This window comes from Labrus mixtus, chromosome 21 (genome assembly GCF_963584025.1).
Source record: "Labrus mixtus chromosome 21, fLabMix1.1, whole genome shotgun sequence".
Taxonomy (NCBI): domain Eukaryota; kingdom Metazoa; phylum Chordata; class Actinopteri; order Labriformes; family Labridae; genus Labrus; species Labrus mixtus.
Window position 1 is genome coordinate 13,612,544 of NC_083632.1, and position 60,948 is coordinate 13,673,491.

At 42.0% G+C, this 60,948-nt stretch overlaps 2 protein-coding genes across 4 annotated transcripts in view; both read left to right on the forward strand.

Moving 5' to 3' along the window:
* Window positions 1–3,611, forward strand: part of llgl2 (LLGL scribble cell polarity complex component 2) — a 30,552-nt gene extending 26,941 nt beyond the window's left edge. For 2 of the 3 annotated variants that reach the window (XM_061029136.1, XM_061029134.1), the window contains 2 exons: window positions 1,455–1,516; window positions 1,963–3,611. In XM_061029136.1, coding sequence (XP_060885119.1) covers window positions 1,455–1,494 — 40 coding nt within the window. In that variant the 3' untranslated portion in view covers window positions 1,495–1,516; window positions 1,963–3,611. Of the gene's footprint in view, window positions 1–1,454; window positions 1,528–1,962 lie in introns of all 3 variants that reach the window. The other variant, XM_061029135.1, reaches the window with a different exon arrangement.
* Window positions 3,612–9,379: 5,768 nt separating this feature from the next.
* Window positions 9,380–60,140, forward strand: myo15b (myosin XVB; the record flags this gene model as incomplete). Its single annotated transcript, XM_061028161.1, is given in 67 exon segments — window positions 9,380–11,299; window positions 13,153–13,329; window positions 15,276–15,340; window positions 15,425–15,488; window positions 17,493–17,602; window positions 17,726–17,800; window positions 18,148–18,241; window positions 18,387–18,490; window positions 18,601–18,664; window positions 19,244–19,357; window positions 19,455–19,616; window positions 19,691–19,804; window positions 19,884–19,942; window positions 20,830–20,953; window positions 21,030–21,125; window positions 21,979–22,110; window positions 23,141–23,266; window positions 23,361–23,438; window positions 25,366–25,514; window positions 26,140–26,185; window positions 26,283–26,407; window positions 27,331–27,445; window positions 27,533–27,708; window positions 28,275–28,368; window positions 33,643–33,705; window positions 33,792–33,849; window positions 33,949–34,073; window positions 35,178–35,273; window positions 35,365–35,600; window positions 36,884–37,053; window positions 37,140–37,212; window positions 37,347–37,529; window positions 37,847–37,956; window positions 40,066–40,133; window positions 40,415–40,496; window positions 40,975–41,007; window positions 41,139–41,204; window positions 42,634–42,737; window positions 42,854–43,133; window positions 44,936–45,004; window positions 45,670–45,798; window positions 45,910–46,072; window positions 47,012–47,102; window positions 47,192–47,453; window positions 47,591–47,694; window positions 48,115–48,174; window positions 48,434–48,509; window positions 49,290–49,408; window positions 50,213–50,328; window positions 51,136–51,277; window positions 51,374–51,485; window positions 52,149–52,286; window positions 52,317–52,485; window positions 52,572–52,635; window positions 54,039–54,111; window positions 54,204–54,280; window positions 54,390–54,466; window positions 55,092–55,222; window positions 55,339–55,433; window positions 55,536–55,613; window positions 55,717–55,813; window positions 55,922–56,070; window positions 56,160–56,290; window positions 57,516–57,649; window positions 57,747–57,880; window positions 58,840–58,980; window positions 59,637–60,140. Coding segments are annotated over 67 exon segments (9,351 nt in total), but the record flags the coding sequence as incomplete, so codon positions are not given.
* Between the last annotated feature and the right edge of the window lie 808 nt (window positions 60,141–60,948).

Genomic DNA, 60,948 nt, shown 5'->3' on the forward strand with positions numbered 1-60,948 from the left:
TGGGCCAAACAAAGAAATGTCTTTATCAGCATGATATCTGATGTGTGTTGATTTGGAAACAGATTTCACTTTACAGAAGAAATTATCTGCATTCACCTGTATCTGTATTTTTGCTTGTTTTAATATATCTTTAAATGCTTTAAATCTCTACAATCTGCAAGGCACAAACAAAAGATTATGCTAGTCAATGAAATATATATATATATATATATATAATAACAGCCAGCGGGACTCAAGCTTCTCACTCATTGTAGACAGTCATGACTCAGAGACACATTTACAGGATAGACTTGATTTATGATATATATATATATGTGTAAAATGTTGCATAATATTTTTATATATTTTCTTTATTAATATAAAATCAAAATCTGCAAAATTCTGTTTTCTTTGATAAATTTTGCCACAAATCACCAAAAATAATTTGATCTAAAACGTGTGAATGCAGGAATATGAACAAAATACATTTGATAATTTAAGTATTTAAAAATCTTGACTTTCTTGTTATTGATATAAAAAAGTAGGTTCCTCATTGGTTTATTTCCTTTTTATGGTCTCATGGTCCCAATGTTGTTTTTTGGCTTTTTTATGCCTTTATTACAGAGATAGGACAGAGTCAGAAATCAGAGAGAGAGAGTGGGGAATGACATGCAGGAAAGGAGCCACAGGTCAGATTCAAACCTGTGCCGCTCGCTTAGAGGACTACAGCCTCTATGTATAGGGCGCACACATCAACCTTTAGGCTACCGAACGCCCTCATGTTTCATATTTCTTAAAGCTGTAAACCTCAATGCTAATTAAGTAATGTAACTTTAACTCTAGCGCTTGTGTTATGTCGTACCGGGATACAAAGCGATGCGGACCAGACTGGCAGCGCCCCATTTTACTTTTTCTCCCTCATGAGGTCATAATCCTACATTTAAAGAAAACAGCTTCATTCTGTTCGGTAAATAAATCTTTTGGAGAGCTGTTTCGATTGAAAAGACTCCTCAATCAAAGACAACAAGTGACCAGAGGAGGTGGTCAAAATGCAGGCAGTGGGTCCAATCTTCACAACTATCAATGTTACCATAGGTTGAGAGCTCAACTAGTGTACCGTTAGCTAGCAGGATTGCAAACCACACATGGATAAAAGAACTACACGGCTGCACATACGCTGCCCGTTGTGAACTTTGCTGAACACAAAACACCAAAAAAAACCAGACATTATTTTATGTACCAGTGCAACTAATACACCAGATTTTATAGAGATGTACAATCCTCCCAGCACCGTCTGCAGCACATGTACTATAGAAGTGCATCACTGGCCAGACATGGCTTTGCAATTAGATTACTATGTTGTAAAGTAAACTAGGATGCATTGAAGTGAACATTCCAGCTGGGTAACATTTGTACTAGTCAGGATGTGTGAGTGTTCATGTTGTTTAAAGCTGTTGTTGTCTGTTTTCTTGCAGGTCGTTCCTGGAGAATAATGTGAAGAATGCTGTAGCTTGAGAGACATCACTGGATACCTGAGGTGAGACGAAGGTAGTTGAACATATTTGGTTGCTGACATTGTGGAGTCCCTGTTAATGGCAGTTTCCACAGGATGTGTGTGTGCGCCACGCTGCGTCTGTGCTCCGCAATCCTGAGCTGATCGTGTCCTCTCTAGTCGATGCTCGTGTTCCTCATACACACTGGTTTTTTTTTTTTTTTTGATGGTGACCGCTGCAAGTATGCGTCAATCTGAACAGAGTTGATCCGAGCAGGAAGTCTGACAAGGGAACACATAAAGCATCCGGTCATATTTACAGACTCCTGACTGTATATTCCATCCCTTTATCAACATTACGTCATAACAAATCAACCTCAGAAGACAAAGCAACATGTTATGTACACGTTGTTCTCTTTATTCCCGTGTGATCTTGTAGTTCTCATGTGTTCTTGTGATGCTCATGGTCTCTCTCTGTTCTCTCTCCTCAGTGTGAACAGTGACGTTGATGTACTCCTGCAGTCCTGTAGCAGCTCTCGCCTCCTGCTACGCTGACACAACCACTACTGACCCCTGACCCCCTCGCCTCAGTGTCTGACCTCCCCTCTCTCTCAGCGGCCCCTCACACAGAGACACCAAAGGGCTCCTGACAGTCCTGCTTTTACGTGCACCCGCTCGGCTCTTCGAATGCCGGGTCGCGGTGCAGACAGAGCGGAGGGAGAGACACCACCTGTGCCTGAAGACCACGCGCTGTACTCCACCACCGCAGCACGGTCACAAACATTTAACCCAAAGCCACATGAAGCACATTCCTGACACGTGACCAACGCCAAACTTCATCTGACCAGCATCCTGAAACTGCCACTTGTTGAAGCTGTGCGACTCTGATAACCTCCACGCCTCCATCCTGAAGCCTTTTTTTTTTTTTTTTTTTTTTTTATCACCACCAGCCTTTGCACGAAGAAACGGTTCGTCCAGTCAACACTCTTCCCCTCTGCTGGCCTTCATCTCCCCACACAGACAAAACAGCTGGAAGGGAACGTGGGGAAAGATTTGAATAATGTTGCTGAAGATATTTTCTCGCTTGAATTTCATGTAATTTGTGCCTCATTTTGTTATTTTTTTTTTAAATTGGAAGAAATCTCAGATTTACACATTGGAAGCTCACCTCTGCCAAGAAAAGAAAAAATATGAGAAATGTGGAGAATAAGAGAAATAAAACGCAAGGTTAAAATACGTTATGCTAGGAAACAGGAAGTCAAAACGAAACATTAGTCATTTTTAATTCATACTTTTTTAAAGCATTTTAAACTAATTCTATTTAATTAATACAACAACCGCTACTTGACAAACTGAAGTTTGAACTCTAGTTTATAATCATTTTTGGCTCAAAATGTTCAAGCTTTGGTCCAAAACGCTTTTTTTCTTCTTGCATCTTTCTGCCTCGGTCTTACTTTTATTTTTTTAATCCCAGCATGCCATGATAATTATTTTACAATTTTTCATTCCTATTTTTCATTTCTTGTTTTACTTCTATTGGAGTGAATGAGCATCAACACTTCTTCAGATGAACTGTTAAGGGAAACTGTCTTGAGAAGAGAAAAAAAAAATGTATGTTGAACCACAATGATGTAAAATTGTTTGTTTTTTAAAATCTGTCAGTCAGCATTGATGAATCAGTGAAAGCATTACAAAGTGTGTTTGTGCTCACACAGCCCTGTCTCCACCCGTCCACTCTGAGACTTTCTCACCCGCCCGTCGGTACTTCTCCACCGTGCTGTCATTTTTTGGGGGAACGGCTTTTTGGTTTTTGGTTTTTAATTATTTTTTATGTAAACCATTTTTTTTTTTTATTCCAACAATGAATAATGTAATTTAGGAATGTAATTGTAAGCTACTTTAGTGAAATCTGTTTAATATATACAGTATGTATGTGACTCAGTCTGTACCTGTGGGCCTGATGTAACGGGGTTGGCTGCTACGTAGATCATATTTTGGTACTGTGTCTCAGAATGCTGGGTATTTTAGCATCAACCTAGAATATATTTTTGTAGTGAACTGATTAAGAACCCTAATTTTTTTATTTGTAACCTCACACTACAGTCTTTTTGTGGATAATTATTACATGTTTTCTGCAGAACTGATGTGTCTGTTTGGATTTATTCTGAAGTCTTTACAGCAAAAATAACTATCCAGTTATAAATCGACTTTAGAGGGAGAATATGTGACTGTTTGATCCAGTAGATGTCGCCTTTGAGCAGCAGCAGGAAAACTAAACAAACTGCTGTTTGTCCACACCTCCTCCATGCTGAAGCCTCCGCTCTCCTCCAGAGACACACCTCCAACCCCTCTCCACTCTCGTTCACTGAAGAAGTTCAGTGCAAGTGGTGGACATAATTGTCCAAGACTCGAAGCTGCAGTTGCTTGTGGCCTGCATTGTTGTCTTAGCATGCTAATGTTAGCGCTCTTTAGTTAGCGCTCTTTAGTTAGCTTGTAGCTTCACATTGCACATAAATTGACACAGAATGATCGTGATCTAAAAACTCTTACTAACATCCAAATAATCAGTGAGTATGTTCTTCTCTCTAGTTCTTGACTAAAACAGCTTTTATACACAAGGGGAGGAGCCGGCCGTCCCGTCCATGTAAACACGGTTCTGACAACAACACAGCCAGTGGGACTCGAGCTTCTCAATCATTGTAGACAGTCATGACTCAGACACATTTACACAGGATAGACTTGATTTATGAAATATATATATGTGTAAAATGTTGCACATTGTTCCTTTAAAAAAAGAAGTAGACATAGCTGACTGTGATGTCACTGAATGGTTTAATGTCTGCCCTTTTAAAGCCTCGAGTTCAGTATTATGACGTTCAGCATCTTCGTTCTTTGGAGACAAAAGTGACCATATTTGGACGATAGGTTCGAAGTTAATAGTAGCAGGCAATTTATCAGTGTGTGGCCAATTCATTAGCAATCAAATTTGGTTATTTACCTGTTAAAAATCAGTCAGAGGGTCTTATCTGATTATCGCTATTTTTAACACAACTACGGTTTATAATTATCACTCATATCATACTTTTCTAGAAAGCTGCGATTTGTGTGATTCTGACCATGTGAATAATTTCAAAAGCCACCACCACAGGCACAATCTGAACATCTGTCTGACCACCACCAACAAACGATTTTTACTGTCTTGTAACTCAACATTTACTGTACTCTCCCGATAATATTCCAACAAAATCGGTCCTGCTGCATCAGAAATCCTGTGAAAAATGTAATCCAAACACATCACATCCTCAAAGATCCACAGATTGCATCAAATTCTCGGTCGCTGTTCCCAATTTCCCACTCCGTTTTCTGTATTAATTAGCTAAAATATATATATTTATAAATAAATAAAAATTATCTCCCCGGGCTGGTGTCATACCTTTCGATTGACACCTCATTTGGCCAATTATGACCTCCCGTTCGCTGATCTCAGCCAATAATATTCAATGAGTTGAAAGGAGGGGCCTGTCCCTGTTGTGATGTATCTACACATCTACACGATAGACAGTAAATATTCAGATCTACACCCGGCCCGTTGCACGACACTATGCTGATGACTGACGTTTCTTGAAAACACAAGGGTCTGCTGCTTCAATTAATGACTCTGCCTTATTTCAACACGCCATTTTAACGATGTATGGAAGAATTTCAACTCAGTCTGAAACTGCAGATAGTTATCTTTGACACAAATACCTTATTTGTGTTTGTAGTTTGAACGGTCCAGGAACAACATTGATTTTCCTCTGGGGATACCTGGATAGGCATTTTAGGCTAATTAGATTCTATTGTGGTGGATTCTTCTCACTCAGACTTAAAAAAAAGAAAAGAAGGTAAAATGAGCTCGTGGGATTTGGCAAACTTACCTGGGGGATGAACGAAACAAAGAGGCTTCTTCAAGTCTTTAACAATCTTGACTCCTATGGAAGTGACAACACAAAGAAATGAACAGAAGAGAAACACTGATCAAGATAACAAGTCAGGACACAGATACCTGCTAATAATTGTATTTACTGTAAAGCTCAATCTTTGGGTAAAAGCAAATGCAAAGCATAAGACTGATTATTTGGTTAATATCAGAACTTCCATTTGGTGTCGGAAAGGGTGTCCTGTTCTATAGTGGATCCCAATGTAATCATGTAGTCAAATCTAATTATATTTGACTAATATTTGACAAGACTTCATGTAAACGACAATCTGTGATTGACAATAAAAATATTTCCTTATATTTTGTGAGAAGCTTGAAGAATATGATGTGAAAAGTGATTTGAGATTCCCTCCATAGTTTTTTCAGCCCCTACCTCTTCAGGGCTTCCCTTTCTGTCTGAAGGGCCACTACCAAGCTAATGGCACTCCTGAACTAGTCGTAGAGAGACTTTAATTTGTCCTGTGATTTTGAATTAACTCAGGTAGCAGCACCAACCAACAATAAAAGGAGCCAAACCCCAACTAATGATAAAACAATTGTACAATGAGCTGTAAAAAAAAAGTACCAGGCTGCAAAAGTTTAATCAGTTCTCTGTTTTAGAATTTTTAACACGGGCTTCTATGGGATTAACTCATGTTTGGAGTGAACCCAGGGTGCAGAGTGGTGCAGGGGTGAGCCTGGTGTCCTCAGAGCGAGGCTTCCTGGTTCAAATCCCCGTCTGACAGGAGCCTCTCTGTGTGGAGTCTTCATGTTCTCCGCCTGCATGTGTGGGTTCTCTCCAGGTACTCCGGCTTCCTCCCACAGTCCAAAGACGTGCTCGTTAGGTTAACTGGTGACTCTAAATTGTCCGTAGGTGTGAATGTGTAGGTGTGACATGCAGTGTAAAAGCACTTTGAGTAGTCGGAAGACTAAAAAAGTGCTATATAAGCTCAAGTCCATTTACCATTTGCCCAATGGCAGCACCCTGCGACCCTGAACAGGAAAAAGCAGTATAGATTTTGGATGGATGGAGTGAGACTCCAGTGGCTTTTTGAGGAACTGCAGTTTGTTGGCACGTGTGACAGCTTTGCTTTTCAGCCCCTGGAGGTTTTCAGCTTGATTTTCCACATAATACATATTTTATGTTTTATGTTTAACCAAAACCCTAAAAAAGACCAAACACATAAACTTCTAACCCATCATTTTGGCCAATCTGAGAAAACAAGTTTAGACATATAATCAGTGTCTGTATTCTTCCAGTAGCCCAGCTATAATCTTTGTCTTTAGGAGTCGTCTCTGGCGAAGTGGATAAAAGAGGGATCAGTTGTCATACAAGCACAGCCAAGAGTTTTGATCATCTATAATAGAATGAGGCGCTTTGTCCACTAATTGCCTTGAGCTACGGAGGCTTTTCTGCAACCTGAGCTCTCTGAGGACCTACAGGCTGAGACCAGGCCAGCTCACAGCAGCGGCGCTGTTAGAGGATGACCCTGCAAGATGAGTCCGTCATTTGCAACCTGATGGCGTTTAATGGGCTAGAAAATTGTACCTGGACACCTGGAGCTTTTGTAGAGCGGTTACAACTCAAGTCTGAAAAGTCCTTTTTTGCTTAATGACAAAAACAGCCCGAACATTCAGGCAGCAACACAGGTATGCATTCGATGTGGTTTGAGTTTATTAGAGGATTACTGAGCGATAGTAAGACATAGTGGGCGGCTGTGGGTCAGTTGGTAGAGTCGTCGCCCGGAAGGTCGAGGGTTTGATCCCCAGCTCCTGCAGCAACATGTCCGATGTGTCCTTGGGCAAGACACTAAACCCAGAATTGCTCCTGCTGCTTTGTCGGCGGCATATGAATGTGTATGAATGTGTATGAATGGGATTAGTTACTTCTGAGGGTCTCACTACACAGCAGCCTCTACCATCAGTGTGTGAATGTGTAGGTGTGACCTGCTGTGTGAAAGCGCTTTGAGTAGTCAGAAGACTGGAAAAGAAATATACAAGCTCAAGGCCATTTATCATTTCAGTCCATGTCACCCCCCCCCCCCCCCCCCCCCTCCCCTAATCCCAACTCTCATATTCACTGTCCTGTCAAAATAAAGTCCCAAAAATAAATCTTTGAGGTAAAAAAAGAAATGTAGTTAATTTTATTCCAGATGATCCCGTTTCCCATAAAGATTATTCAGTGTTGATTTTAGTCTTTGCCATAACAAGCTAAAAATTCTCAAAGGAGCTTGAAATAAATTATTAATGACAAATTTCTTTGACTTTTTTTCTAAATCTTTAACATGGGAGGAAACTATTTAGATCAGACTTTAAAATATCAGGGTTTCTAAAGAAGAAACAATGTGTGGATGTCTGAGTACAGCTGGTCTGCTCTGACAGATTGACGGTTAAAAATGTGACGGCTTCAAAATTCCAGCACACACTGACGGATTCTTTCTCTCAAGTTATGAACTCCCTTTCTCTCTCCTCACCTCTCCTCTCTCTTTCTCGCCCTCTCTCCTCCATCAGCACCTATTGTTGATCGTTCCCAGCAGCACCTCTCACCTTTCGTCCCGACCATTCACCAGCTGGCCACATTAACGGCAGCAGATCTGCATGACCTGCCAGGCAGAGCTGTATTATTCAGAAGGCACTTTGTGTTTGTGTGTGTGCACGGGTCGGTGCACGCCAGCTCACCTTTGTGGACGGGGACGGGGGGGGGGGCATTGTGTGTATAAGCATGTAGCACACATGTGGCCGTATGCCATATAATGTTAGTGGGTGGGATATTGGTTTGACTCCTCCTGAACATGGGTGAATGTTTGTATTTGTGACATCAGCTCTTGAGGACAAGCTGGAGCACTTTGCAGCCCCCCAGCCATGCCTGGGTTTCACCTGAGAAGCCTGGTAAGCTATATTTCATTGAAAGAGCTCTGACTGCTCTACCCCCGGGGTGTGCAGGCTATACAACGACATTTAGGCGGATCTAAAGATAGCCTTTCACTGCAGGTTAGATCTGACCTGCAGATACGAGCTGCTGTTTGCTTCTCAGAAAGGAAAAAGGAGAGTCATTTCATCCTGCATGGAAAAGATTCTTTGCCACTTTGCAATTAGTTTTCCTCTGTTTGTGATTGCTTTCTTTCACTACATTGATTTTTGTGAAGTTGATAGAAGCTCAAAGTTAGCCTAGCAGTCAGAAAGAAAAAAAAGGTCAGTTGAGTATAAACTAGGTCTGACCTGGGTGTGTTTAGCCGCAGTACAAGGATCGGGGACTTAGTGTGAAACCTGGTCTAAATGCTGATGGATCGACCCGAGGAGCTGGTTTCAATGACTGTGACTGACGTGTCACTCAGCTTACAGTCCTAAATTCTATTTAAAATGCTAATCTCGTTGGTTTGTTCATTATTGGTTTAAATCTTTAACCCTCTACTTCTAAATCTGCACGTCAATACCATCTTGTAATAAAGAAGTTTTTTTTTATGTATTTCACATTTTCTAGGTAATTTATCAGTGAAGAATTGACTGCCATGTCACCGGTCAAGTCCCAAGGTAGAACAAATGCCACAAAGAGGAAGGCAGAGGAAGCAAAAAAAGGAAGTCAACAGAAAAATGATGGACAAAAGGGGTCCAAAGTTTCGGAGCCTTCCTCTAAAGTTCCTAATGGAAAAAGAAAAAGTGGAGGGGATGCACCGACCGTGGAGGAGGAAAACGGGGCAAATGAAGTGAAGAGTAGAAGAAGTAATAAAGCTGATAAAACTAAAAGGAAAGAGACACAACAGAATTGTTTGCAGAAAGCAAATGGGGGCACAATAGGAAACAGAACACCTGCTAATGGTAGATCATCCAAACAAGAAAAAGATGGTCATTTCACAAGAGGCATAAACAAGACTAACAAGCCCAAACCTCAACCAAAAGCATCACAAACAACACAAGGGAAGAGAAACAACAACAAGCAGGACATAAAGAAAAGTGACAAAGTGACAGACAGTGAGGAGGAGGAGGAGGAGAAGGAGGAGAGTGATGCAGGAAGCTCAGAGGAGGTGACGGAAGACGACACTTGTAACGATGAGAAGGAGGATGAGCCGGGTGGTAACAAAGAGTCAGCAGAGACGCCGGGGAGTGAGGAGAGCAGTGAGGAAGAAGCCGAGGCGTCAGATACCCAAAGAGACACAGAGCAGACGGCAAACGAGGAATCCGACAGACAAGAGCTTTCTGAGGACGCCAAATCTGGGAACGAATCAGAGGTTGAATCCGGTGAAGAAGAGGAAGAGGAAAAAAAGAAGAAGGTTAAGGAAACTAAGGCAGTAAGTAGTGATGGGAGTGAAGATGAAGAGATAACCCAGGGGGTAACATCTGGAAGGCGTACCAGCCGGCAAGTTAATCGGACTCAACGTCCCACGAAACCTGTGCAAGAGCCGAAGATGTTCAAAAAAACCAAAGCAGACAAGCAGGCAGAGAAGGCTGAGAAGCAGAGGGCCAAAGCAGAGAAGCAGAGGCTAGAGAAGGAAGCCAAACAGAAAGCCAAGGAAGAAAAAAAGAACAAAAAGAAGCAGAAGAAGGAGGACAAACCCAGTTCTGCCGCAGAGGAAGTTCAACCACAACAAAGGCCTGACACAGCAGAGGAAGAGACTCTTGCAGAAGCTGATCAAGATGAGGAAGAGGAGACGGCTCAACCAACTCTGACTAAAGCACTCAAAGGCCAAAACAAAATCCTGCTTCTCAAAAACAAAGGGAAGGATCTCAAAGCATTTCTGGAGACGGAGGAGCAGCAGAGCTCTGGTAGCGCCATCAAAGGGCGACCACAGAGCTTGCTGTTGGGGAAGGTAAAGACGATGTCTACCCAAGACAAAGCAAACAAGCTGTCAGGCGAGGAAACATCAGAGAGTGAGGGGATTGAAGGTGAGTCGAGCAAAATCAAGGAACGCTTGATAGCACAAAGAAAAGGCATGAGCAGTCTAAACAGGATGTCTGGTTGGCTTCATAAGAACATGCCGCGGGGGGTAAACTTGAGGAAGAAGCTGTCTGCTTGGACTCGAGCAATCAGCGTATCACGCTGGCTATCACTCCGTCGGATAACACAGAAACAAGTTCCCAGAAAATCAAAGAGCAGCATCCTCAAACACCGCGTGGCGATGAGAGTTGCCAGTAAAACCAACCTTGCCAGCAAGAAAAATAGGGGCAAAGCAGGGGATGGAGGCAAAGAAGCAGACCAAGCTGGGGAGAAGGAGGTAGAGGCCAAATATGCCGTGGTTCTGCCGAGGATGAACAAACTGGGCAAGGCAGACACAGCCGAGGTGTCAGAGACCGCGTCTATACCGTCAACTACTACCGGAGAACATGCTACGTCACAGCCCAAACCCCCGAAACCAGGCGCCAGGCTCGTGCTTCCTGTCAAACCGGATCTCAGCCTTTTGAAGTCCATTAAGAAGCCCTTACCTGGAGGTTTAATCACAGGTGGAGAAGTAGCAGGGAGGAGCCCAGGAACCAGCGCTGCACTGGAAGAATCCTCCAACACTGAGGATAGAAACAGGCAGTCAGTCCTTGGAAATCAAGATGGAGTCAGTGTTCTACAGGCTGCCAGAATTAAACTAGACCCCTCCCAGATCAACCTGTCCAAGATATCCTTATCAGGAGGAACATTAGGGGGAGAACGGACTCGAGCAAAGAGACAAGAACCAGTGATAGAGGCTGCACCTGGGATACCGAGGTCCACCACTCAGCCCTTTTCAAATGGGGGTGCAGGTTCAGGGGTGGCAGGTGTCCGGTCCTTGTATGAAGAAGAGGCAGACAGGGAAGTTGCCCAGCTCATGGGTGAGGGGGGTACATATGGTATCACCCAACCAGAGGTGCACTGGGCTGGGAACCCACGGATGAGTGGCGACCCTCAGGTTTGTGTGACATTTTCATAGACTTAAAATCATCAAATCAGTTATGAAATGGCATTGTGTCACTTCAACATGTCTGAGAGGAAGGCTAATAGGCTATAGTCACAAAGCGGCCATTTTCCTGTTAAATCACACTCATCTATTACAACCACGTTTCCAAATAAGTTTGGATGCTTCAATAGTTCATTAAACAAGAATGGGACTATTCAACTCTCAAAGTTAGGGAAACTAATCTCCTTGATTTCCAAACAGTTGCTGTCTTGACTTGTGATAGACTTGTGTAAATCAGTATACCTCTAGTGTTGAGAAAACAGAAAATTTAAAGTACTTGGTCTTTTCGATTCTCTTTTTTTTTTTTTAATTTTCGAAACCCCCCCCCCCCCCCCCCCCGAAAAAAAACCCCAGAATTTACCTTTTCTGAAGATTATTCCCTTTTTAATATAGATGGAAATGGAAATAGCAGGCGCAAAATGTACTGTTTCATACTGAAACATTTAGAAGTGACACAAATACAGCAACAGGTGCATAAACTAGAACACTACTGTCATCAAATTCAAATTTGGCATATCATTTTCTGAAAACAATGACATTTCTCAGTTTCCAAATCTGATTTGTTGTCTTGTTAAAATGAACATAAAAAATGGGTTTGAATGTTTTACATTTGACATTTTACAGTTTGAGAAGGCGTCCCAGTGTTTTTTGAAACGTTGTGTACTCACTGCTTCTTCCAGGATGTAAAGCATATAAACGTCTAGAATCTGACAAGTTGTCATAATTTAACTGTTTCTCGATTGATAAGCAACTGACAATGGACACGGAAAATTTTGGGGTGAAGATCAGGCCACATTTTGAGTTAAAAACCATAATTCATAATGAGAACCATCAGAGCAGAGCTAATGTTAGCATTCAACTTCTTCCTAGTTAACTTTTAAATATGAGAATAATGGATCCAATATTTAAAAAGCCCTGAGTGGTCATGCATCCATACAATATATTTTACTCAGTTTTCCTGTGATAGCTAGAAGTTTCAGTTGTTTCCTCAAGATCTCCCCTTATTTATCTCATTATTTTAGCATAACAAAGTTGGTTTAACCATGATGATTTGATTTTTGGAGATCTCGAGAAAACGGCTGCAATTAACTCGATATCACAAAGTGCCATTTAATTGATTGAATTAATGCATGTCCACTTGGGGCTTCCATAGGATGTTGTGTATTTATCCAACGCTTGTCTTGAACACCTTCATATAAGCCTGAATAAAACTTACAGGAAGTGTTTAAGCTTACAACGTAACGTTAGCTTTGCAGCTCTCTCTTAAAGCTCCACTACTATTTTCATGTTAAATCATGTGTTATATTTTTATTTTCCTTCCATTACCTGCACCAAGCTTTAAGGACCGACAGTGCTGTGCTATATGGTTATATTATTAGTTGACTTTAGCAGCACTTACAGTCTTACTGTTCATTTTAAGTTCACATTAGCAAGACAGAAATACAATGTTTTCAGTCACGGACAGATGCTGGTCTTACCTTAAACAACGTAGAAATAAGCCTCAATCCACTTGTTTACACTTTATTTGAATCTTCTTTTTTTCAAATTCATCAACCCATTTGTCAAATTCTTTGGAAGGAAAGTTGTGGTACACAAGTAGGGTTTCTCAGCCTTTAAGCCTTTTTCACACAGACTTCACTAGTAACTGCTCAAACTTCCACCCTGAGCATGGATGATGGCCACCGTGTGAATATGGTCGATAGAGCGAGTCCCTTTAGTGTTTCTATTGTGACAAACTTTTGCTGAATCAGTGTGGTGGATTGTTTTCTTTATGTTCAGTTATCAATCTTTTCTATGTGGTTCAGGACTGGCTGCGTGCTGAGAACTTGTTGCCCCACCAGACGGTGGAGAAGCTAACCAAGTGGACGGTCTACGATGATGAGGGCCAGGCCAGGACTGTTCCTGCAGACAATGGCAGGGGCCCCTGGGAATCAGAGGACCCCACCCAGGACATGCTGGAGAGTCGACTAACCAGCACTCAGGTACTGATATGCTATTAAGAAAAAGACCAAATGTCCAAAGGCCAGTTAGCTACACTGGCTGGGAGGACGAAAGAAGAACAATACTCATCTTTGAATCCAACAATTATAAATGGAAGTCATAAAGTCTTTCATTAATCACAAATCTTTCACGTCTTTAGCGAACATATCTTTGCCTGAGCTAATTTTTTCCTTCACTCACATTTCCATGCAACCTACCTATACAACCATTAGTTTATGCTCTTGGGAAAATGAAGAAATAACAAATGGACCCAATTAGATTATCATATATCAAAAATCTCTGTGGTCTATTCTCTGGGGTAAAGCAAACCAAACTGCTATGAAGTGGCTCAAAGGGATTTGGGATGTGTCTGAATACATTTCGCTTGTTACACAGCCCACAATTGTGGTGAAAAGAGATGCATTAAGTCGCTTGATTATACGTTGGGCGATTATTTTGCGTAACATGAATCAAACCAATCACTGTCATCTCTCACTCCATTTAAGAGCCTGGTGCTCCTGCAGGCTGGCACGATGGTGTTAACACAGCAGATTTCATTCTTCACTTAAAGATAACCTGAAATTTGGACAGCTTATTTAACGTCTCTCCTTTAATTGTTCTCCTAAACCTACAGAACACACTTGACACTGTATGAAATATAAAAAGTCTGGGAGTCTGGAGTGCTTGGAAGTTCAACCAAAGTGTTGTGAAGGTTCTCTTCAGTGCAGACCACGGAAATTCAAAACAGTTTTATTAAATTGGATTTTTCATCATGGCAATGTTAAAAACATTGTAGGTCATTGAAAAGCTGGGTAGCAACCAACGCATAGCGGCACAAACAGCCGTCTTCAGGGTGTCAGACTGTGTGAAATATCTTGATAGTTGGTTGAAGTTACACCGTGCTGTGGTGGTTTCCACATGAGGTACAAAAGCGTATCCTCATAAATTATTAAAATCTTCAGACATGCCAACAGGATTGGACAGGATCTATGTTAATTAACGTTCTGTCTCCTTAATTCCCAGCAAGAAGGTTCCTTGATCAAATCCACCGTCGGACAGTGACTCTGTGTGGAGTTTGCATGTTCTCTCTGCATGTGTGGGTTCCCTCTGGCTTCCCTCCACAGACCTTAGGTGTTCTCATAAGGTTAATTAGTGAATTTTAAAATTGCCTGTAGCAGGTGTGAATGTAAGTTTATTTGTCTCTACATGTCCCTGTGATTGACTGGCGACCAGTAAAGAGTGCACCCCGCCTCTCATGGATCGGCTCCAGCCCCATCGCGACCCCAGACAGGACAAGCGGTATTGATAATGGATGCATGGATAGTTCTCTAGACCGTAATTTCTGTAAAAATAAACATACCATTACAAATGGAAACATTGTCAAAATGGACAGAGAGAATGACACCCTCTTTATGAGGTTGCATTTTCCATGAACCACATCAACACCGAAGGGAAGAACATTACCTGAAGTTCAACAGAAACATCGGTGGTGTAAAGGCAAAAGGCTCAGAGTGTCAGTTTATCAGCTGTGCCCCATCACTTATTGCCTCTGTGCACACAAGACAAAAGGACATAAAAGACTTGCTGCTGGTTTATTTATTTCCTCGTCTGTACTGATAATAGAGCATACAACACAGCACAGCGCACTGGTATGAGATTGCAGTATATCAGCTATCACACGGCTCCACAGCTGCAACTGGATTGGTCACTTGCTGTGAAAAGGTTATGAGTGGAGGGGAACATTAGCAGCAGGTAAGTGCAGAAACAAAACACATCTTAAACCATTAAGGGCTCTCGAGGAGACTAATAACTAATGTAATCATCGTTAGTCAAAGCAGAAGAATGTTTATAGAGAAGGTAAGGGTTCAGTTGTCTGAGGTTCGAGGTCCTGTCCGACTGGGGGGTGACAAGCCTTATTTTTGACTCTTGTTCTACTCATGTTTTTCAGGTGGTGATTTCTGGGGGCCAGAGGGCTGTAGAGGTGGACGAAGTGGACGATCTGTCTCAGCTGGAGTGAGTCCACACACAAACACTCAAACAGTACATGAAGGACAGTATAAATATGTTCTTTTTCAACCTGTTTTCTGTTTTTTTCAGACAAGTGTGTGAGAGCTCTGTGCTTCTGAATCTGAAGAAGAGGTTCCAGCGTGACTGTATTTATGTAAGTTTCATCACTGACTGCACACTATTATCTAAAGAATTTAAAAGCAGGTAAAAACTTTCTGTTATTTGGTTGAAAATATTCCGTCTTGGAACTGGCATTTTTATCTTTTATCTTCAGAAACGAGATGCATGCATCAAACACACCAATTCTGCAGGGGGGAAGGGAAGAGTAAGCTTGGCCAATGTAACTGTTGAGCACTGAGGCTAACAAGCTAACTTACCTCACCTTACCTACCTTAAATGCAAATTAGCCTTAGTTAATACAGACACATTTTATTCTATCACCAGTTAGTCATTTTACATGCACAGTTCATTCAAGCTGAGGTTAAAGCTTGATAAGGCCTTTTAATTGGACGACTGTCCTTTACCGAGTATACATGTACCGAGGGAGAATCAATTTATTGATGTCCTGTTCCACTACAGTAGGTGGCCATATGCCTCCTTTCAGCTACCACTGGACCTTCTTCTGGTTGATCTATTACATCACATACCATGCAACCACTAAACAAATTAACAAGCGTATTAAAGCTATTCACCTCAAATAGTCATACCTAAGAAAATGTATTTGTTTTATTTCTTGTCAGAAGGGAATATCCCATTACACGTATTTTAGCCATTTTCACCTGAAAAGTCCAGAGAAAGAGGCTATGTAAAGTTATAAAAAGCAGAAAATAAGGCCCGAATTGATTGAAATAAGTAAAAAAAATAATCTGCCAATTGGGCAAGCAAGTAACATTTTACTTGATTGTCTTTAAATGAGGTGTACTGACTCATTTAGATAAAGACATTCAGTGTTATGAGATATATTTTCCAAGAAAGTAGAAAAAATACAGTATCTGATAGTTGTCTTTATGCAGTGTTACACATTTTGTTTGCGTCCATGTACATCTTTATGTTTGAGTCCTTCAGCTGACACAACATGAACTGTGTTAAAGTTCTTGCTCTACCTCTCGCCATGTTGATACCTTCATCTTGTTTTCTTCATGGCTTTCTTCAACAAATGAATGTTGTTTGACTTGAATTGAAACATTGAATGTCGTTTTGTTTCGTATCATATATGATACATCAGGGATTTTATTTTCTCAATATGCTGATTCAGAAATATTTCAAGAAGAAATGAAACACTTCCCAGTGGATATTTGTACCAGTATAAATTCAAACTTTTTATTCCCCCCTCTGAGACTCTTTCCTTCGGAGCTTTGGAGGTGAAATAGAGATGTTTTTTCTAAACCCAAGCACACTTTCTATTTTGCACAACCTCTTTATAAATTGAGCGCACGTTTATCTTGTTAAATGTAAGACCTCCAGCATCTGTCCTTACGTACTGTAAACTGTGTATTTTTGGTGTGCAAAACAAAAAACAAAACCGTAACATTAAAGTTAACACTGCTAAAGAGGTTAGTTAATCAAATGATCAAATTGCTTGTACAAACATTGAAAAGAAAATTATGTTTTATACACTGCATGATGATACAGCAATGTGACAGTGGAGCTTGAAGGCACAGTTAATGTTACGTTAGTTTAACCGAGTGCTCAAATAATTTCCCTCTAAATGAGCGTTAATATCTATTTGTATCCGTGATTCTCAAATGTAAATGTTAACCAGGAAGTGGCTGAATGCTAACATTAGCGCTAGCTAACGGGTAATTTAATGTGTTTTATGAAGTCATAATTTGGCCAATTATGCTCAGATTTATAATTTCCATTATCTGTGTACTTTGTCAATAATCAAAACAGTTGCACAGATTTCAAAGGTTAATATAACTTACACCAGGAGCATACCAGTAAGACAAATCAACACCAATTAGGCATCTGACCCTGAGCTAACAGCATGGTAACATGGTCGCCATGAGAATATGGTTCAAATGTCTATTAAGGTTAAAAATAAGAAAATATAATTACAGATTAGTTTTAGTGCATTATCACTGACAACCAGCAATACCTGTTACCTTTGCTAAAAGCTGTTCATTCTGTTTTTGGCTGTCGTTGTTTTGTTTTTCAGACTTACATTGGAAACATGTTGCTGTCCATTAACCCCTTCAAGCCGCTCAACATTTACAAAGAGGAGCTGAGACTGAAATACCAGGGCAGAGAGCCGCAGAGAAACCCCCCGTGAGAAAACATATGCTGTTCAATATCCTGCTAACTTTTATTACAATCGAAGGTTTTAGTCTCCTCAGAAATCTGCTCCCCTAATGTTTTCATCACTACAATGTGGTTCTGTTTTGTCTTCAGGCACGTATATGCCATAGCTGACGTCGCTTTCTGTCAGTCTCAAGCCTCAACTGAGGAGCAATGCATTATCATCAGGTACTCAAATCATCCCACTTTTTCTCAGTATTTGAATGAATTGTGTTTAGTTTAAGATAAATAAATATGGTTCCTATAGGCAGTTCAAGTGTTATACCATTTCCACTAAAATGGAACTTCAGCATAGGCCCAAGCTATTTCCCAATTCAGGGTCTTCCTCCTTCAGGGAGCACATTTGAAGACTGGTTATGTCACATCAAATCATCCAAATCAACCAAATCATCCCTGGTTCATAATGACAAGGGGGTCTGTCACCTCTCCATCATCAGTTATCTTATCAAGTCTTTAAAAGTCCACACTCAAAAAAGTTTTGTCATAATAAGGTATTTTTCTAATTTCCCGTTTAGTGGCCAGAGTGGTTCAGGGAAAACTGAAGCTACCAAGCTGATTGTCCACTATCTAAGCTCCATGTATCAGGGAATAAATGACAACCTGAGACAGGTAACTCATTGAGGAAACACAAACAAACACATTTCTTCATGTTCTTAAAGGTTTGATGAGTAATTTAGTGTGAGAGACATGTTCTTTCTAGTCCTCCTTTTCTTTTCATCTTTGATTCACTTCTTTCTTTCTCCACCTTTTCCAGCCTATGGAAGCCTTTCCAATCCTGGAGAGTTTCGGGAATGCCAAGACCATCCTCAACAACAACTCCAGCCGCTTTGGCAAGTACCTCCATATCCACATTCTCCAGTGAGTCCACTATGTGTTACCCTTTTTAGAAAATGTTATTCCTTGATGCTCCCTCTGATGAGATTGGTGACAGCTGGTTTATTGGTTGACTCTCTCATCTTGGTTGACAGTGGGGTTGTTGTTGGGACGTCTTTGTCGAAGTACCTCCTTGAGAAGTCCAGGGTTGTCTTTCAGGTGAGAACACTGAGTGAGGTATGCTGTCTCCAGACATCGTGGAGTCCAAATTAGTGTAAAAGATCACCTGATTACATGGGATTGATTGTAGAAAGTCTCAAGCACCTTCCCTGGTTGAGTGGTTTGGCCTCTTTGAGGAGAAGAGAATTAATGATAAGAAGGGTTAGCATTTCAAATGTGGGGATGGAAATGTGTTGTTCGTTGGTTGGAGTGTCATCCACTTTGGTTTACAGTGTTGTGAAAGATCACACTTTAAAAGAGCTAGCTCAAAGTTCAGTTTACTTAGTTTAAAAACTGGTGCTTGCTCATAGTACATCATTTTAAAATTTTAATGACGTCCACAGCCTAAAAAACTAATTCACATTCATGTATTTGTTTTTTTTTTTGCTGCACCAAGCTACTCTTTTTTTAATAGAGCCTCCTATGCTTCCTTGACATCAGATGTTCCCCAAGACTCGTTTCAAGTCATTGCTAATGTGATTGATATTCTGACTTGTTTTCATTCAGACCTGTCTGGCTCAATTTGGGCTCTTACACAGTCATGAACTAATTACATTTTCCTGCAAATGTTTCTCTTAGGCCAATGAAGAGAGGAACTACCATGTGTTTTATGAGCTGCTGGCAGGTCTGAATGACTATGACAAACAGGAGCTCTACCTGCAAGGAGCCGAGACCTATTACTACCTGAACCAAGTACAGCATACATCAGTGAACACAGAAATATTCTCAATGTCTGTTTTTTTGTTCATTATAAGTTTAAAAACTGTATTTGTTCCCTTTCCTTCTCTAGGGTGGTGCTTGTGAATTGAAGGGGAAGCAGGACAAGCAGGACTTCCAGCTTTTGGTTCAGTGCTTTGAGACCATCGGTCTGCATGCCGACCATATCTCTACTGTCTGGGCCATCCTCTCTTCTATCCTGCAGCTCGGCAACATGTGCTTCAGCTCCTATGAGGTGTGTGTACAGCAGTAGTAGTGAGAATTCAATCTGACATTGATATCATACCTCAGTTGTTGTTTGTGCATCAGAGCGAGTCGTTTGAGGTGGCTCGTGTCTTCAGTGAGGCCGAGGCAAGGAGGGTCGGCTCCTTGTTGCAGATTTCCTCAGAGGCCCTACAGACTGTCATCACCCACAGAGTAACAGTAAGTGGCCTGTAATGCCTCTTAGTTGGTATTATATATATTCAAATGTGCAAACATTTGCATCTTTTTTTGTCAACAGGAGACGACTTATGACAGGATCTACTGCCCTCTGTCTGTGGAAAGTGCCATAGAATCTAGGTAAGACAATTTTCTCTAACCTTTGTGGGAGCGGGATGCAGTCAATTAGTCTCTCAAACCAAAATTTGAATTTTGTGCATTGTTTTTTCCTAGGGCACCAGTTTAGTTTAGTTGGTGCAGGCATCCCTTGTACAGAGACAATTGTCCTTGTCATATTGGTTGTTGTTACACCCAATCCTGACACTGTTTGGTCATATCGTCCCCCACTCGCTCTCCCCCTTATTTCCTGTCTCTCTTACTCTATCCTGTAAATTAAAAGGCCAAAAAGACCCCCCAAAACCCTTAAAAAATGTTAAATATGTTCATCAACCCATTTTCTGCCATTTATCATTGGTCCCTTATGTTATGTTATGTTTGAAGTGTATGAAGCAGCTGAAGGAAGGCAGGCCATATGTAATTTGCCAAAATCTTCCTCTTGCTCGTCTGTGATCCCTCAGAGTTTCCAGGCATAGAGGAAATATGTTATTAACTCGTGATGTTCTGGTTGTGCCAGCTGGAAGAACATGGGATACCTCCAATAGAAAAAAAAACTGGATTGGATCAACCCGACCATTATACAGATTTTAAAGGATTAGGATTACCGTTGCTTTAAAGAGGATTTCACTACACTCTTTGTTTAACGGAACACCAAAATCCCATTAACCTGAAATTAACCTCACAGTTTCTCTAAATTAAATATACATTGTTTGATATTGATGGTACTTTGTCAAACAGATTATGGTGACATAAGCCTTTATTTTATGCTTTATTCTCTGTAACTTTGCACTGAGGCTGAGCACTACTCTCTATGACAATAGATGTTATCCTGATGTTAAAATCGGAAGTGACCTTGATATTCTTTTATTGAACTGTACATATTCATCCTCTCCTCCTTGTCGTCTTTGCAGAGATGCTATTGCCAAAGCCTTATATTCAGTGCTGTTTGACTGGTTGCTCGAGCAGATCAATGACTGGCTGAGTCCCACAGAGATGGACAGCACAGTGGGAATAGTCGACATCTACGGGTTTGAGGTTGGTATTCAGTCCAGACTGAGATGTGAGGACTTGCTTGTTGGATGTACTTTCCCACTATCCTTGTCTTTCTTAGGATCTTGCAGTGAACAGTTTTGAGCAGCTGTGTATCAACTTTGCCAATGAGCAGCTGCAGCACTTTGTCAACAAAGCAGTGATCTCACAGGAGCAGGTCAGTGGTCATGAACTAGATTTAAAAATGTCAGATCACCCCAATCACATAGAGCTCAACAGTGACCGTCCACTTTTTCACTTTTCTCTGGTTCCGTAACTAAATTTCCCCATTCAAATCCTCCATTGACATTTCAGAAAATCTTCATAATATTTTTAATGGAACCAAGACAACCAGCTACTCTTGACTAAAAAACTTTGGTTTCAGCGCAGAAAAAAATCAAATTGTAAAACATAGAAAAAGGTAAAGGTACAAGACTGTGTACATATTTGTTTTTTCCGGGAGGGCAGGAACTTGACATCCGACATCCCATTCTCCAATGAGACCAAACAAACGATGGTTTAGCATGCTTCTTTCTGAATGTAAATGGACCTAATTTAATAATTATAATGTTTTAATATATTGTAGTTTGTGTATATACTGTATAGTGGGTTGAACTTCAATTAAATGTCAGCGATAGCACCCGACAGCTGAAATTTGTGGGGTCGGTTAACATTTCCATGATAACAGCAGGCTCCACCAATCAGAGACGTCACTGTGATACTCTCAGATTGTGGGTAGTGTAGTTCGATTAATCCATGTTTTTCAAGGTCTTTCACAGGAGCATATATATATATATATATATATATATATATATATATATATATATATACTCAAATTCAAGTAGCTTGTGGTAAGTCTACCTTGTGTGGTTATGATGTTATGGTTAAAGATCAAATCCACTGTGAAATAAATGAATGGGATTTTTACTTCCAAAACCCCACTGTTGAGCTCTCTAGCACCTGCAAGATATCCCTTTATGCTGACACCGAGTGTAGTCTATAATATTATTTTATGTTTGTGTGTATTTTAGGAGGAGTACAGTGCAGAACAGATCCAGTGGTACCCAATGCCACTCAAAAACTTCCACTCCTGCCTGGACCTGATCTCCTCCAGACCACACGGCATCCTACGAATACTGGACGACCAGACCTGCCTCCCCCAGGTACAAACACACATATATACACCCCTATACTATATGTAACCTGACCATCACGGATACACTAGTGGCCCTAATGTCAAGATGGCGGTGTGGTCAGACGCAGCAGTCCATTGCTCTTCATATCATTCTATTATTCTAGTGATCTCAAAAATAAAAATAAAGGAAATCAATGTAGCTTTTAAGGTCTTATCCGAAATTCAAACTCTAAATGTAGTTTTTCTTTAAGGCAGCTGGGAGAGGACTTCCAAGACATTAGCCTATAAATGTTAGTTGTGTGCCCTGTGTGCAGAGGTTACAGTCTCGAAGTGGTTGCCCCAGGTCTAACTCTGACCCTCAGGTCCTATTCCACATGTCATTCCCCACTCTCTCTCCCGAATTTCCTACTCTGCCTCAACTAAAGGCATTAATGAATCAAGTCCCTGTCCCAGCCTCTAGGGGCAGTAATGAGAATGGACTTTAACACATCACACAACTGCTGCTCTCCATTTGGCTTCAGATAAAAAAATATTAAAAGTGTGTTTCAGACATAACTAACAAAGCATGATTTAAAGAATGGCCATTAGGGGAAAGTAACAATGTCTTGCAGGAAATTATATTTTTTTCTCACATTCGATATATATTATCAAAAACTTTTATCAAAGTATGTAAAGAAGCCCTTAGTGGAAATACATCCATACTTTTTATTTTCATATTTTTTTTTAGATAAAGAGTTAACTTTATCTTATCTATGGAGAAGAACACTGGATTTACCCCTAATAACAAGTTAATTTCTCAAGATCTCGAGAGTGGGAGAGGGAAATCAGAGTAAAACAAAATGTATGGATGCCTGCCTGTTAAGGCTTCCATAAGTATGGCTTGTTTCAAAATGTTGAACCCAATTGATTAACCAGCATTTTAACATTTATTCTGAGATGTTTTAACACAGGACTTACATTTTGTACTAAATCTGAATCGGTATGGAGGAGTGTAATATATTCAAAAGCTAACTAAAACAATGTGTTTTTGGTACTGTTTTGATGTTTCATTTTATTAGGCCACAGACCACACTTTCCTCCAGAAGTGCCACTATCACCATGGGAACAGCCCCTTCTATGCCAAGCCCAAGAACCCACTGCCAGTCTTTACTGTCTATCATTACGCTGGAGCTGTCACTTATCAGGTATCAAGCACAGCACACTGATTTATAAAGCAGATTCAACACAGCAGCCTGTGCAGCACCAACATATATATGTAAAAAAAAATCTCTCTTCTAGGTTCATAATTTCCTGAATAAGAACCACGACCAGTTCAGGACAGAAGTGTTGGAGCTTTTTGCCAGGAGTCGGTTAAAGGTGAACAAGCTGGTATAGGATCCATATTAGGCTGCTGCTGATATAAGCCTGTTTAAAATGTATAGCAAAACAAAATTTCCACTACAGCCACAGTTAAAAAAAAGTTGGGACAGGGTAACAAAAGACTGGAGAAGTTGTGAAATGTGAAAGTCTGAGTGTTAAACTGGCCCGCCTGCATTCTCGACTTGTCACCAATTACCAAAATGTTGTGAAATGTAAACATGACAAAATACATAAGAACAGCTGAGCAACTGAAATCCAACATTAAGCAAGAATGGGAAAACATTTAACTTTAAAAATTACAGAAATAGGTCTCCTCAATTTCCAAAATGCTTACAGACATGCCTTGGACAAGATAATTTGATCACATAATAGTCATAGTCACAAAGCATAAAATGCTCCGATTGGTTCATAGGTAACTGAAAAAACAATCAGACTAACAAGACACAAGAAAGGTAAACAGCCAACCAAGGTGGAGGGATCGATGATGAAATAAAAAATTAAGACTCAGATTCAAATGTGAATACGTGAAGTGTAAATAAGATAAACTGAGTAAAACCAATACATTATAAAAGACAATTGGACGTGAACAAAGGTGATTAACTCGAGTAAAATTTTAATCCATGAAAGATTACCTTCTGAACTCTGTAATTTTTCGATTGCATGTTTTTCTTTATTGTCAGATTGCTGAGCATTCTCATAAAGCATTTCTATTGCACTCACCTACAGTATAACAAAAAAGATTGTTGTGTAGTTCTCATAGCAAATTCTTTATATCACGTCTTTGACGCATCATTTTGGTGTTGGACAAAACAATAACAAAAGTTACTCCAAACAGAAATCATGAGGAGTTTTCGGAACAAAACTGTTCTGGGGACTTTTTGAAGAGGAAATATCCACTAGGGAGTTTCCTGAGAACTTCACACCGTCTGCCTTCACAGCGCCATGGTGCTGGGAGAGTACCTACTCCAAAGCGAGAGCCATAACGGTTCCTCTAAACCAGTGGTTCTCAACTGGTGGGTCGGGACCCAAAAGTGTTTTCAGTGGGCCGCGAACATGTGACTGTAAAAGAAAATTGTCTTGAATTGATTTTGTCCAATCTGAGGTGTGAACTGTGTTATTTTTCATTTAATTAATCTGATTGGTTGAACAAATATCAGAAATTTGGGTCACAATTTTCATGAAGGAGTTGGTGGTGGGTCCTTAGGCTAGACCAGTTGAGAACCACTGCTCTATACCAGTGGTTCTCAACTGGTCTGAACCAAGTGGCCACCTCCAGTGTTAAAAAATGAAGCCATCACAAAAGTTCTAAAACCTGCAGTCCGTGTATTGTCCGCTTGAGGCTGTCTGCAGAAGCACAGGAAGTCACCCATTCAAAAAAGCCAGTTTTTACAGCATAAATAAACATGTTTACAGCCTGGTTCAAAAATGAAATAGGTCTGATTAGCTCATGTCTCTCGATCGGCACACACTGTACGGGGTTTTTTGTAACTAACCTGTTTTTATTTGATGAAGGATAAGAGTTATTTACAATAAGGCGTGTAGCTGACATGATTGACAGGCGGGCGCGGTGTAATGGTTTGTCAGGAGGCTTAAAACCCGCCTCAGCTCCAGCTCTCAGCCTGTGGTCAGGGTGACTGCAAGTTAGGGTGAGACAGCATTTCCAGCATCGAGACCCCCATCGATGGGACTCCAAAGCCCCCTGCAGGAACAGATGGGTGATGTCACTCAAGCTTTGCCCATTCATATTTACAGTCTAGTCGATATTTTTGAACCAATCAGATTTATTTAATGACCAAACCAAACTGAGCACTGCCCCTAGAGGCTGGGGCAGGGTTCCAACATTTCCTAGAACTATGAATAAGTTCCTGAGGTCTATAGTTGGATCATTTTGTTTACTGATAAACAAAAGTGTTGTGTCTTTCAGATGGTGTCGGAGCTGTTCAGGAAGGTTCAGGATGGTTACATTCAGCAGAGAGAGCTCGGCTGGAGAGGGAAAGGCCTCCGACAGCAGCCGTCTACAGCTGCCTCACACTTCCTTCAGTCCCTGACTGAACTCACCACTCGTCTGGAGAGGTACCAACATACAGCCCAGACTGACTGTAACCAAAGCTGCAAATCGGCGTGAAAGCCAACATGAGGAAAAGCGTTTCACTGAATACATTTAAAATCTCACTGGGGTGTTGTGTTTGTGGAGAATAAGGTTTCAGTAAACGTCGTGGAACGAAATATGCCATCTGTCAAAGTTGTTCAAGATTCTTTCCATAAATCATCAGTGAGGGAATATTCAAGATGAGGCCCATTTTTTATATTTTATATTTATATTATCCCTTTTGAACCATTTATGGAATCTCCCCGCCGGAAAGTTTGTCCATTATGGCTGCAACATAATCCTTTGAGAAAAAATGTACCCGGTCAAAGTGCATCCACAAAGAATGCTTATTTATCCCCCTTCATGAATCTTTCTGTTAAGAATATCTCTTTTTAACCAGGAAGTGCTGTTATATCGCTCTCTCTCCAGTCCATTGACAAAAACAGTAAATTTACCTCACAGAACACACAAGTTACATTTCCCCATCTGTCTTTGGATCTCTTTAGATATGGTATTTCAGCTCTAAGAAGCTTTTCTCCATCTAAAGGTTTTAAAGTTACACTTTCTTGATAAATCACTTGCGCTAATACATTTTCCTTCAACCCTCAGATGCAAAACCACTTTTATTCGTTGTCTGAAGCCAAACTATGTCAAGGTAACACCAGATAACAGTTAGCACTGTTGATAATTAGTCTCCTTACATCAGATCTCAATGTTGAACCACGCGCTGTATCTCTCATGTCCTCTTCCAGCTCCCTGGGCTCTTTGACGTAGACTACATGTCGGCCCAGCTGAGGCATGCTGGGATGCTGGAGACCATCCACATCAGGAAAGAGGGATTCCCCACCCGCATACAGTACTCGTACTTTGTAGAGAGGTGCTGAAACATACTGAGCATGCCCCCCCCCCCCCCCAACCCTCATCCTTTTCACCTGTTGCTGCGTTGTTGAGAGGTGTTCAGTACTGATCCATGGCAGGTGAAGTTCATCTTTCAAAACCAATTTGCTATGTAGCCTGATGATAATTAAGCCTCTAGAACGGATTGGACACTGTGGGGGGCTTTTGATTTTGTCTGTGTTCATTTGGATGACGGAGAGAGAATATCTGGGTTTTTGAGTTGTTTAGAGTCGGACTAGCAACTCGAGAGGAAAAAACTGATCATATGGTCAGAGCGAGTCATACGATGTATTTGTGTCCATACATTATTTTGTGTGTGAGTGGTGTTCTTAAAACTGCATTGTATTTCAAAAGCTTGTAGTGATTTTTGAATTCTGTATCTATTTATCTCGTTATCCTGAAAAAATGCAAAAAAAGTATTGTTTGTCCTATTAACATTTAACGCTCAACCGGAGGGTCAGGGGTCAGGAGTCCGATGCGTCCTTGGGAAAGACACTTAATCCCAGGTTGCTCCCGCTGCTTCGTTGGTGGCGTATGAATGTGTATGAATGGATTAGTTAATACTGATGGACACTTTACATAGAATGTGTAGGTGTGACCTGCGGTGTTTGAGTAGTCAGAAGACTGGAAAAGCTACAAGCTCAAGTCCATTTAATGTACAGAGTGGTTAAGCTATCTTTATAGACAGTCAGGGCACACTGACGCCCTGACTCACGCTGTCTGCTGTCACATTGACCTCTATTTACCTTCCCAGAAGATCATTTTATTTGGTTTTTCGTGGTCATTATGAGACATGCAAGGTTTATGGCCCTCAATTCCTTCTCTCCTCTGTTTACGATAAAAAAAAGACGCTTTGGTTAAGAACCCCCTGAGTAGCTGGAAGATGTTTGTTTGTATTCACAGATATGGCGTTCTCCTGCCACAGCGGGTCGATGAAGTGTCAGACAGAGAGCAGACGGTCACTCTCCTGGACGCGGTTGGTGCAGAGGACGGACACTACCAGATGGGACTCACAAAGGTGTCTCACTGTCTTTTCATGATTCTGACTTTAAGTTTTTTGTAAATATCAACATGATTGGTTTACATGTGTGTGTACCTGTGTCAGGTGTTCCTGAAGGAGCTTCTGTTCCAGCAGCTGGAGGAGAAGTGGAGCAGCACACAGACCTGGGCTGCCATCACCATCCAGAGGAACATCAGAGGCTTCATCTGCAGGAGGAACTTCAAGTTCTTCAAACAGAAGGCTATCGTCATCCAGAGCCACATCAGAGGACATCAGGCCAGGTACAGAGAGACAAAAGAGCAGAGAGGAGAGGAACATCAGGCCGGGTACAGAGAGACAAAAAGAGCAGAGAGGAGAGGAACATCAGGCCGGGTACAGAGAGCAAAAAGAGCAGAGAGGAGAGGAACATCAGGCCGGGTACAGAGAGCAAAAAGAGCAGAGAGGAGAGGAACATCAGGCCAGGTACAGAAAGCAAAAAGAGCAGAGAGGAGAGGAACATCAGGCCGGGTTCAGAGAGCAAAAAGAGCAGAGAGGAGAGGAACATCAGGCCGGGTACAGAGAGCAAAAAGAGCAGAGAGGAGAGGAACATCAGGCCGGGTACAGAGAGCAAAAAGAGCAGAGAGGAGAGGAACATCAGGCCGGGTTCATAGAGCAAAAAGAGCAGAGAGGAGAGGAACATCAGGCCAGGTACAGAGAGCAAAAAGAGCAGAGAGGAGAGGAACATTAAAATGACGCTGCAGTATAAAGTATGAAGCAGATAGTGAGCAGAAATAGAGGTGAGGTCACAGACATACACTAACACGGGGTGCTCTGTGTTTGTGTGTTGCTGCCCCCTGTCTTCTTTTAGGAAGTACTATAAGCGTCTGAGGCAGTCCTTCACTCAGTTCTGGGCGGTGATGATGATCACCAGGGACACTATCAAGAGACGCCATTGGAGGAAGGTAGGTATAAATGAGAGCGAGCGAGCCTGCCGAGTCAGTGGCGCTGATTTTATTGTGCTATAAATCTGAATGTGCACTTACACAATAGCAGCAGCTGAACACGACATCATATGAGAGATAACAGACACAGTATAGGCAAGCCCTTTTAGTGATGAAGACTGATCATTTATGTTCGGGGTCAGGAATTGTCCTTTTTTGATACAAACTCTCAAGATGCAGGGTCTGGTTTTCTGGCACCACTTCACCAACTGTATACCAACGTGCACGGAGAGTGAAAGGCTTGAAGAGCAACACTTTTTATTTTCACCTTTATCAACTTTGTTAGACCGACGCGTTTCATCTTGTGGCCTTAACTAAAGTTTATCAAGTTAATCTTCATACTACAAGTGTTGCTGGAGCTCTTTTTCCTCTTCATGATACAAACTCTCTTTTAAATCCTGACCAGGAATGCAACATTGAAAAGAAATCCACAGGGGCGCTGGATAGCCTCAGCGGTTACATCGTGTGCCCCCGTGTACAGAGGCTGTGGTCCTTGTCGCAGCGGACGTGGGGTCGAATTCGACTTTGGCTCTTTGCTACATGCAATCAATCAATCATCATTTGTATAGCGCCTCATAACAAGTGTTATCTCGAGACATTTTACAAAAGATCAGGTAAAGACCTTACTCGTTGTTATAACAAAAAATAAATGGGATAGGGGGAGATGGGATAATATGCAGGAATGATTTCTCCTCTGTATTCCTCGCATTCCTGTTGTCCACACTTCCTCGCCGCTGAGGTGGAGGTCGGAGCAGGCCGTGCATGAATGAGGACGGCGGTGGTTGTGGGGACGACGCAGTCTGATGGTGGTGGCTTGGTGTCAGGGACGTCGGGTGATAGTAGTTCCTGATCACCTCGCTGAATGCTGTGGGAGCTCCATCTGCTCGAGAGCCTGGCCTCTGCTGTCGAGACAAGGCCTCTTAGGCTTCTAACACACTGATGCAAGCGACAACCAGAAGGGGGGGGGGGGGGGGGGGGGGGCAATAACCCAACATTTCCTCTCTCTCTCTAAAGCCGTTCTATCCAATAAAGCCAAGAAGGTCCAACAAAACTGAAGAATTATGCAGAGCTGGGAATGTTTCGCAGCAATCCTGTAATACAATATTAACTCAGTATTATGAAGCATGTAGAGGTTAATTAATAACTGATAAATAAGAGCCGCTTTAAGATCCACTGGGTGTGTTATTTCTTGTACATATTTCAGCATCGACAACAAACTTCCTGAACAATATTACAGCCTCATAAAATCACATCTCTTCCCTTTAACTGCCTTTCTTATCTTGTAATCGTGTCACTTGGGCACACACACACACACACACACACACACACACACACACACACACACACACACACACACACACACACACACACACACACACACACACACACACACACACACCCTGCCTACTCCCCAGTCTTGGACTTCAACCTCTGAGTGAAATTTGAAGCAGCGTTGCATCTCTTCTTCCTTCCTCCTGAAACCTGCCCGACTCTCAGCTCCGCTGCGCTCACAGGTACGCTGCTCTCACAGGTACGCTGCTCTCACAGGTACGCTGCTACTCTTTCTTTTGACCTTATTCATCAGATCTGCTTCAACTCTACTTATTATGATACTCAGTAAAATATAGCGGGGAACCAGCGAGTGTAAAAGTCTGTATAAGGTTTCAAAACAGTGTAAACAGACTCCTTTAAGCTGCTGTGGCCGCTGTTTGAGCTCATCTTTCTCACCGTAGCTGAAAACATAACTGATGGCTCTTTTGTTATTTTCTGTTGATCCTTTAGCTGCAGTTGTGCTACTGTCTTGAGTATGTTGTGTTATTGTTTTATGAGGCTTGGACTATGAGCAGCTGCTCATATGCTGCCTGTGTCAGCTGTTACAGTCGGGTTGGACTCATCATAACCTGTAGCTCACAATATGAAATGTTTTGGGCTTAATGATACATCTGTGACCAAAACTGAAATCAGTAGGGCAGCCTCTTCTACCTAAATTGAATTCATGGTGTCTATCAGTCTATCAATTAGTGCACAATGTCTCTGTACAAAACAAACACACTTTAAATTTGAAGCACAATATTTACTTTAGATTCAAAATTTTGTTTTCTATAGTTATGTTGTTGACAGTTGTGTAACATCCCAGTGATGTCATGGTGATGTCATCACAGTTATCTCAGTTTGGGTTTGGTAAGTTTGATCAGTTATCCTGGATTGTATTCTGTGTAGGTGGAGTTTTTAAGGTGTTGTCATTAACCTGGCAGAGAGTCTGAGATAAGATATCGAGCTTGATTATGGGAAATGTAGTCCACGGTTTTCAGAGAAAAGTGACTAAACATGTGGATACCTCTGCTTCTGCTTCTTAGATATAGACCATCCTTTTTCATCTTTTAAAGTTGAGTAATAAATCACTGGCATACTCTCTTGAGTTTGAAGTACATCATTACATATTTAATATCATCAAAATGATCAAAATCAGGGGGTTCCAAAAGACAAGTTATTCATCCTCTGGGGACCATGAGAGCCTGCTCAAACATGCAGCTTGTTCTAAAGTAGCTGAAAAATCAGCACAAACATTTATAGTTTTAAAACATCAAGAGTGAACAAAACACAAACGGCATATTTTTACAGAATACTTTTCATCACTTTCTTATAGTTATCATGGACAAAATTCAAAGATTAACTTATTGAAGGTCACACATTATGCAAAATGTACTTCACCATGTTTCTCTAACACTAATATGTGTACCTAGTCTGTCTAAAAAAAAAACCTGATTATGAGAAAAGTCCATCCTCTCCGTCTTTTTCCTGCTCCACTTTTCAGAAAATGTGTGCGATGGGAGATTTTCCCTTCATGACATCACAAAGGACAGTAACCCCTCCCCCATGTGGGGTTTGCTCCACTCATTCTAACTGCTTTAAACTTCCTTTACCTCCGTTTGGATGTCTGCTCTGACTACCATGCAAAGTATGAATTTCTGTAAAAAGACCCCCTTTGAATAATGTACGACTTAGGTCATGACCTGAACATGTCTGAATGTGTGACAATAATGCTGCTTTGCTGTTGTCTTTTAAATTGGAAAATTGCGTGTAGTAGTACTGGAAATGGTCTCGAGACCACCTTTTGGAAGGTCTCTGTCTGGTCTCTGAATCAAAGGCATATTTACTCGGTCTTGTCTCGGTCTCAGACTGGGCGGACTCCCCACGTCATTACAGTGATTAGAAGGAAAATGTCTCTTTTTAAAAGAACAAATAAGTTTAATTCAGAGCCGGAGGATTTGAGGGGGGTCCTGGTTCATAAACTAAAAGAGAGGACACGCAGGATCTGAGGGGCCGTTCTGGTTCCTGAACTAAAAGAGAAGAGCCAGAGGATCTTAGGGCATCCTGTGTTCGGGAAAAGTAAAGAGACAGCAGAATCTAAAAGCAAGTTTGGACTGAAGGGACTTGAAAGTTTTCCAAGAGATGCTTCAACAACCCCAAATATAAAGTTTCTCTTTAATTTCTAAATGTCCAAACATACATAAATCATTTTTAAACTTCTGCTATTTGTGCTCTGATGGAAAATGCTCTGAAACCAACACTGAAGTCAGGAGATTTGAGTCACAGAAAGTTTTTAATTACGATAAACGTGACCATTTTTAGGGGAAGTGTTCTTCAAAAGTTTAAAAACTGCCTTAAATCATAAAATAATATTAAACTGAGTAGAATTGAAGAGCGATTATGAGTATGAGGGTGTGTTTTAATCTGATTCGATTTGTGACACATTGTTTGCTTTTGCACGGTCGGTCATCAAAAAGCCTCACATGTGAAGGTGGAGCAGGGTTTGGCTGCCTGTGCAAATGTAGAGATCCATTCTCTTGACTTTTCTGATAGCTTTGATTATTGAAGTGAGGCAAGAACTATATAAAAGAAAAGTATTTGCTGCATAAATATGTGTGCACACCCATGTTGAAGCTACGGTGGCTGACAAGTGCAAGTGCCTGGCAAAGGCTGAAACGATTTACATTGTTGTTTCTGTTTGTGTTTTTGACTTTGTAACCTTTTTGTATTTGCAGCACGTTTAATGTTAATGGAGTTCTTTCATCTTTTTGCAGCATGTTTGTTTAATCTGGGCTGCATTTCAGCTATTGCATTTGATTTTGAATTTTCAGCAATATTTAAAGGTCCAATCAGTAAGATGTGTAGTGAGTGAAATGATAAAGTGAGCTTACTATATGATCAGACTTTAAGGAAACATGCTATGTTGAAGTGCTTCTCTGTAAACAATACAGCAGCCAGTATGTTCTCCTTCTAACTTTAGATTCTGGTCCTGAATGCTCTGGATTTGTTTGGACCAGAGAAGGTAGGCGGTTTTAAGGCACCCCCAAACGACTGTTTTGGACGTCCCTCTGTTTGCCAGATATGAGAGCAGTTATCAGGTCAAACCAACAGGTGTTGCAGTGATGGAAGAGAAGTGGTTCAGATAGAAGTGATTGTACCCGACCTAAAAAGCCTCTGCATGTTTCTAATAAGCTCCACGAGCAGAAACGTGCTCAAACTAGGATCAATATTGGAGATGCCTTTGAAAAATGGAGAGAGGTTAGAACACAGAAAGGTTTACAGACCGATGCAGAGCTGGCTAAACACTGAAGCTTCAGTGTCCACCACATGGTGACCTGAGTGAGCATGGACTCTAGAGAGGAGGGGGCGGGGGGAGACAGCTCTCTATAATGTTTTGAATTTGCCCTGCAGTACCCATTTTAAACACTAGGAGTCAGAGTTACATGATGCTCCTTTAATTTGCTGCACGGTTTTGTCAATGTAAGTAGTTTCAGCCTTTGCTCAGCGCTTGCACCTGTCGGCCATCATATTAAGTTGATCAAACAACAGATTATGGAAAACATTTATACTAATACTGTACTTTTTGACAAACATACTCACATGTTATGGTGAACATTGATGTTATCATATTTGAGTGCCGCTGCCCTTAAGCAGGGACTTTCCTCCCCTCTGGAAGCTGTAAACCTCCTGATAAAAAAAAAATCTTTGGACTCTTGGAACTGTTGTAATGAACAAGGTGGGGCTTCAGGACAGTGGGTGTTACCGGAGTATAAAACTGGACATGCGTCTAAGAATAGGTCAGATTGAACACATTGCGTTGGCAGGTGATGGAGTGTTGTTAATGAACGTGGATAAGAGGCAGATAACTCACCTGAGGAGAAGCACAAGACTGACAAACCGTTTCTTTGTGTGTGTTAATTTCAGGAATTTCATGAGAAGAACAAAGTAAAGGCGGTGACAAAGAAAAAATCTGTTTCTCCAGGAATGGTAAGGGCGTAAAAGAGCCTTCTGTTTCTGTTTCATCAAAAGAGGATTTTTTTAAAACAATCTCTTCATCTTGTTTTTCCTGTCAGGATGTGGGGATGTTGGAGATCCCCGCTGAGCTGTCAGCCAGACTTCACAGTGCAGCAGGTCAGCTTCATAACAAACACATCAAGAGAAATCAACGTACACAACGCTGTTTCACCGTGTCGTCATGTTTGTGATTGTTGTTCCGTCTCTGTCCAGCAGGGAGGCAGCCCAGGTCAGGAGTCACAGTGGTGGGACCTCCACAGGTGAAGGCAGAACACAGACTCACTCTGCCTCGGGATATAGACAGATACCCGTTCTCTCGCTATGCCAAGTCCGTACTCAAGGTGAGCACAAGAACAAATATACACTTAAACTTTTAATCAAGTCCTGGTTTGTTTCTGTACATTATTATATCACCGCAGGTCACACCTACACATTCACTTACTGATAAGTGAACTGTAAAGAGACCATCAGAAGTAACTAATCCAAATCATACACATTCATGCGCCGCCGCCAAAGCAGCGGGAGCAGCTTGGGGTGTCTTGCCCAAGGACAAATCAGAAATGTTGCTGCAGGGATCGAACCCCCGACCTTCCGGTTGAGAGACGACCAACTCGGCCAACTGAGCCACAGCCACCCAAAAAAAAAGAACAAATTTGTTGTTGAGATAAGAAGAAAACTTGATAGTCTTTCTGTTGTGACTCTCATTTTAAGTCTAACTTTTTCAAGGTATTTTTAAACAATGGTCCTTTTTGTTTGACATATTTTCTGTCTATATTGTTAAAGCAACACTATGTAACTTTTCCACCTTTAAACAGTAGTTTCAAAAGTCGATTTAATAGCACAGTAACAGTGAGAATGGCCTCTCTCTCATGGTCCACAACACTGCCTGATCGCTTGTTTACTGCAGCATGTAACTTCTCCCAGGAAGTGTGTACGGCTTTAAGGCACTATAGGTCACACAGCATCCTTCAGTTATAAAAAGAAGACTGTTAGCTCGTCTCTGCACTGTTTGATAAAACGGCTGAGGCTAACAGGAAGTGGACGATGACGGGATAAAAGAGAGAGTGACCATGCAGTAGCCTGTATCCTTATTGGTGTCATCGTTGTCTCGTGTTTAGCAGCTTTACCAGCTGCAGAAAATCATCTAATCCAAGTTTTTTCTCAGGTTTGATATAAATAAATAAAAAAATCTATCTTATGCCAAGAGTTGACGCTTTATCAGTTCGTAACCTTACAAACATATCTGAATTAGCATGTCATAAGTGACCCTCTCCAAAGTAGCCTTTTAACCACGGCCTGTAGTCGTCATGGTAACAGCTGGATACACGTTTATGCTCCACATGCTTACAGTTTGCAAACAACCGGCTGAAGACACTAGCAGAGCCATTCCTCCTCAAAGGGAAGGTATTTTATTTCTAATCTTTGAGAGTTTCCTCATGTTGTAGGACACGTGGTGCCAGCCTCAGGGACACCCCCTCCAGAGACCCCTCACCGCTCTGGAACCCGAAGATGCCAGAACTGCCCTGGAGATTTACAAACTGGTACATGACACTGATTGATTCCGTTGAGTTTTTTTTTTTTATTCTCGTTGGTTTAGCTCATGCAGTGAATGTTTTTCCCGTTTCTCCTCAGATCTTGCGGTTTACAGGTGAGTCCGACCTCAGCAGATGGCAGGAACAGATGCTGGGTAACTACATTGTGGAGAAGGGACAGAGCAGGCCGGCCTTGAGGGACGAGATCCTGGCCCAGCTGGCCTACCACACGTGGGGCCTGCAGGAGGATCAGGGCGGTCTGAGGGGCTGGCTGCTGCTCGCCTGCTGCCTCAGTGCCTTCACCCCGTCACCAACACTGGACAAACCCCTGCTCAAGTAGGTGCAACGATTTGGTTAAACTTTCTTAACTAACACCGAACTGCATAAATTCATAAGCCTTGTTCACACTTAAACAACACTCCTGAAACCTCCAGAAGAGCTGCATGTGTGAACACAAACAAACTGATTTTTCAGTCGGATTTTAGCTGGAGTTTCTCCTGCCAGCCTCCTAGGGTTGCACATGAAGTTTGAGTGAGCGGATTCAGTGGCGATTCTAGAGTCTGTTAGGGCCCTAGGCAAAAAATTTACATTTATGTCATAAATTAAAAGACACAAATAAATGTGAACAGTTTTCGCAGCACAACGAGAGGGAGTGGACCCCTGAAGCAGGTATCCTACTTGTCATTGCAAACACATTTTGAGCCATTCCTGGGGCCCCAAGCTGTTGCATGCCTTGCCTGTTGACAAGCAGCGCCTCTGAGCAGATTTGACAAAGCAGCAGGATATTATCCGGAAAATTCACCTCTGCTCACAAGCGGTGTGATCACTGTGCAGTCAACTTCTGCATTATGTTTCACAAGTATGTTCCTTTTCGCTCTTTGTAGATATTGGCACTCTGTCGTCATCATTAAAGCATCGTTTAGCAGACTCTGTTGCTACGTCCGCTACTTCTGCATTGCCATTTTTACGTCATGTCTTTCCTCATGAGACCACCCGGACCCCCTCCTGTCTGATAGGCATACAGTAGTTTCCCGCTGTGCAGACCTTCAAACAGAGCAACAAACTGAAATAATGATAATAAAAACTTTGCACACACTGTCTGTCCCAGGTTAAACACATCTGGCCAAAAGTAAAATAAATCAAATGACTAAACTGACCTCTCAAGTTACAGGCAGATAGCAGAGCAGTAAACCCCACACAAGCAAATATAGATCTAGCTGGTGCAACAGAAAATATGTTCCTCTCTCATAAGCCCATCCTTCATAAGAGAGTGAGTTTTTCCTCTTCCAGTGACTCAGGAGTATCTGCCTTTCTTTTAAATAATTTCGCTCCACTTACTCAACATACTCAAAACCAAATGATTGGTCTCTGCCAGAAATATGAGATAAGCGGCTGATTATATTCTTTAAACGCGTCTTTAGAAATGGAAAATAGTTTGCTACTGTGCTAGCCTTCAAATTTACAAGGCTGTAAAGCTTTACTCTAACTTTTTTCTTGTCTGGCATTTCTTTAGTTGTCGTGCCCCACCATGTTAAGATTTATTCTCGCACTTTTAAAAGAAGGTAAACTGTGCCCTTTTTTCCATGAAAGAGACTCAGTCTGCAGCATTTCCTGTGCAGGTACGTGTCTGATCGCGGCCCAGGGGAGTACCGCTCACTGTGCCAACACAAACTGCTGACATCTCTGCAGCTCCCCGCTCCCACTGCCCGGACTTACCCCCCAACTGAGCTGGAGTGGACCAGCAACCAAAGGAAGGGTGCCATGATGCTGGATGTACACACATTCAACGGTGACACAAATCAACCCATCATGAAACTGTCAATGACTCGAGCGTTAAAAATTTCAGCAGGTATAAACCTTTGAATGTGTTCTCAGATGAACAGCTGACAACTGAAGTGGAGTCCTGGACCACAGGAGAGCAGCTGGCCTCATGGCTCCTTCACTTCAGGTACTTCGCCGCTCCTGAACATCAAGTCTCTTAACTTTTATTGACTCATGAATTTCCCTACATGTCCATATTTTCCTGTTTCTCAAGCTTCATGCTGTAGTTTTCATTCCTCTCCACGTGTTAATGTGTCTCAGAGGCGTGTCGGAGGCGGGGCAGGGCTGGTCGGTGTCTCTCCTGACCGACGACGGCTGGTCAGACCTGGCCGGTTCGGACTTTGTCATGGATCTTCTGGCCGGAGTTGAAGCTGAAGTTCTGCCGCCACCTGGGACTCCCACCTCTTCGAACTCTGACTACCTGTTCAGCAGCCACGAGGACAGGTAAAGAAGTAGACAAGTGTCTTAAATGTTTATTTATCTGCCTGAGCAGCTGTATGCAGAACAAGTTAAAAGCAGCTCTTACTAGAATTAGATGGATAAGTGAAAAATAATAAGAAATATAGTAAAACTGGCATTTTAATCCTAATTGTTTACAGAATATAATAAAATCCAAATAGTCAATACCGGTTTACACACAGTGGAGAGGTACATGGATTTTTAATTAAGATTAGTTATAAATCACCAGTGACAAAGATCCTGGATTATTGTAAAATATTTGCTAACACAGTGAGCATCTCTCTGTCTCTTTTTAAATCCAGGATGCCATCTACAGATCTGGATGACTTCATTCCACCAGCACCTCCCATGCAAGCTCCTGGCCTGCCTCCATATGAGGGAAACCTCTGGGCCAGAGAGTATCCACAAGAAGGTAGGTGTTGTGTTGTTTAGCGCTCCAAAAAGAGTCCATATCTGTTCCTCAAACCGCAGCTGACACCTCCTTTCACTTCCTCCTCCTGACGTCTAAATCTCAGGTGCATCTGACACGTTATTTAACTGCCAATCACACCCACCCATATCCAGCAGCAGAAACATTTCCATAATCATAATACCTTTAAAAGTAGAGTCCGTGGCAAATTCGTTGCTCATCGCCACCAGAAGCGTACGCCCACTGCGTCTGACAGTAAACCAGTGGTTCTCAATTATTTCAGAAATGTTTTCACGTCCCCCCCTGAATTTGATATACTCTTGAGAACCTGATAATATTCATTTATTTATCTGTACAAACAACTGTACGAGTTGCTGGCACCAGCATTCTGCATACAATCACCTGATTATCAAAATAGATGAATAAAATGAGCTGAGATAACATCTGCAACAACTTCAAACAATTTCCAAGTTCAGTTTATTAACTCATTTTGTGTTCTGTGTACTTCTTCTACTGGGTTGAACAGGCAGCCTGTTGATTAGTTTGAGCACTGCTGCCACCTAGTGACTGGAGGCTTGTTTATCATTCAAGCGTGAATAAAGACACTAATACTGAAAGTCCCCCTGCCTCTCACGCCCCCCCCCCCTGAAACGTTAAGTTATTAATATTGGTTAATAGCAGGAATTAGCGTGCACGTTTACTGCTTGTACCTACACTGAAAGCTACCTGACAATATTACATATGTTGTAATGGAAAAGCTGATAATTTAGCAAGCTAGCACAAACCTGTCCAACAGAAAGCAGACCAAACTCCACGTCACTCTACATCTCAAGCCGCTCCTTAAGCGCCTCAAAGAGGGTGAAAGCCAACCCAAGAGTTTGTGTTGTTTTTTTATGGGCCAAGCAGTTTTTCGCAATTCATAGCTTTCAGAGACGCGACTGGTGGAGAGGGGTAGGAGCCAAGCTTTGAACACTCTGTGGAGCTGCAGCACGTGCTTTTTTCATTTCTCATCACTTCAAAACGTTGCATATTTACATTACCTGACCAACTCAGAAAAACAGAGATCAAGATAAACTGCAAGTTTTGGGCTCCTGCCACTCTTAAACTGTTTCCTTCAATTCGATATTTCAATCATTAAAAACAGCAAAGTCCTCGCCAGAAAGTCACTTCTGCAATGTTTACGTGAACAAAGTGAAGAATTCTTCCCCTTACATTGCCGCAAGGATGAAATTCTACAAAATAAGCTTTATGTATTTGTGTGTGGGTCAATAATGCTGCGGCTGCAGAAGTGAAGGGCAAGAAATTCGTCATCAAAGCATAAATGAGTGCTAACATTAGCTAGTTATCGTAAGTACCATGGCTACTGTCAGTCGGTGTTCTGGGGCAGTAATGTTATTTAAAGGCAAAAAATATTTAAGTTAACACAATGTTTAATGTCAGGATGAGGAGAAGGCTGTTCTTTGTTCCCTAAAGGGACAGCAGGCAAATAAGAGCAATAATCCACAATCTCCTCCTATCTGGGTTTTCTTTCTCACATCGGATACTTCAGAAGCACAACCCGGGCTTGTCTGCTCATCAGCTCGTGCATACAATTGAACAACGACTCAGTTCTGTTTTAGTTAATAAAGCTGATTAAAACACGTAGGTAGCAACTTAGACATCAAATCTCCATAGCGTCCAGTGGTGGAAAGCCTTTCCTGCCCACGTGAAAGCTATGAATAATAAAACCACAAATCAAAAACTTCATCCTCTCCTTGGTGCATCTCAACAGCTGGTCTGTCGGTAACTTAGAGTGAACTTTCACTTGACTGAGTTCCCAGAGGTTGTGCTCAAACACTGGCTGACATCATGTAACTGAGACTGTTGGGATCTCAGGCTCAAATGTTATCGAGTGACTTTGAATTGTCCCGACTAAAGACATGAAGCATTGCCACGTCAAGTCACCCAGCGCTTTGTGGAGTCTTTGTGGACTACCTGTACTGCAATGACTTTGCTTTAAACCCAATCGGCTTCACCCACTTCTCATTAACAGTCTTATGATGATGACACAGTGCTCTCAGAGGGAGCGGTGGTGATGTGAATTGTAAGGTTTTTCTGTCCTCCTGTTTGCAGGCCGTGGTCGACAAATGGATGCCTATGTCGACGACTTGTTCGACCCCGTGCTGGACCAAGGACCTCCAGTCAGTGACGTTTGTCTTTTTAACATCATGTCAGAGTAAAAGCATCAACGTTCTTTGATGCATTAAAGTTTTATCTCATGGGGTGGTTGAGCATGCTCAGAGGTCTCTGGTGGATTGTGTGTCTCTGGTTGTATCTTATTACTGAGTGTGTGAAGTCACCTTTCCAGTCACAGCACTCCGTTTGTTTGTGATTGTAATTGTGTGTGTGTGTGTGTGTGTGTGTGTGTGTGTGTGTGTGTGTGTGTGTGTGTGTGTGTGTGTGTGTGTGTGTGTGTGTGTAGGACATGGACAGAGTAGCCATGCTGCACCGCAGGATGAGAGGAGGAGGAGGGATTGGACCCATGCACAGCATGTACGGAGCCGGTAAGAAAACTGCTCAGGAGTCTTCCAACTACTCAGAGCCCTTTCACACCACATGTTGCATTAACCCTTTCACACACACATTCACTCACTGATGGCGGAGGCTGCCAAGAAGAGTGTCCAACCGCCCGTCAGTAACGATCATATCTACACGCTGCTGGTAAAGCCTTTGGGAGCAATTTGGGGTTTTATTGTTTTGCCCGAGGACCCTTCAACATGTGGACTCAAGGAGCTGGGATTGACACCGAGCCAGACCCCGCACATTACATTATTACAATCTTCTTTAACACTCGATAAATAGAGTGTGTTCTAGTATATACTGTTAAAAGTGGTCTTCAAGATTGTGATCAAGCTGAGTGTATATATCACCTTAAAACTGTAAATGTCGTTTTGTCTGAGATGATTTTATCTTTCTTATTTTGCACTTAAATATTTATGTTGCTGTAGAGACCGTAGTGAGAAGTGAACTTTGTGATTTCAGGTATACCAATGACGATGCCAAGTTATCCCATGGGTAAGCACAGACATTCATTTTATGTCCACAGAATTAATCTTTGTTTTGATTTCTGAAACTTTTGGAAGCGTTGGACCTTTTTTGTGACGGCCTTTAAGTTTTCTCATCTCTGTGTTTTTGGCTCTGCACAGGAATGCCTTCAGTGCCCACCTATGGTGCAACTCCCATGATGCCAACAGCCATGCCAACCATGCCAGGTAATCTCCCCATACGCACCTTTTCGTTCACTGAACACGATACATGCAGAGCAGGCGACTTAAACATTTGACGGAGAGCTTATTAAACACCGTGTAGATGTAAGCAGGAGGACTTTGTCGGGGTCCCGCAACTGAAAAGCGTGGTCAACCCTGAGTTCTGCTGAGGATGACCAGCAGAGAGAGGGTGTGAGGAATTGCGCCCCGGTGAACTAGTGGTTGGTTCACTTTGCTGCAGTCCACAAAGCGAGAGGCCTTTGCTGCATGTCATTCCGCACTCTCTCTCTCTCTCACTGATTTCTGACTCTATCCACTGTCCTATCTGTAATAAAGACATAAAAAGCTAAACAAATACATATAAATAAAGGGTATAAGGATTTCAAGAGATCTGATAAATATGAGGTAACTGGCTCAGGAGTGGATGTCTCTGTGGTATTTCTTCCTGTGTAAATGTTAATAGGTTAGAGCTAACACACAGCCTGCCCACATCTATACAAACTGGACTGGCACGCTGGTATGTGGTAACTCTTTGGAACTGCCTCAAGCAAGGCATTGAAACCCAAAACTGCTTTTGGGCTCTTACAGTATATCACCTTAAGCGTCATCACAAAGTGTCGAGGAACCGAAAGCAGATCTTAAGATCAATTTAATGAAGAAAAAAGGCAAAGCAAAAGCTCACGTGTAAAGAGTCCTGGAGTCATAACCCGGCTCGTGGGTCATGACAAAAGACGGGAGGATTCAGGAGTGAAGAAATAGTTTATCACAAAAGGAATGAAATATGCTTACAACAGTAGTTATGAGGCGTCTTCTGTCTGTATCATCAGGGGTCATGTGGGTGTGTGTGAGAGCATAGCATGATGCGAGGTGTTGAAGACTGGAACCCACAAAGTCTGTGCTCCAGGTGGAGCCACCAAAACGACAACAATCAATACCTAGGTGTCAATCAAAAAAAATGTGTTATCACTGGAAGAGCCACAAGGATCCATTTAAAGAATGAACTGGCACTATGTCATGACACGTTTTGTTTTTTTTGTCCTTACCCTGTTTCCGCAACATCACGTCTTTGTACATGCTTATTGATTTCACAAGGTCTGCATGATATTGATGTCTCAGTCAGTGAATTCACAGGGCCATCAAGAGCTCCACACACACACACTCCACATGCACAAACACAGCGCTTGTTTCCCCCAGCTGGCTCCTTGGATCCCGTCTCGATGCTGTCCAGCCTGTTACAACCACCTCTGTTACGACCTCAGAAGGCGGTACAGAGGGAGGACCACTTCGTCCTCTGTGACAGTCACAGTGATGTGAATTTTGCACACTGAATAGGGGTTTTGCAAATCAGAAAACATTTATTTGTGAGTACTGCAGAGTGTGTTATAGATTTGATTTAAGCTGAGTAGTTGCTGAAAGATACTTTTTATTGGCACAGCTATGATGATGCCTCAGACTCCGATGGCGGCCGCTCCTGTCGCTGACCCCACGCAGATGGCTGCAACACAGCAAGCTCTCATCAACCAGCAGGCCTTCCTCATGGTAAGGAAACACACACCTACTATACTCATCTTGTCTCTCTGTCTTACCTTCCTCCTTCTCCCTCCTCCCATCTAAGTCGTTACCCTCCTGTCGTTCCTCTTCTTGTTTCTCCTCAGGCGCAGCAGATGACCATGCAGGCGATGACTCTGTCCCAGCAGCAGACGCAGGAGCAGCAGAAGAAGCAGAAGAAGAGGGAGGAGCAGGAGAAGCAGAAGAAGAGGGAGGAGCAGGAGAAGCAGAGGAAGAGGGAGGAGCAGGAGGAGCGGCGCAGCCGTCCATCAGAGCGGAGGCCAAGGCAACGCTCACCGTCCCCTCAATCTCCCTCACCCCCCCCACCTGTCCGATCCAAAGCTCCTGCTCCTCGACGCAGCCAAAGGCAGCCAGAGCCAGAGGTAGGTCTTTTTTTGAATAGCTGATATTTTTAAACATCCATATCTTTTTTTTTCAGTGCATTCTTTGTTAAATGTCTACCAGCTGTCTGTTCACTTCATGTATGTTTAGCTCATAGACTGTACGTATATAAGCCTCCGGGATATGACTCTACTGAGTGCAAAAAGACGAAAGTCAAAAAGTACATTTCAAGTCTTCTTCCATACAGCGTGATGTTCATTTCATAAATTACAATCGATGATGAAGCAGGCTAAGTTTGATTTAACAAGTCGCTACAACCACTAACTGAAAGTCTTATTCATATTTGATTGAATTAAAAGACACTTGGATGAGTCGCCTGTTCATTTATCTGGTTTGCTGATTTTGTTTGAACAAACACCTAACCTGTTTGGTTTAAACTAACTTGGTTTAACAGTTAGTGCAGTCTGTTTCTGCTGGTGTGAAAGTTGTCAATCAAAGCAAGGTCGTAACAAGGGTTGAGAAAATATTGAGGTCCAAATTGTTTTCTCCTAATGTTTCCTTCTTCAAGGTATTTCAGGACATTCCAAATTCATGCCTTCAAATGCAACCCATACACCAGGCAGCCCACTTACTTCCTATTTGAAAAGCAAATTATCTTTGTGGCATTTCTGTACGAGTATTTTCAAAGTTAAAGCCATCTAGTGCTTCATACCATACCACACACCATTTTTGCTGTCTTGTTTTTTGAAAAAATGACCAAAGTCCAGACCTCAGTGTCCTCATAGCTGGTCACGGTCATGAATCAGATCCTGGTGCAGACCAAACAACCGTACCAAGATCGATTGCAAAGCTTGATCTCGGTCCACTTTCTTTCTGACTCTGGTACGGCAGACCACAGGCAGACATAATGGACCCACAGTTTGGGTGGATGAGCAGGTCATAGTTCAGGAGGATTAAAGTGCTCCTTCTCCTGAACTGTCTTGATAAACGCCTACAGTAACTCCAGTACATCATTATATTATTTTCGAGCCACAGTTACGCCTCATTTGCTTACAGTGATAAAGGCAAACAATCTAAAAACTGATGAGCAGAGCCGACATCAATGCCTGTAATTGTCTGTCCATTTTGAAATTGTAAAGTGTCTTTGGAGCAGACACAGCCCGTCAGGAGTCGACTAGTCTTTGTTTACTTTAGGATTTTTCCTACAAAAAATGACGATCAATTAGAGATCCTCGTGAGTCACACTATTTGGTAACATAATGGACCCAGCCACATCAAAAACTTGTTAAGTTGTCAGTACTTTTGTTTACTTTAAGTTTCACTAGATAAATGTAAACATCACTGAAGTGAAGTTCTGCCAAGGACCGTTATGAGTGATTGAAGGAGAGTCCCGTATGCTGTGTAATGGTTGAAAGTTCCTTAAAACCTGCAGTCCATCTTCATACAGCTGTTTTTCTGTGGTGGTCAGGGGATGTAAACATGCGTCGTTTTAAAGAGATTCATGAGCCTGTGCTGCAGCTCCGCAGTGTTCAATGGTTGTCCATACTTTTCCAAACTCTTGTTGCCCTCCAAGCTTCCTGCAGGTCACGTGACTTAGAGCTATGAATTGTTCCCTCGGGGAGGCAAGTTTGGACTCCAGTGCTGCAAACATTTATCTGCCTCCACTGTAGTATTAATAAATGAAAAACAGTAAGAGCAAACATCAATCCACATGTGAAAAGAGAGGCTCACACGAGTTATAAACACTAAAAACAGACAGCTCATTACTCTTATTGCAGAAGAGCTGCATGTGGTTCTGATCTGTTCATGAGATTTGTTCATATTTGTAATATTTCCTTCACAGAGAGAAGTGGACATGCCATACCCAGAAGACCGTCAGTCTTTCAGAGACAAGAGGGAATACTTCCAGAAGATTGGTGAGTAGATCGGAGACGCAGGTGATACAATGAATCTTTTTTTTAACGCGCTGTTAGACTTTTAAAAAAGCCTTCAAAGTGGGAAGGACGGGCAGAGAGTAAAACACCTTGACTCCTACCTCTGTGACAGACGGGACTGGTTCAGTTGAATCCAATATTTATTTATTGTAATTGACTTCCTTTTTTTAACTTGAAAATTTAAGAAGAGTCATCTCACCTGTCTTAAAACATTGTGTTTAAGGTAGTAGCGGGTTTAGTGTTAAAGCTATAGCGACACCCTCGAAGAGTTTTACAGGAAGAGAAAATACAGTAATTTAATGTAAAAATACTTAAAAACTCTTAATTAAAATATATTTGGCAGATAAATATTAAACACATAAACGCTGGATTAAAACCAGGATATGTATTTTTTTATCTCAAGGGAACTTGAACTAAACTAGTTTTAATATTTAGAGCCTCTTTCAGTCATGGGTCCTAATTTTTCTCAACAATGTGGTGCCCCTTTTTGTACCAGATCACTACATCACTGCAGTCAATCCTTTTATTTTTCCGTATTAACCAAATATCAGATCTGCTGCTGAGAATCTCTGTACCATGTTTGAGTTTTTACTTTGTGACTGAGTGTTTTTAAAGTGTTATGACAACGTTACTCTCCTGTCCTCCAGGTTCTCAGCCTCCCAGTAAATCCAGAACTCCAAAATCTCAACCGGCCCGCTACAGTCCACCCAGACACAGGCAACACTCCCCCCCATCACCTCACCGTTCACCCCCATCCACAGCACCGAAACCTGAGGGTGAGAAATAAAAAAAAGTCAGAGATCATATGTTGTCTAGTCCGCTTCTAATGAAAACACAATCGTATATATAAATGATAGAAAATGAATCAAAGCTTTGATTTTTCACAGTGAGGCGTCCTCGCTCTCCCCCTGCCAGACAAGCAAATCCCCCGATACCAACACCCCCACCTTCCTCTCCGTCTCAGCCGGAGCCCACCTCCAGCATCCGAGAAATCATCAAAATGTACAACAGCAGACCCGCTCCAGAACCCAAACCCTTCAAGCCTGTCAGGTCAGTTAAAGCGCTGCTCCATGTGACGACTACACGCAGACCCATTTCGGAACTATGTTTGATTTTATCTCAAATCTCACTGGACCTTTACACCCTCCCAAATGTGAAACCATGGTATGAATCATTTATTGTCTGAGCAATTTTGCGATAAATAGACGTTTGTATTTCTTCTGGGATTGCTATGCAGGTAAAATGAGGTGAATGCTAAATGGACTTCAGCTTGTATATTTATTTTCTAGTCTTCTGACTACTCAAAGTGCTTTTACACTGCAAGTCACACCTACACATTCACACACTGATGGTAGAGGCTGCTATGTAAAGAGACCATCAGAAGTAACTAATCCCATTCATACACATTCACAAAGCAGCAGGAGGAACTCGGGGTTAAGTGTCTTTCCCAAGGACATATCAGACGTGGCTGCAGGAGCTGGGGATTGAACTCCCGACCTTCCGGTTGAGAGACGACCGACTCTACCAACTGAGCCACAGCCGCCCATTTCTTCCTCTTCATGGAAACGCTGGAGGAAAGTGGAGGCTTTTAGTATGGCAAACAGCAGTTTGTTTTGGTTTCATGCTGGGGCTCAAAGGCGACATCTACGAGATCAGAAAGGCGCACATTCTCCCTTTAAGCGAAGCCAAAACCATCAGACTACTGACAAAAAGAGTTGTTTTTCCTTACAGATCAAAAGAGTTGCTGGTCTACATCTCCTGGGTCGGGTTCGTTTTTCTCATCAATATTAAGCCTGATCCAAACGTATGCCCTGAACACTAAGCTACTCAAAGTCAGATGCAGCGGTAGACCAGCAGATCTCGAGTTCTGTGGAGGGCGATGATTGCTTTTGTCGATGGAGTTTGGACTCTTTGAATTAGGAGCAACACGATTGAACGATGACGTCATTCATAGACATAATAACTTTTGTTCTGTTTATGATTCTACAGAACTTCTGCACGACATTTTGTAAAGAAAAGTGACCCCAAACAAGAAGCTCTGGACAAACTGAAAAACAAAGCACCAGTGCAGCAACAGAAGGTCAGCAGAACTGCAAATACAGATTTAATAAAAATCATTTTTTCTGGTTAAAGGTTGAAGTTATGTTTTCCTCTCATTTTTTCTCTTAGAAACAGTGGGTGCCTCCTCTGCACAGGACCCCCTCCAATCATTCCCCTCCTCCCTCCAACAGCGGCCCCCGCGTCATCTCCGACAGCATGAGGCAGAAGCAGCGCTCCCTGCAGGACATGTTCCGCTCTCAGGACGACCAGGATCCTCCACCTTCTCCACCTGATTCTCCACCCCCGCGGTCTCCTCCTCCTCCTCCTCAACAGCCGGCACCTGTCCTCCAGAACATCCCGGAGCCCCCGCCCATGGTTGCACCGTCTCTCTGTGGGTGTCCTGCCTCATGTTCTAAAGACGTTGTATAAGACTAACAAAGGATTATTTATCTTTTAAATGCTGTGAACATGTATGTATCCAGGGTGATCTGATGTCGGAGACCTTTTTGTGTTTATTAGATTCAGAAGAGTTACCAGATGAGGACGGCGTTCTTTCACAGCTCCACCCGTTCTCTCCCGGTGTTCACTTGTCTAACACCAACGTGCCGGGAAAACTTTTCCTGAGAAAAGAAGTAAGACAAGCACACAAACATAAACTCTACACAAGAGTTTTAGGCAAAAAGGAGAGGAGGAAGAGTTTTAATAAGGGTAATATCAGAAGAGCAGTCAGCCGCCTGCACTAACATGAGAAATGTGAAGCAACTTGTGACGTTATACTTTAGGAAAGGTGTCACAAATAACTGAATACTTCCTCATTTTAGTACAGGAGGCTGACTGCTCTTCCGAAAATCCTCTTGAAATTACATAAAGGCTTTATTTTAAATGTATTTTGGAAACTTTCCATGTGACTGTAACACAGAATAAATTACAGCTGTGTTCATAGTGACACAATGTATTAGTTAATAATGCTTTTTACTGCACATGAAATTTAAACTGGAAATGTCCAGTGCTCTTTTCTAACCACAAGTATCTTTTTCTTTTGGTCATTTTAGGTGTTTTATCCCAAAGAGATGTTCAACCGGCCCTACATCCTCAATCTGCTGTGTGAACAGGTTAGTATTTGATACAAGTGTCATCATGTTCAACCTGATAAACCTAAGTACGATACAGGAACGAGTTTGTAACCTTTATCAGGGCAGGTGCAGAGTCGAGCAAATAATGAACTAAAACAAAGACAAAGACGACTCTTACACTGCCGGGCTCCAATATTCCAGAAATGCTGGTGAAATACATTTCTGCAGCGTGCGAGCCTTCTTTGTCTGCACATTCAAATCAAACCCCGTCTCATTCTTTATGGGTGACACTTTTCAGATCATGAGGGACACTTACTCTGACAGCTGTGTGAGGCTCAGCAGAGAGGAGAGGAAGAAGATGAAGGACCTGCTGGGTGAGAGTTTTGGATAAACTATCGTAGACATAAGGGACACATTTGGTTCAATGTTAGTTCAATAATTGCTCAACAGCTTAGTCAGTGGCTCTATGCTTCAAATATGAAGATGTAGGAACCCCTCTGGTGTCAGTTTTGCATGTGCAGAGCTCAGCTGGAAAGTTAATAGACTTCTTTCTACAGTCTATGCTTTATGAATGTAGGTTTTCAAATTGAATCTTACAAGTAAAGTTGACTTAACAAGCTAAGGTCCTGTAAGACTTTCGTCAAGCTTGCTGAGAGACATTTCCTTTTTGAGTGTCGGATGTGCAAAAATGAACAAGTAGTAAACGATGAAAGAAGACTTTGTGTGATCAAACTACAATTGAATTAAAGTTGTACGTTGTTTTAGAAAGGGCTGTTTTCATCTAATCATTGTAAAGATGTGAAGAAAATGGCAGTGATAGTCTTGACAGGTCTTGATTTAAAATCCAAAGTCCCCCCAGTCCGAGACCTTCAAACAGTGGTCTCTAGACCGGTCTTCAGACCAAGATCTATGTTGAGTACAACAACACTACGTCATACTACCTCACCTGTCAACAGTACACCCAAACATTAAGTTGTAGGGCAGTGCCCATAAATGACCCTGAAGAGGATTCTGCTGAGTCATATTTTGAAGGCTCGGGCCACTGACAGAGCTGCTGAACTTGATGACTTTGAAGTGACAACAGGCAGATTGCTACATGAATAACATTGAATCACTGAATTTCCATTTTCTGATTTTTTTTTTTTCCATCCAAGCAACCTTCAATGTGGGAACAACTATCAGCACCATCGAGAACGAACACATGAAGAAGAGGATCGTCATCGCTGCTCGAGACAACTGGGGAAACTACTTCACCCGCCTGTTCCCTGCGAGGGTGAGCACACAAACATGTTCAGGATAATGTGAGAATTCAGTGATGTGGCAGCTGAAGCACAGACATAAATGATACACCAACGTTTTTAAGCTTTAAGAGTAATATTTTTTAATACTTTTTTCATCTCTGTAAAAACGTTGTATTTCCACAAAGTCTCACTCTTATTCAAGTTGATTAGAAAGTTTTATTTTGTAGATTATTACTTTAACTCTATTGGGCCTTTTAGTGCAGATCTTATGTTTTTCATATATAATCACAGGAAGCATTATTTTCAACTCAAAAAAACATTGCTACTCCTGTGTCTTTTAGTGCTTGTCAACAGGCAAGGCAGGCAACTGCTTGGGGCCCCAGGCCAGTGTGGTGGCCCCTGAGGGCTGACGAACTTTAAACCACAGCAGTGGCTCAAAATAAGCAAATTCAGCAATGACAGTAGGAAACCTCCCTAAGGGGGTTCCGTCCGACACCACTCACTCTACGTGCATTATTTCTGCGGAAATCAAAGTTTGTAAATAAAAGTCACCGAAGGAAAATTAAGAAGAATTATCTGTTGGGGAGTGGAAACAGAAAGAGGAAGAAAGAGGTAGAGGAGAATCGGGACACTGGCAGACATAACGGTGATGATTTGAGGGACCGAAAGTTAATTTTTGCCTGGGGTCTTAATGAAGTCTAGAATCGCCACTGTCTTTATTCCCTGCGATCAGTCCACAACCATATTTGTATTCACACATCTCTGTGCACGGAATCAAACAGCTGCATTATGTTTTCTGTTCACCCGTATCGTATCTTGCTCTTTTGTTGTGGCAGTTGGACAGTGGGGATGCTCAGGTGCTGGGTGTGTCTCATCGTGGCATTCGTCTCCTGAAGGTGGTCAGAGCTTCAGGCATCAACCCCAAACACCTCCATCAGCTCAGGAGCTACAGGTGAGCATGAGGCTTCACAACACAAACACAGAACAAATACCTCAGTCACTCCTCCGTTTCATTTATGTCTCCACACTGATTTAAGTTTTATAGCTGCTAATGTTGAGTTTTTTTAATTCTGTTTCGAGAATATTTAAATGAGATAACAAGATAACTGCTCAAACGCTCCAATCATAAGACGCCAGTTTACTGAACAGCTTGTCACAAGAAGTGTCGCATGTCAACAGGCCAGGCAGGCAACATCTTGGGGCCTCTGGCCAATAGGAAGCCCCCGAAGGCAAACAAACTCTAAACCACAGCAGTGGCTCAAAATGTGCCAAGTTTGCAATGACAGTAGGAAACCTCCCTAAGGGGGCCCCATTTGTCATTCTGCTGCTGAATTAAAAGTTAAAGACTTAAAATGACAGAAGAGGAATGATCCATCTGGTAGTAAAGAAAGAAAGAGGAAAAATAAAGTAAGACAGAGTTGATGACTTTTCATTGCTTTATATTTTACATTCTACTTATTTAAACATGTGCTCCTTTTCAGGAGAGATCAATGTTCAAAGGTGTTTTAAAGTCAGCTATCAATTTTTGCCAAGGGTCCCCACTAGAATCTAGAATATCCACTGCTTGTCACCACATTGCTTGTTCAGGCAGACAACTCACGTTTGTATTAAAGTATTGTATTTATCGACCTAATCACTCCTCACAGTTTTAATATACATGCAGAAATTTGAGCAGTGATGGGATGATGATCTTAAAACCCCCAACCTTCATTGGGGGTTTAATTCAAATAAATATGAACTCAGTTCTGCATTTGCACAGTTTTGCAGAGCTGCTCTCAGTCGACCTGCAGGGAGCAGACCGAGTGCAGCTGGAGCTGAAGAGTGAAAACTTAGTGCTGCAGTCGTCCAAAGCTCCTCAGATCACGGCCATGATCCAACTCTTCCTCCAAGAAGTCATCAGGGTATTCCTACTCAATATTTGATCACCAAACTTCTTCTCTTCTTCGATGGTTTCGGAGCATCTTTTTCTCATGCGAATCTTTCTCTGTGCTCTGAAGGACTCAGGCCATGTGGTCGCTCTGAAGAGTTTTGTGACTGATGATAAAAGTCTGCTCAGCTTCAAAAGAGGTGACATCATCAAACTGCAGCCAATGGAAAGACTTCAGCAAGGTACAATAAATATCCAGATGCAAGATTCTCAGACTGATTTACTGATATTTTGTTGATTTGTAGACTCTGCATCAGTCTGTGAATCTTTCTGCGTTCTAACCTCTCTCCAATATTGATCCTAGTTTGAGCACGTTTCTGCTCGTGGAGCTTATTAGAAACATGCAGAGTCTTTTTAGGTCGGGTACAATCACTTCTATCTGAACCAGTTCTCTTGCCCGCTTCCATCGAGGCAACACCTGTTGGTTTGACCTGATAACTGGTCTCATATCTGGCAAACAGAGGGGCGTCCAAAACGGCAGTGTGGGGGTGCCTTAAAACCGCCTACCTTCTCTGGTCCAAACAAATCCAGAGCATTCAGGACCAGAATCTAAAGTTAGAAGGAGGACATACTGGCTGCTGCATTGTTGCTCTTTAAAAAAAAAGACCTTCTACTGTCCCGCAGTCTTGATGGAAACTGTGTAGGGAACATGACTTTGATCCCGCTCATGTTTTCTGGCACTGTGTGAAAATAGCGTTTACCTGCAACAACTGTAATGCTCTATAGTAGGACTCAATTTAGATCATTTTTAAGAGGTTTGTGCAAAAAACAACCGCTCAGTTTCCTCCAGAATCTCGGTTATGGTGTGCTACATCAAATCGATTTTTTTGTTTATCTTCCTGCAGGCTGGTGTTTTGGCACGTTGGCAGGACGCTCTGGTCTTTTCTCTGAGGATCTCACCCAGCCGTCTGCAGCCCCCGACTACCATAACCTTCACCTGATCAAGAGAGACGACCTGAGGAAAAGCATGAGGAACAACGGACCTGTGAGGTCAGCTAACGGCCCGTCCAGACCTGTGAGTTCAGCTAACGGCCCGCCTTCAGGTCCCATCTTCAGACAGACAGGCAGCACTGAACCAGAGCAGCCCAGAAGAGAGGCCTCGCTCCGGGGCTCCAGCCAGGGATCAGTCTATGGGCTGGAGCTCCACTCTCCCATTGTTGAGTTTGCAATGAAGTACTTCAGGTATGATGGGTGAATTCTAACTGTTGTTTATTATGTTTAGATGGTTTTAGTTGTACTCATGAATATCCATTATTTGGTTATTTCAGAGTTGGGACAAACGGTCTGCCAGACAGTGGGAGGGGTTTTTCACGGGCCGTTCAACACACAGAGGTAAGACAATGAAATCCCTCAAACAATTCTACAATTCACTTAGAAGATGCTTTTATTCAAAGCGACCATCCATCCATCCATCCATCTACATTCACCCATCCATCCATATTCATCCAACAACCCATCCATACATCCGTCCATTTGTCCATCCGTCCATCCCTTCATCCATCCATCCATCCATCCCTCCATAATGCATCTAACTGTCCATCCATATCCATCCATCCATCCATCAATCCATTCCTCCATCCATCCATCCATCCATCTATATTCAATCAACAACCCATCCATACATCCGTCCATTTGTCCATCCGTCCATTCATTCATTCATCCATCAGTCCATCCATGCATCTATCTGTCAATCAGTCCATCTATCCAACCATCCATCCAACCATCCATCTTAATGCCAAAGCACCCCTTAAGGTCATCCTGATGTTGTGACCTGTTTAGCTATAGTGGATGGTAGTGGTAATTTATACTTTGAATTTGAATATAAGTTTGACTTTTTCTGGCGCTTTAGGCTCTCGCTCCTGTCAAGTATCCCGTAATCCAAAAACAACAACTAAAACTTTAAAAACTAAGCACAGCTTAACCTTGTTTTGTTTCTGGGAATAGCCAGAAGGCCAGCCCCAGATAGTCTCAGGATCCTCGATGGTTCATACGTCACAAGCATGTCAGAGATGTATTTCCCGAGAGAACAAAAACATTTTGAAATTGATTCTCTGAGTAGCCATTGCAAAGGTTTAAGAATTAGTTTAATGTGGTCTGATTTCATAGTTTTTGTCATATTTAATACGATAAAGTCGCTGAACAACTTTTGAGAGAACTTTGAACAAACCATTGCAGTAATCTAACCTGCTGGAAATAAAGACACAAGCCTTATTCCTCCGACCTTAGCAATGTTTTTAAAATTGCTAAAAGCAGAAGAAGTAATGAGTTCTTGCTTGACTCTTAGCTGTAAGAGAGAGGGACTTGTGGTAAAGCGGACTCTTGACTTTTCTTCCTGTGGCCTAAAGACAATTATTATGTCTGTCTTATTTCTGTTTAGCAGGAGAACATGATGCTGCATCTAGTCATTGATTTGCTCAATGCAGATTTATAAGACCCATCATTTCTTGTGTATTGTGTATAATTATGGCGATAACTGTATGATATGAAAAGGTTTAAGATCAACACTGTCTTTCAGGGAGCTCCAGCATGCCTGTGTTTTATTTACTGGACTGTTACTAAGATGTATACCATCATTTGCATAGATCTAAGTTAACTATTTTACCCGATTATTCCATTTTTGATAAGTTATGTAAATACGTATGTTACCCTTAGATCTGTTTTTCAGGAGATCTTGATGTAACTGAAACTTTCCTGTAGAAATGAAACAAACTAACCTCATTGAGTGTCTCATCCAGGCCCCCATAACTGAGTCCCTGATCCTCTACAATGATCCAGAGATCAACGACCTGTCTGTGCAGAGCTTCACTCGTAAGATCAAACCAAACTAACCATTCTAACACAAACTTTGAACCACTGTTACTCTGTTACTCCGTCATACTCACATTCATCCGTCTCTGCAGACCTGATGCAGTTCATGGGTGACATGCCTTTGAAGAAGAAAAAATCAGAGTCCGACAGTCTGAACCACATCCTGCTGGTCAGTGCTCGCTCAAACAGCGTCTCTAACAGACTGAATAGATTTTTTAGGTTTCTGTTCATCTCCGGTTTTGATGCTATTTAAAGAAGAGTTTCTCTGTTCTGTCCAGTTAGGGAAAGAGAAGGAGCTGCTGAGAGATGAAATCTACTGTCAGGTCATCAAACAAATCACAAACAACCCAACCAAGTGAGTGTTTGACACTTTTTCCACAACATTTTCAATACATTCTTTGTATTAAATACGTGCTTTTCCTGTAATAACAGAAAATAATGGAATCTAGAGCATCACAATTTAACGTTTCCATCTTAATACATAAGAAGTTTCACAGTTGATCTAACAGTACAATAACTTTTAATGCTGTCCTCCCATCTTCACAGAGTGCCCCAGTCCCCTTTTTTCAGTACTGCGTAACTTTGGCAGCAGGCCACAGTTCTCTCCTGAGAACTTTACTGCACTAGTTCACACAGAAGCCTTCAGTTAAAAAGAAACCAGTTAGCCCGTCTCTAAAACAGCACTACTCTGTAGAGAAACAGGAAGCATATTTTTGGGGCGGCTATGGCTCAGTTGGTAAAGTGGGTCATCTCCTAACCAGATGGTTGGGGGTTCGATCCCCAGCTCGGATGTGTCCTTGGGCAAGACACTTAACCTCAACAGAGACCTTTGGTGGGCGCCCAACTGCACCAAGAGAATTCCTCCATAATGTTGTTTTTAGTACAATTAAATTAAGTTTATATGAATAAATCATTTAGTAAATTTTTTTTACAATTTTTGTAGAGTACCTTTATCCGATTCTTGTGCGTCGTCTCCACAGGTCGACCTGTACTCTCGGCTGGCGGCTGCTCATCCTGGTGACCGGGTTCTTCCCCTGCTCTGGTACTCTGAATCCGTACGTCACACAACACCTGCAAGTCATCTCTCAGGACTACGAACACCCGTACCAAGGTAGAAGAAACACTACACAATGAAGAATGTCTTTAAAAACTTTAAGAATATCGGTCAATTATGTTGATGTTTCTGTCCGTGAACACACTCTTTTATAACCTTACATTTACCCTCAGAGCTGGCGCCTGTGTGTCTTGATAACCTTCAGCGCTCTCTCAGTTTCGGTGGTCGCCGGAACATCCCCTCCCATGAAGAGATGGAGGCAATCATGGCAAGTTAACCTACTCATAGTCGACTTGTATGTCATACGTTAAATGTATTCAATGTCTGTTTACTTCTGTTCTCACTCTGAGTGTGTGTTGACTTTCTGCAGTCTGGTAAAACTTATCGTCGCGTTCCCATCAAGCTGCCCGGAGGAGTGAGCTTCCCCATCAAGATTCGCAGCTTCAGTGTAAGATTTATTTCTACCAACTAATCAAGACTGTGAAAGAAGCCGGCGCTGTTTTTGTTTAAGTCCTTGTCTGCTTGGTTATAATTTCCTTTTCTTCCTCTAGTTGGCAGCAGATGTGGTGACAGACTTATGCAAAGAAATGGGAATCTCAAATCAGGCAGAAATCAAAGAGTTCTCCATCCTCGCCAGCAGACTTCCAGGTAAATGTCACAAATCACAGGTAGACTTGAGTTATGAACTGTTGCTTCATGAACTGGTGTGCATATGGCCAATTAAGTCTGATTCCTCGCTTCCCTGCTCCTCCTCAGATGGGATGGTGCGTCCGATCCATGCTGAGGAGTATCTGTTCGACTTTATGCTGGACGACGGCTCCATCTCTTTATCTCTGAGGAGAGTGATGTGGAGGATCCCTCTGACCTTCGCCAGTGATGTCTATGCAGAGTTTCACTACCAGCAGGTGACCACACCAGTTCACAAACATTAGGAGAAGTAGTACCACTGGTGGAGTATTTATTAAACTGTTGTATGTTCTGTGTTTGTGTGCAGCTCTTGGGTGACTTCATGAGTGGGCTGCTGATGCTTCCTCTTGCTGCAGATGGTTCCCCTTCTGTCCAGCAGGTGGCAGAGCTGTCAGCGCTGCAGCGTCTGGCTCACGGACTGATGGACCCGCCTTCAATGTGAGACGGAGAAGACGTTATACAAAAACTGATCCATTTAGGAAACTTGGCTGTTAAAGACGGAGAAACAACACACAAACATATCCCTCAGAGATAGAGGAATAGGGTTGTCACTATACCAGATTTTTAAACTGTGATATGAATCTAGCTAAATAAAACTCTATAAGTACTTGTTTCAATACAACAGAAACAAAATAGAAGTTTCAGGTACCACATATTGGATAATTTCTTGGTTTTATCTACTAAGGCCTGGCACACACTACACACATTTTTAAATCCTAAAGGATTTTGGATATGTGAGAGACTCCACACATGACGACAAGATGATTAACATTTCAGTTCTTATAGTGTGTGGTGTGCAACGAGACGACCAACTCTGCATACCACACACTAACCGATTCATTCACCAACAACCAGAGTCTCGACTATCAAAACGTGTAATCTTCAAATGCGAGTAAACAAACTTGATGGTCAGGCTAAATGTGGCTAGCTGTTAGCTGGTACATCCATTACAGTAAACATTTTGGTCCAACTCCTTTCCTCATCAGTTGGATTGTGGTTTGTTTTACAGACACGTTACATAAACACTCGTGTTGTTGCCACAAATAAACAAGTCCATCCTGAATTTATGACTTCCATCTAACTTTATGTTTTATGCTCCTTTTAAAACATGTGGTGTCAAAGTATCGAAAACTTTGAAAAACCTTTGAGATGACACAAATTTCTTCTGGGGTGTATAGTGTGAATGTAATCACAGCAGGGAATAAACTTGATCTAAGTAAGTCCAAATGAAAGAGTTTGATTTAGCGATTGACAGGCTGAGATTTTGAGAAGATAAGAGGAAAAGTAAGTTACACTAAACTGTTTAAATCCGGTCTGCGAGAGGATGCAGTGGTTAGCGCTGTGGCCTCACAGCGAGAAGGTTTTTGGTTCAAATCCCCATCAGACAGGAGCCTTTCTGTTGGAGTTTGCATGTTCTCCCCGTGGGTTCTCTCCAGGTACTCCGGCTTCCTCCCACAGTCCAAAGACATGCTGGTTAGGTTAACTGGAGACTCTAAATAGAGCCCCCCTGCAATCCTTAACGGGAAATGTGGTCTAGATAATGATCAGATGGATGTTTAAATCAGCATTTGACTCTTCAATAAATATGTATTTCCCTGTTTAACCTTTTACTGAACTGATTAACAGGCTGAACTAAATATGAGTGATTGTATTTCTCTGCAAGGGAGGAGATTAAGGATTGCCTGCCGAAACAGGATGGGCTCGAGACTAGAGTGCAGGAGATCCTCTTCAGCTGCAAGGACCAGATAGCTGCCAAGCGGTCCCTTCAACCACAAGATGCCAAAATACAATTCATTGGTGGGTACTACTCTCTCCCCTCCTCTCCTCTCCTCTCCTCTCCTCTCCTCTAGAACAGACAATGATTTAATGATGATCTTAATCGGGTTCCTTTCAGAGGTTCTCAGCACCCTGCCTCTGTTTGGCTCCAACGTTTTCTTGGCCAAGAAGGTGAGCCAGCGAAGCTGTCCGTCTCCATGCTTGGTCAGCATCAGCCAAGAGGGGGTGCTGTTTCTTCACCCAAAAACACAGGTACATGCAGCACTCCTGAATCGATTGTATCCACTTTGAATGGAGAAAATATGTTATTCAATCAATCAGAATGTTTGAATAAAATCATTATTTTCAATAACACATGAGTGACAGAGCACTATCACCCAGGGTCAAACATTTTACCATGTTAATAATATTCAACCTTAAAGGTCCAATCTGCAAGATATCTTCTGAATGAAATGATAAAGTGACCTTACTATATGATCAGACATTAAGGAAACATGCTGTGTTGAAGTGCTGGCTTCTCTGACAACAATGCAGCAGCCAGTATGTCCTCCTTCTAACTTTAGATTCTGGTCCTGAATGCTCTGGATTTGTTTGGACCAGAGAAGGTAGGTGGTTTTTGGGGCAGTTGTGGCTCAGTTGGTAGAGTTGGTCGTCTCTCCACCAGAAGGTCAAGGGTTCATTCTCCAGCTCCTGCAGCTACATGTCCAATGTGTCCTTGGGCAAGACACTTAACCCCAAGTTGCTCCAGCTGCTTCATTGGTGGAGTATGAATGTGTATGAATGGGATTAGTTACTTCTGATGGTCTCTTTACTCAGCAGCATCCACCATCAGTGTGTGAATGTGTAGGTGTGACCTGTGGTGTAGAAGCGCTTTGAGTAGTCAGAAGACTAGAAAACCGCTACACAAGCTCAAGTTCATTTACCATTTACAGTCCCTCTTGCTTGGATGCAAGTTATTTGTAGCTGTGGATGTCTGAATGTCTGTGCACTTTAAGGTGAAGAAATGACAATAAAGGCTTTCTATTCTATTCTAAATTTGAAGTGTGAAGTGCAATGTTTGTTTGTAGTTCAAAACCCTCTGACCCTTACACAAAGTGTTTTTTTTTTTTTTTTTATCTCTGTGGGGATTATTTTGTGATGTTATGAGATTATAATAGATTATGTAAGTGTGCGACACTGGTTGCCAACATTTGTTCTGTTTTCTTCTGCAGGAGGTGGTGTTTCAGATTCTTCTGGCAGAAATTCAGTCCATGTGCACCCTCCGCCAAAAGAAACTCAGCAAAATGCCGACTGTGGACATCCATTATGGAAATCCAGTCCGTCCCGAAAAAGTCACCATTCATCTCAGACAGGTAACGCCTCTCACTCCACGACAATCTTAGTAAAATCCTGTAGCCTGTGATGTGCCATGATTTTCATAACATGTAGTCAGAGGCGCTGCTTGTCAACAGGCAAGGCAGGCAACTACTTGGGGCCCCGGACCAGTAAGGAGGCCCCAGAGGGCAGACAAACTTTGAACCATAGCAGCGGCCCAAAATGTGCAAATTTTGCAATGACAGTAGGAAACCTCCCTAATGGGGCCCCATCTGACAGCATTCACTCTGGTTGCCCTGCTGAACGCTGGTGGGAGGCCCCCCTAATTAACTTTTGCCCAGGGCCCCGGCAGACTCTTGAATCACCACTGCATGCAATGTGCAATGTGTGTGAATCGGGTAGCATTTTAAAAGGGCGGCTCTGGCTCAGTTGGAAAAGTCAACCGGAAGGTCGGGGGTTCGATCCCCAGCTCCTGCAGCAACATGTCCAATGTGTCCTTGGGCAAGACACTAAACGCCTCTGCCATAAATAAACAGTAGTTACTTTAAGGTGCTATCTGCTGTTGGATTTCTGCATACGATGATATGATGACATCTTCAAACAGGAATACATTTGTGAACTGTAAAATATATGATATGCAATAATCCAAACATTTGTGATGTATTCTCAGACTTTATTTTTTTGTGTCCTGCAGGCTAAGGAGCTGTGCAAAATCCTCGCTCTGATAATGGAAGAAATGATCCGACCGTCGTCAGTCAGCAGCTCCATTTCAAATCGCCTGTAGACACACACTTTCACACAAACATTTCAGATTCACACATTTCAGACACACACATTTCAGACTCACAGTCACACAGAGTCGAGAGAGATTCAGTTGAACACTTTCCTGTTTTTGTGAACCATTTTATTAATGTATCTTTGTTTGCGTATCCTCACATCATGATTTAATGACATGGAATGATTATGACCGTGAATGCACATCAATAATGCAGATATATTTTCTCATGTTATGTTGAAAACTTGCACATGATTAAAGAAACTTAATTAGAGGCAGTAAGGATCAAAGTGATTCACCACATAATGTTTAAAGATCTTCATTGTTAATTTAAGTAATGCTAGTGCAAGTGATTTTTCAATGATGTCATGTAATATAAGTGGGTAATTTATAAGTATAAAAGAAAAATGACTGTTAATACAATCTCTTGTTTTTTATTTCACCTATTTATTTTTTATAGTACTGACATGAAGTTAGAAAATAAACAACAAACAAAACAACAACAAATGCTGTCAGAACATTAAGAATAAACGACAAGGTCAGAAACATCGCCCCCTATCTTTCACAGCTTGGATCCTTCTGAGGTTCCAGCTTGAATCCACCAGCAAGCTTGATGGCAGACGACATTCCTTTGAGGATTTGTAATCACTCTCACATGCCTCCCTATGATTAGCCATAGAGACAGAAAATAATTGAAAAGAACAATGCTGTGATTTTATTTTTTAAATCAGTGATTAATTTATTCTTTTTGAGTTCTTGTAATATTTGATTAACAGTTATTTGAATTCAACTATCTGGGAAGGCAGGGAGGTAAAGCATCTTCTGTTGGACATCTCAAACATGACAAGAAGGCGGACTGCTCCAGTTACAGGTCCGAGCCCGGTATGTTAAGTACAAACATTTAGGCAGGATGAAGGGACCAAACGGGATATTGATGTAAGAAGCTTAAGAGAGGGAAAGCAGGAGAGTCCAAACAAATATGCAGAACAAGCGTGGCCCAGCGTTTGAAAATGCATACCTTTTATTTCATCATAGCTGCCCTACCACTACATAAAGAACTATATATAGTACAGAAACAATCTATTCATGAGAAAACTTTCATACTTTGCAATCGACTACGTCAGATTTGCCAAAAAAGCATGTTAGCTCACGTTTAACAAATCTAACCAGACATAAAAGAACCATTGACTATATATTAATGGCCGATGCCTGAGTGACATCACTCATCTGT